Raw genomic sequence first — 72089 nt, forward strand, 5'->3', positions numbered from 1 at the left:
ACCACATGATAAGGATCGTGCAAAAAGATGAAGGCCACTTAGCCTATTTGTATAAGCTCCCTCTCCTCCCTATTCTCTCCATATTTTATACAAGGCCCATTATATTAGCCTCAAAACGCCACCTATGGCACCCTCTATACAAGTGTCTACACTCCTTTGTTTTGCCAAAAGAAGACGGACTTGATGGTTTAAACTGTTCGCTTTGGTCATGTTGTTAGCAGATTAGTGAGCTCAGGGTGAGTCAGTGCTGCAGAGGATGTGGCCTTTTTATAGTATTTTTTCTAGCATTTTTTGGTGCCCTTTTTAGGGCTAGGGAGCATTTAATGCTAGCCGACTGCATTTATTGCTCCCCCCATTTTATGCCTATATATTGCTAGGGCTCCTCCTCCTATGGTGTACTTCAGCCATCATTTGTGGATTCTTATGAGGAGAGAGGAGCCGGTGCTAGGGTGCCCACCCAACCAATGATTCAGTGTTGTATGGTGATATCTCGTGTTCGATATGGATTCCATTTCCCGGGCATACATTTGATTTCTCATATGTATTTGTGTTTATTTTTTCTTATCTTGCGTTTCAGCAATTTATTTCAACATGTTGTTTATGCTTCCATTGCTGCACCACTTGTGACACATGTATGGTGGAGCGTATCCTTGATACCTTCAATTTTTGGGAGTTTGTTACCCACCCTATTCCCTATCCAATGGAGGATCCTATAGTGGGATCATCAATAGATTGTACTGCTCTATGGGATCAACTCAACTCTCAAGCTCGATTTTGCCTTATTGGATTTTGTCCTAGTGTATGTGCACAAGCTCAAATTTGCCTATTTATGAGCTTATAGGATTTTGTCCTAGTGTATGTGCACAAGTTGCAGAAAATAGCAGAGTTGTGGACAAAGCTTGCTCATGCTAAAGGACCACATCAATAGGTTGGAGGATATGAGGGATGAGCTTGTATCCCTTGGCTAGATGATATATTTTGAGGATATGGCCATGATTCTCTTAACTCTGTTGCCATCTCCACGATTTGATGTCTTCTACACCAGCCTTCTTACATTGAGGACACATGAGTAGCTTTTATGGGAGGAGCTTGCCTCACGTGTTTTGGAGTTGACGAGTGAACCAAAGAGGTAGCTAGTGGATCTAACTCCACCAAATCTTTTATTGCAAGTTCGAGAGGGGCAAATAAGAAGAAAGGAAAGTCAAAGACTAAATAACAAGAGAGTTCTTCAAGCTTTGACTCCTCATAGAAGCCTAAATGCTCATACTATGGGAAGGGGACACATCCATAGGAGAAATATTGGAAGAAGTACCCTCACTTTCATCTAGGAGCAAAGGATGGAACTAAATCATCCGAGCCTTCCTCTACCTCTACACCAACTATTACCCACGAGTCCATGCTCCTTCATATCCATGTGTTGGAGGAGCCTTCTTCAGTGATTAACATGTCTTTAGAGAGACCTTAGCTCATTAACTTTGATGCTTTGAGTCATAAGACTAACCCAAGGCAATATGCTACATGATCTTTGTCCTTATGAGGGTCTAGGCACTATTGGTGACACTTCTTTGGTGCTTATTAGTGGTGTTGGCACTTTGCCATTATTGCGAGACTGTACCTTGTGCTCCCTTTTGGGAGCCCTACACGTTCTAGACTTGGGCTTTCCACTCCTCTCAGTTTTTGGCATGATGAGACTTGGTACCCAAGTTGTCTTCATCGAGCAGGCTATGTTTATTGAGGATTCTTCTTCAAGAATTGTTTTAGCGATAGGTTGGCAAGAGAATGGGCTTTATAGGCTCGATTTCCCTCTCTTATGTAGGATCCTCCATAGCAATTGTCTTTTGCTGCACCCATTCCCGCTAGTGCACCATTTATTCCACAAATTCCTTTCTATCCCCCACCCTCTCCTTTAGTGGCTCGCTCATATCCCCCATCCCTTCCAAAGGGATAATATTGGTGATGCAATTGTGGATTTTATAGCCCCTAGTGTTTCAAAGGGAGCTTCTCATGATTGTCGTGAGGCACTTCTTCATCAATGGTTTACATCAATGAACTTCCTCAACATTGGCATTCCTCTTGCCACCCTAGGATGCAATCATGATTGTTATGCCTTGCCATCTCATGCGTGTGAGCCTCAATTTGAGTTAAATGAGGACTTTAGGAGCTTTGACATGTTTGTCACTTGTTTTGATGGAGGAGGTAGCTCATTCTGAAGCAGCCATTTCATGTTTTTTGTGCATTTTCTCCTCCAATCAAGTTTCAGTGTGTATTTCTTGGGCAACTTCTACATTTTTCTGTCTACCATCACTTGTCAAAAATTGTCCATCCCTATGAAGATTTTTTTCTTCCACATCAGCATTTTACAATTGCATTAAATGCAATCGGCCCATATTTTGGACCCTTACGTGCATGTTGGTTATAATTTTTGGTTTTTGGCTATATATAGCCCCCAATTGGCTCATCATTGGCATTCTTTTGCCTTCCACTTGATAGGTGCACACTCTGACTTCAGTTTTCTCGTTTGTCTCTAGTGTTGTTGTCATCATCGGCTTGATCTTGTTGTAAGCTACGTGCAGGGATTGATTGATCCTCCTCTTGTACTCATCATTTTTTCATTATTCAATGTATATTTTCTTTTCTTCTTTTATTGCAGAGTTGCTCTCTCTCTCTCTCTCTCTCTCTCTCTCTCTCTCTATGTACATGCTCTTTCTTCCATTGTGCACTCTCACAGTTTCTAGGGCAACTAGGGTCAAATCACCATCCACATGTTTTAAAATATCCACTCTTGGTTCTAGAAGTGGACTAGATTTAGTTTATAGAATGCAGCTTGGTGGAAATTTGTAGGATGCGTGGTTACATTTTGATCATGCGCATAGGGTTCAAGGTTGGCCAACAATGTCTACACATGTATATGATTCGTACATACAGGAGCTATTGTCCATGGCAACATGATGGAGGATATATATGCACAAATTGGGTTTTGGAAAATCTTGAATAATGTAGTTCAAGGTAAGGACTTTGAAAAACTAGAGTTCAGGGATTTTATGGCAGATGAGGCCAATGCTAATTAGATTGTTATCCGCATAGTTTACTTTGGGGATGCTAATAAGAGAGTATTAGAAAGAGAAAGGATTTGTGTGTTCCATTGGGAGCAAAACATGGTGAGGCACACTCAAAAATGTATACATCCTTCTTCCCAAGAGGACCATAAATGCTTGTGCCAAAAGCAAAGAAATGCACCTTCAGAGATTGCTATAGAGAGTTGCAAAAAAGAGATAGGAAAGTTTTGGAACATTGATCATGCACGTGTGTGAGTTATCAACCTTTGGAACTTGGCTTTCTTGGTGGGAGTCTAGAGCATTCCATTCAAGTGCATGTTTGTCTCCCAAAATGGCTCTAATGTTATGTCAATGGCAATTTTTCAAAGTGAATATACAACACATATTTGAAAGGTACAAGGACTGAACTTGGCCTTGCACAGCAAGATATGGTTGAGAGATTTTACAACAAAGGTATGGGATCCTCTTCTAGAAAAAGATTGGCTGACTTGATAGAATCTTGTATGTAGGAAAAGGGTGTAAATCCAACACACATGAATAACAATAATGGTAGCTAGAAGAGTGCTTGCAAGAAAACGCCTTGTGATATTGGAAGAGGATAGCCATAGCCTATACATTACTATTGACTAATGCACCAAAATGGATATGCCAAAAGAATCAAAGGTGGCAAAGATTGTGTGGGCAATTTGAAGGAATGAGCCAATGAGAAAAGTTACATGTTTTTGACTGTTGGATGGACATACAAAAATATTTGGAAGATTCATAAATGAGGGGAATAAAAGGGCTACTCAAGGACTGTCTACACCATGATTTTTGGGGATATCGCAAATACCCAATTGGGTTGGTGGAAGGATTTATCTGGTTCTACAATATGTCTAATACCCATAGTTGTGTTGTGGATGAGTGTAAAGTGGTTGGGCCCCCTTGTCCTGCACACTGTGTTTGGCCAATAGCTAAGGGAACAAGTCTTGTGGTGGCTGAGGAGGTTGTTGATCTTCTAACAAATGGGCTTGTTTTCCATGGGGAGGTGAAACATGTTTAGGGAGGTCATGCTAGTAGATCTAATGTGAGGGTTCCAAGTGCAATTCATCCAAACTATAGAGACAGAAAGCTTGTTAAATGGAAAGTGAAGTTGACAAAATAATTCTAGGATTGCATTAAATAGGGCTGGTTATTGGATGCACAAGTTTTTCAGGAGGTCATAATAACATGTGGTGAGTCTCTCATATTCCATGTTAGTACTGAAGGCTCATGGGGAACGGGTGTGACAATGCAATCAACCTAATAACATGTGGTGAGTCTCAAATATTCCATATTAGTACTAAAGGCTTGTTGGCGATGGATGTGACAATGCAATCAATATAAGTGATTTTTCAAGATGCACCCATGAAGGATTTAAAAAAAAGAGACCAAATAATTGGTTTGTTTTCCTTTTGTAACCACATGCATTACATTTTTCTACAAGTACTTGGGTTGTGGACCAGAATGTGCATGAATTTATCCATCAAGCAACACTTACCAAGGTAGAACTAATTTCAAGCATTGGGGTAGCACATGAAGAAGCATGTAGGTTGAAATATTCAATCCTAATAACCATGCCTAGAGGTAATGGTTTTGGGTACATTCCCTTTTGGTGGATTAGATTATTATGTAGACATCTTTGAGGTGTCTTTGATGTAGTACTCATATTGGCAATTCGATTTATGGTTGGGTAAACCTTATCTGAAATGTGGTTTGTTACCTAGTACTTTTTCAGAGACAATGGAATATAGCACTTAAGCATTGAACATCATGTGCCAAATAGAAATTGTTGCATTACGACAAAGAAAAATATATTGAAGAGTAACATAAGCTTTAAACAAATAACCATGCTTTTAGGTGTGCATGGAAGAGAAAGAGAGGGATATCATCACCAAAATATTCAAAGTTAAAAAAAACTAGACATAGTAATGCTTGTAGTTGGACGACGTGGAGAGAGAGAGAGAGAGAGAGAGAGAGAGAGAGAGAGAGAGAGAGGAATGTTAATGTTTGCAAAATGCAAAGGTGGCCTATGAGACCTAAGTGTATAGTACAACTATAGTGATGTCTCGTCAGAGAGTATAATCAACATATGCCATGTTTTCATTCATAGGAAATCAAAGTATATCACTGTACACCATGTTTTCATTCATAGGAAATCAAAGTATATCACTGTACACCATGTTTTCATTCATAGCAAATAGATCGTATATAAAAGTAGGTCAAAGTACACCATGTTTCCATCCATAATAGACTAGGATATGACCAATGGTACATCAAAGGCTATGTGAAAGGTGGGTCTCCATGTATGATGTAAGAAGTGTGTTTGGTGCATGCGTGCGTGTTCGTGCACGTGCATGCATGTGTGTGTGTGTGTGTGTGTGTGTGTGTGTGTGTGTGTGTGTGTGTGTGTGTGTGTGTGTGTGTGTGTGTGTGTGTATGCCAGGAGGCATATTCCACAGTGGATTCCGTGAGGTTTTTTCGGTGGATTTTGTAAAACTAGAGGCATATTTCACAGTGGATTCCGTGAGGTTTTTCGGTGGATTCCATAAAGCTATTTATCAGGGCTCGTACACAAGGTGGATTCCTTGTGCGAGAAGTTGATGGGGACGCCTGTCCTTTTCGAGCGTCAGATTAATTTAATGTGCACGTGGGTGATTCCGCAACAGGTGATTCTATAAAATACATATTAAATTAATGGGCGTTTATGAGTTTAGAGTGCACTCGAATTAAATTAAGGTTAAGACAGATTTCCAACCTATTTAATTATTTTGTAGCTGAAGACTGCTAGGTATTCACTTTTGTGGGTTTTATCTTATTATTTTCTAACAATTGTGAATGCTTCAGTTGATGTGTAGAGCAAGTAGTGGTGGCATTGGGAAGCACTGGGCGATGGTATGTATTCAGATTACCTAAAAGAATTTATTTTGATGGGCGCACGTCTTATCACTAAAGGCGTAGCATCAATATTTGTTTAGGTGCGTTTATTAAGTGCTTGACAACATTTATTATTTTTGTATGCACATAGATGTTTGGTTTAATATTTCATTATTGGACATTGTATTTGGGCACAACCCTATTTTTGGACGCCCAAACACTTTACTCTTTATTTGGGAAAAAGCAAACACAAAAGCCAAAAAGCATGCTAATTGTAAAGTGGGTTATTTTTTAGCTTCGGGATTAATAAATTTATAAATACATGCCTTGTGAAGCACTCACTCAAGGCATGGGGGGAGATTGTACCCAATTGGTCTTTTTGTCTCATGTCGTACAAATACTCTTCTTGCTTGCTTTTATGAGCTTTTGTAGAGTTCTTTGTTCTTGGGGACCTTCTGGCGTTCACTATGCGTGCATACATCATCCGATTTGCGCACCAGAGAGAGAGAGAGAGAGAGAGAGAGAGAGAGAGAGAGAGAGAGAGAGAGAGAGAGAGAGAGAGAGAGAGAGAGAGAGAGAGAGTTGTGTGTATGTGACCAAATGTGGGTGGAATATGTCTATATGGGTACATCTTAACACTATACATTTGGGCTTTATTTTTCTCATATAAAAGTATTTATCTAGGTGTTGCTTGGATTTTTAAATTAGCTCGAAAAATTTGCTTGATGAATAGTTTTCCACATCATAGGTTGCCTCGAAAAGGTGGTTATTATTTTCTAAACCTTTCAAGGTATCAAACTTCTTCCTTACATTGAGTGATGTTCAATGTAGCACATCTTATAAGCTAACCAAAAACCCTATTGTTCTAAAAGCTCCAAATATACCCAAGGATGATAGCTCTTAATACATTCTAAAGGGCTAAAGAGCTTTCATTAAGCTTCACTAAATCCCCAAAAATTGTAGTCTTGGTTGTGAGAGCACCATAAAATTTTGAAGGTAGACCAAAGTGATTTGTAGTCTTTTGGCATTCAGGTATAATTGCTACTCTTAGTTCAAACTAAAGCTGATTACACATGCTTTGTCAAGACCTAAGGCTGCTGACTACACATTGCCCCATACCCATTGTTTGTGCCTTTGTATATAATTGCCTCTTCATTAGGACCTCAAGCTAGTTACACACTTCCCTAATCTTTGTTAGGACTTAAGGTTGGTTGCACACTATGGTGCAATGTACCTACAAAACAAGCTAGTTACACACTGCCCTAATCTTTGTTAGGACTTAAGGTCGGTTGCACACTATGGGGCAATGTACCTACAAAACAAGTATTTTACCACATGTCAAACATACAATCGAACCCATGCTCTAAGAATGGCGAACGCATCTTTTTTCTTTTTTGTCATATACTAAAAAGTGCAATGTGTGCTTAGCAAGGCTTTGAACTTTGCCAATCTCGACTAAGTTTAAAAACTTCTTTTTAATAATGCATATAATAATGCACCACACACATCTACAAAGAAAGCACAATTTGAAGTGATTTATGGTTATAGATTGTCTACACCAGTTGCATCTTTGTCAAATAGAATTTAGAGTGCTGATGATATTGCTAGTATGCACAATACTATTTTTGATGAAGTTAAAGACATGATTGCCAAAGCCCAGCAATCATATACCAAACAAGCTAATAATAAAAGACAAGCAATGAATTTCAAAGTTGATGACTATGTTTGGTTAAGAATAGAAAAACATAGACTACAAAGTGTAGATAGACACCCAGTTGTCAAATTAGCCCCTAGATTCTATGGACCATTTAAGATCATTCACAAAATTAATGACAATGCACTCAAGTTAGAATTACCACCTCACTGGAAAATTCACAAAACATTTCACATTAGTTTATTAAGACCCTTTAGAGGCCAATTACCTATATATCTTGTTTATGAAAACCCACCTTTGTTAGAGGAAGAGACTGAAATACTTGAACCTGAAGCTATCATAGACACTGACTTTATGACCACTAGAACTGGCCGAAGATATTCTAGATATCTAGTCAAATTTAAGAACCATCCTGTAGAGGAAGCCCAATGGATGCACGCTAGAGACTTAAATGCTTTTTCCACTCTGTTAGCTCCACATTGAGCTAATAGCAATTGAGGTCAATTGCTATCCCACCCCGGGGGTATGATGCCAGGAGGCATATTTCACGGTGGATTCCGTGAGGTTTTACGGTGGATTCCGTAAACTTTGATGACCGGGGCTCATACACAAAGTGGATTCTTTGTGTGAGAAGTTGATGGGGACGCCTATCCTTTTCGGGCGTTTCATTAATTTAGTGTGTACATGGGTGATTCCATAGCGGGTGATTCCGCAAAATGCATATTAAATTAATAAACATTTATGAGTTTAGAGTGCGCACTCGTAATAAATTAAGGTTAGGATTGATTTCTAACCAGTTGATTTATTTATGTAGCTGAAGACTGCTAGGTATTCACTTTTGTCGGTTTAATTGTATTATTTTACTAATGATTGTGAATGCTTCAGTTGATGTGTAGAGATAGCAGTAGTGGCGGAGGAAAGCATTGGAGGATAGCGAGTATTCGATTTATCATTTATATTTTGATGGGCGCATACCTTAGGCATGGCACCTATATTTTATCACGCCTATTTATTGAGGCATTGGATATTTATTTATTATTTGTTTATGCGCATGGGCGCACGATTATGTTATTTGTACTTGGACATTGTATTAGGCATGCCAGACTCTTTGGGCACCGCCCACTAGCTTTATTTCTATTTGTGCTAAAGCAAACTCAAAAGCTAAAAGCTTGCTATTTTGTAATTTGGGCTATTATTTGAGTTTGAAGATGATTAATACATAAAATACATGCTTTGTGGAGCGCTCACACAAAAGACATGGGGGGAGATTGCACCCAATTGGTCTCTTGTTCATGTCGTGCATGCTTTTTACCTTGAGTTTTGTGCAAAAAGTAGAGTTCTTTTGTTCTTGGGGACCTTCCGGCACTCACTACGCAAGCGTATAGCATCCGATCTGCACTCCAATTGTTCTAAAAGCTCCAAATATACCCAAGGATGATAGCTCTTAATACATTCTAAAGGGCTAAAGAGCTTTCATTAAGCTTCACTAAATCCCCAAAAAGTGTAGTCTTGGTTGTGAGAGCACCATAAAATCTTGAAGCCTCCATACAATTTTGAAGGTTTTCCAAGGTGATTTGTAGTCTTGGTTGTGAGAGCACCATAAAATCTTGAAGCCTCCATAAAATTTTGAAGGTAGACCAAAGTGATTTGTCTTCCAAGTAGCACAAATTCGTCCAATCTACCATGTAAAGAGCAAAGGGGAGAGACCTTCAAAGTCATGTAGAGCCCCTCCCTCGTGGGTAGTGAGTTTAGATTTGAGACTTCGAGGCACTTCCAAAAAACAAGTTTAAGCACAAAAAGCTTGCTAAGCTTTAATGGATACCTACAAAACATGGTCTCACTGAAGGACTACTTTCTCACTCAATAGTGCATATGAGATACAATTATCCATTAGGATGATGGATGAGGCCAATATGCTTCATACCATAACTTTAATTCCCAAGTTTCAACATGAAGCTCTGTAGAAGGTGCTCAAAAGGCACCCCATCAACTTTTCCCAATTTTGTCAAGGATTATCAAGACAACAATAATGTCTCTCTTTAAGTGTGCCTTATGTGTTAAGAACCTACAAAGTTTGGTGATGACTAGATTTATGGTTGCCTTTCGGTTAGATTGGGCCTTTATGTCTTTAAGAAGCCTAAAGTTTGGTGACCACTAGATCTATGATTGCTAATATATGAGCAATTTGGTAATACTTGGCTAGGCTATCTTGTGCAAGCCATGGCAACTTGAAGAGGATAGATGTAGATATGGAACTTAAGAGGGTTTTGAGATACTATCGGCACTAGAGTACATATAAGTGAAAAAGGACATGATAGAGGGTTGGATTCACTATAGCCAATTGTGTCAATGGCCTGCTTGCTTTATCATTGATCATATATCAATTAGCTTACCAAAGTGTGTTTTGATAAGCTTCATTCCTTTAATGTAAAGTTCAGATTTGTCAACAAGACATAAGCCTTTGATTGAATTCCAATATGGCTTTGTTGGCAAGGCAATATGCTTTATACAGAGCTCTAAAATGGCCAAATGGATGGTGAAACAACCTCCTTCAATGTTGCAACAATGAGAATAGACTCATGCTATTTTTTTAATGAGAATAGACTTAATCAAATGGAAAGCTTCCCATGGTTGTGCCAATGAGGATTTGTGAATTGCGACAAGGAAAAAAAGGCACATTTAATTGTTGACATCCAAGCGCCCATTAAAAAGGTCACTACTGGATAGAGTAGAATAACGCGACTTGAAGTTCCCTCCTCTAATTGTATGATGTCATGATAACCATGTTCAAGAGTTGAGCAAATAACCTTGTCATGCTATTAGTTCAGACCTAAAATATAAAAGAGTGAGGCGTGTTCCATAAAAGTGTTAGCTTAGTGGTACCGGTGTTTTTATCGGGTAATTCTTGGATTGGTCGGCTTTGAGAAGGAAAAATGCAGATTAATGTCGATCAAATCTACCTTAAAGAGATACATGAGAGTTTTTGTTGAAGAGAAGTTCTTTGTACAAAACAAGGATTCTTTGTCACAAAACAAGGGCTAAATGTGTTTTCCGCTCTTCGGTTGAGAACTCAGACATCGCATTCCGTCTTCCGAGCTAGGTTTCGAAGGGGCCTGCTTCCTTCCTTTCAATCGATCAATCGGCCGATCCAGCGAGCGATCAAGAGGACAGAGCAGGCCAGCAAAGCTTTGAGTTGCAGCCATGGTGCTCGCGGAGCTGGGAGGGCAGATCGCCCATGCCCTCCAGAAGATGAGCAATGTGACGGTCATCGACCAGAAGGCCCTGCAGGACTGCCTCAACGACATCACACGGGCCCTCCTCCAGGCCGATGTCCAATTCAAGCTTGTCATGAACCTGGCTGCCAACATCAAGAAGAGTGTCAACCCTGAGGACTTGGCAGCTGGCCACAACAAGCGCAAAATCATGCAGCAGGTAATGCTTTATGGCCAAACAACAGTAGAGCCTGAAATTCATACAATCTTTTGCAGGCAGAAAATGCTTTATGGCTAAACAATTATGGCCTGAAATTGGTTTCTTCCTGTATTTCTGAATGCCTGGCCATTTTACCAATTAGGTATGTGCCATTTTGTTACAGAATCTGGTTTTGTCTAAAATAAGACCTTGCATGATGCATTCACAGGACTTTATGTTGATTGCAGTTTTCAGTTAGACTTGATGATGGTGAGGATTGCAGTGACATGCTTAGGCCCTTGCACGATGCCCTCACATTTCAATTCCATTTTTCAGTTAGGCTCGATTGTTGTGACGGTTGCAATGATTGACTTAGGTGGCAGGCCCTTGCATGATGCATTTACAAGACTGTATTTCGATATTAGACTAGCTTAAAGGATATGCGCTTGTGAGGATTATAGTGAATAGCTACATTTTTACATTATTGATGCTGCTAATCATGATATAGAGTTCTTTTGAGCACTCTTATAAGTTAGCAACTTGATTCAAGCTTCTAATGTCTTGGGAACATTTAGACAAATGTTAGAGCATAGTTGTAGCACAGAAATAGGGAAAATGACAATTTTATCTCTAGATTTGACTCTGTCTAGGGTATTGAGTTGGGAAACTTCTAGATAATATAAGGGTGTTGGCTCCTCTCTTTGGGATTTCCCCAATTATTGGACTGGTTACTATGCAGACTCTTGCACTCAAGTCCCCTGGGACAGCCTCCTTGTGGAATATTCATATTTTTTTGTCTCCATAATTTATTCCAATTCATTGAAGTGGATATTGCAAGACCTTGGTTTGGAAGCTTTCTTCACATAGGCAATATCTTCAAATGATTGCTACCATGGAGCCATGAGTAACGATTCCTCATTGTGTGTTTATTTGGGTTTTTCTATTAGACTCTTATTGTATTTGGAGAAAAAATTAGATCCACTTGGCAACACATGGTGGCGATAATAAGAAATGAGATGAAGTCCTTAATCATTACCCCTACACATGCTTTAAGTGCACATATTTTTGGACAGCAGTTTGTTGCATTTATCTATACATGTAGTAAGCAACAAGAAGCAAAATGGCAACTCAAACTGATTTGCTTAACCTTGTTTGGGGGCAATGGCAAGTTGGATGGTACTAACTATCCAATGTAGGCATTTGTGATGTCGTGTGCTGGTTGCCAAACAATTATAGGGATATATTTTTAGCATTGAAGTTAGGCCTATGGGCCTTTTTATACAGTAAGTTGCAAGTTCATCTAGTTCATCTAGTTCATCCATTGTGTGTAGTGCTTCATCCACTCTAGCTCATCCCTTCATTTAATTGTGATAAAGAAAGTAGCTCGAGCTGCTCCTTCCATTGTTGATCAGTTTAGATGGATGGGAGAGATGCTCAGGTAGATGCATTGATTGTACTATCATGCCAAATACAAGTTATATTGCATATTCGATCATGCAAAACAACCAAGTAGGCATGGGATGTACTTGTCTCTCTATATTAGGTTTGCAATGAGAGCATATAATAGAGGGTGATTTAGTTGATGCTTACATTACATAGATAAAGCATCTCAAGGAGCAATTAGTGAATATTAATAAGGCTAGTGCAAATGAATCTCTTGTATCCATAGTTTTGGCTGGTTTGTTGGAATCTTACTAGAGTTTTACCACTAATCTTTGCTTGCTTGCAAAGGGTAATGCAAATTTGTACTCATTTGATGAGTTGGTATCCTTGCCATTGTAAGAATAGCAAGGCTTGAGTTAGTTGCTCAAGCATGGTTATGGAATTTGTACTCATTTGATGAGATGGTATCTTTGCTATTGTAAGAAGAGCAACTCTGAGTTAATTGCTCGTGCACGGTTACGGAAGATAAGACATTGCAGCCAGCCATAAGGGCAAAGGCAAATAGTGGTAGCAATCTGGTTCTAAAGCAAAGAGCAAGGCAGCTCCACCTTCTAACTTTCAATTATGAGTTGGTATGCAGATGTGTATAGTTTTTAACATGACTTTGAAACTATACATTTGCAAGGCATGTATGCAATATAGGGAATGTTCATTTGAATGTGATGTACATTTGCAAGGCTTGTTAGAAGCACATGAATGGCATGCAATGTACATTTGCAGGTGATGCAAAAGAAGTACATATGCATGAGTTACATATAATTTGTAGTTGATGCGTGCTTTACATGAGTGTTACATCTTTGCTACAAGGCACACATTAGTTTGCCTTGGTAGGCAAAACGATGTCGGTTATTGATAAATGGATGCATCCCTCACGGTTTAGACAATTGTTATGGTTAATGTTTGTGAATTTTAACTTGGTTTTGCTACCTAGAAATTTCATCATGTTGTGGGCATTGGTTGGGTCAAGGAGTATATGCACATGTTGTTTAATGATGAGGTTGCATGCTTTGCCAGTGGGCATACATGCTTATGTCACATTGCAATCACTTGTGTAGTGCAAGTGAGGACAATTGCAAGGATTCAAGGGGGAGGCTTGTCAGGAGGACGTGAAATTTTTAAACCTAATGCTCTTTGGGCACTTAACTTGTGCATGTGTGGTGCATGTGAGATTGAGTTGAGTGTGTTAGGGTGATACATAATCCTAGCTTGGGCAGTGGCTAGTAGAAGTTGTCATGGACAGGTGCCAGTGGGTCCTTGGTGACGAGTCTTGGCTTTAGGCATTAATATGCTCTTGGGGATGACTTGTGGTATCATGAGGTTTAGAAAAATTAAACATTTAAGGCCAAGGACCAAGGTTAATAAAAGTTTGAACACATTCAAGTTTGTAGGGCTTAGCATTTTAAAATGTGGATGGGGACCGGACAATTTATGGGCAGGGCCAAGCCATTTTTTGATTTTCCACAGTTATTTGTGTTGGAAATTTATTTCTAAAGGCTGAGTTATGCATGGTTTGCCACTTGGCACATAGGAAGGATTCATGCCATGCAAGACTGGGACAGCTGGGAAGGACCATTTTGGGTTGGTAGGAACTGGAGAGGCTGTTTATGCAGGTGACTGCTAGTTTAGGGATTCTGGCAGCTGATGAGAGAATCATGAGCAGGTGACAGCATTCTGGTGTTCTCCAGCCGTGGGTAGCAGCATACTGGGCAGTAGGCGACTGATTCTGGAGCTGTTTGGGTCATGGGATAGGGACTGCATTAATTGCTGTGTTATCTCTGCAAACTCTTATTTGGGCAGATTTTCTCTCCTCTCCATTAAATCTCTCTCTCTCTCTCCCCCCCCCCCCCCCGGCTCTTTTTCTTCCATCACTGTTTGATTCAACAAATTCCGATATATAGCAGTGAAATTGCTGGTTCAGATCTGAATTACAGCAGGAATCAGGATTTCTCAGCTTTCTTGGGAAGCATTCCTTTAAATATCAGCCTTCTAACAGAGGGATTTGCCGTAAAGATGAGAGAAAATAGCAGATTTGAAGAAGATTACTCATCTGCAGTCAAACTGACCCTGCGTGCAAGTGGAGACGACCCAATTTGTGCCTGAATGTGCTTGTAATCAAGGGACAATTGGGGGATTTGTGCTGCTGGTCATTTCTGATATAGCCTGAAGTTCCAGAATTTGTAGAGAGACTAGCTGAATCAATAGAGGAAGTGGAAATTCAAGAGCGTATCTTTTGAATCCAAGGTAACTATTCACTGTGAGTGTGTGCGTGCATAGTTGAGCATTGATTCAATAGTGGATTTGGCATTCTAGCAAACCCACTCTCTTTCTTGCTGTTCACTGTTCAGTGTGAGCGTGTGTGTGTGCAGGTGAGCTTTGATGCAACACCTTTACATTGAACCTTGCCATTGATGGACTTGCCCATGTCTTGCATAACCTGTGCAATGTCTTGCATGCCCAAAAAGCTAGAAATTAATCATGAACTTGGAAAAATAGTCGTGGGGGTAGCATTCTTGGAGATTGCCACGTCATCAAATGCAGCATTTGCTGCTTGCACGATGTTTCCTAGGCAATCATCCTATTGTTATTGCATGGGACACCATCAACATTACCTCACATAGTTGTGTTTTGGTGTTTTACACATCTTGTTGTTGGTAAGCCTATGCATTCATACCTCTTGTTTGGCACTCAAATTCCAATTTTGGTGGTTTGCTGCATTTGGGACCCATGCTTGAGGACAACACTTTGCTTTAGCTCCCCTCAACTCGCTCTCAAGAGAGATGGCTACTGCTGGACAACCCTCCTCTCCTTAAATATTTGTATCTATCATACACGACATATTTGGTTTGTTCATTGAGTTCGTGTTAGTATTCATTCTCACATTTCTTGCATAATTATTTTATTTGTTAGTTATGTTCATACACCATGTTTTCTTTGCAAACCCTAGTGTATCCTCATCGATTCTTTTGACCATCCAACTCTCGTGAGGGAAGGGAACTTGGTATCTCAACAAACTTGAGGAATGGGTGTGAAAGATATTTTGAAGAGGTCTTCAGGACTCTCCTACTCCCTTTGGATTATTCTTGAAGAAATAGACATGGGTGCATGTGTCAGAGTGCAGCGATGTAGAAGCTCCATTGGGGTACATACTAGCGGAAGCTCCACTGGGGTGGCTCGTGGAAGGAAAGACTTTGAATCAAAAGAAGAAGCTCCATCAAGAGGCTCTGGCTCCAAAGAAATTGTCTCGAGAGCCCAACTCTCCCCTAGATCTCCAAGGACGGGGTGCTCCTCACCCCCCTTTGTGGCCAGAACTTCCACAAACCACACATCTCGGCTCGTGTAGACATCCTGCCTAATGGGATCAAACAAACGATAACCTTGGGACTGGGAGCTATAACTAACTAAAACTTGTCGTTGGAAAGCCCCCTCAAACTTGTCACACTACGTCTTTGGGATGTGCACATGGGCGTCACACCCAAAGTTCCTGAAATAAGAGACATCATGCTTAGTCCCAAGTGAGCCTCAAAAGGTGTCATCCTATCAACGGCCGAAGTGGGAGATTGATTGAGGATATGAACGGCCATAGCAGCTGCCCTAGCCCATAGAAGCTAAGGTGTTTGTTGGTGCTCCATCGTGGTGTGCACCATCTCGATCACACTTCGGTTCTGCTCCAAAATGCCACTTTCTTGAGGAGTGTTGGTGTTAACAAACTCCTGGTGAATGCCCCTATTTGCACAAAAACGAGCAAACTCATTAGACACAAATTTACCACCCTTGTTTGATCTCAAGGTCTTTAGTCTCCGGCCAGATCGGTTCTCCTCGAAGAGAAGCCAATCCTTGAAGTGGGAGAAAGCCTCCGACTTCAACGTCAAGAAGTAGGCCCATGTCATCCTGTTGTAGTCATCTATGATCAACATGAAGAACAAGCTCCCCTTCAGGGACTCAGTCCTCATTGGGCCACAAAGATCCGTAGATACAAGCTCCATAGGTGAAGTAGACCACCTCGAAGCTTTGTTGGGAATCGCATCCCGGTGCAATTTCCCATGAATGCAGGAGACACATGGCTATTGACTCACCACTATGTCTGACAGACCTTGAACAAGCGATCTTGGTGACGCCTTTTGAAGATACTCATAGTTCAGGTGGCCAAACCGAGCACGCCATAGCTCGGACTGTATGTGAGAGGTAAGAAGAAGAGAGGTAAGAGTTGTAGAAGACTTCAATTTGTAAATGGTGTTCTCCTCATATCCTGAAGAGAGAAGCTTCCCCAATCCACGATCAAGAACTCGAGCATCACTGTCAAACTCCACCAAGAGATCAAGAGAACAAATCTTATGGACCGAAAGCAAATGATACCCTAAACCTGGCACATGCAAGACCTTGGAAGTGTGGGTACCACCACGTCCATCTGGAATTAGTTGCATCTCACCCCATGTAACAATAGACACAGAAGAGCTGTCTCCAATGAGAATTTGCCTACGCGAAGGTCGCAAATGGGCAACACCAACAGGAGTAGGAGTCATGTGCCGTGAGGCCCCTTTGTCCACGATTCACTCTCGAGCCTAGGGAGCTATCATTGCAACATCGGAAGTCTTTGGTGTAGAGTTTTCAATGACCGCTAAGTATAGAAAAGCAGCTGATGAGGGTGCAACCACGCGCCAAAATCCTTCGTGTCCTTCTTCTTGGTGTCTTTCTTGTCCTTCTCGGGGCAATCCTTCTTCTAATGACCGGTCTTACTACAAATATGGCATGTCGATTCTTTCTCTTTATTCTTCTTGGATTTGTTGTCCTCCTCCTTCTTTTGGTCCTTCCCCTTCTTCTGAGAGGCTTGACCAACCAATGCCTCTGATTTGGAAGCATTCTGTCCCTTCAACTGCTCCGCTTGGTCCAAGACCATAGGAACCAGCTCTTTCCATCAAAGAGTTGACTCTTGCCTTGATGCAATAATGGCGGAATAAAAGGTACCGAATCGTGGTGGCAACTGGGACTTCTTCTGAGAGGCTTGACCAACCAATGCCTCCGATTTGAAAGCATTTCTGTCCTTTCAACAGTTCCTCTTGGTCCAAGACCATAGGAACCAGCTCTTTCCATCGAAGAGTCGACTCTTGCCTTGATGCAATAAGAGTGGAATAAAAGGTACCGAATCGTGGTGCCAACTGGGACAATAAAGTGATCTCCATGTCTTTGGAGGAAATAGGCTTCCCCGCATTTTGAACTTGCATCTGAAGCTACTGAAGCTTGTTGATGTGTTCCTGAAGCGAAGAAGACTTATTCACGGACAAGGTTTGCATTTGCACCTCCAAAGAAACCCTCTTCATCGAGGTCACCTGATTGTACATTTGGTCGAGCTCCAACCATATCTCTCGGCCATCATCAAGTGTTCGATGTGAGCTATCACGGTTATAGTACGAGATAGAAAAAGAAAAGAACGAATCCTGGCATTCAGTTTGTCCCAATGAGATTGGGCCTTGGTCAACTCCACACGAGCATTGGAAGAGAGTTTGGACTGGTCTCTCACCAAGGGGGCCAGCTAGTCTCCTCCATCACAAGCCCCGCCAAATCATAAGACTCTAGAATGGTCAACATCATCACGCACCAGATGCGGTAATTGTCACCATCAAGCTTCTGATCTGATGGAGAGCTGGTAGGATAGGCACCTTCCGGTCCATGATTGCGTGGAACTCCAAGTTTGTCTATGTAGACATGTTCACCTGCAATGCTTGCATAAATGCAAAAGCAACCCCCTGTGACTGTGAATACGCAGCCTGCTAGGGCTGTTTCCTTCGCTTCCCAAACCTTCTTCAGCCGTTGGAGGTGATGAAAAGGTAAAATCTACAATGGAAGGCCTAAAACGTAGCCTTCCTCCCCTTCAAACAGCAACAACTTGCAGCAAATTCACCAACTGGACTCCTTTCCCACACGCCCACACTTGCTTCAGCCTTGTTCTGATGCCCAGCCCTCCCGCTCACCCTCGAATGCTGGAAACGCAGCCTTGTGTTGCGCTGAAATCTCCTCTTCAGGTAGGTTCTTCACTCAGTCAGTCTGTCTTCACCGCTCTGATACCATGTTAAGAGTGCAGCGATGCGGAAGCGTGGGACCAAGATTGAGAGTGAACACAGAGAGAAGAGAGAGAGAGAGGAGATAGTGGAACGCAGAAAATCTGTAGTGAAGAATGCTGTATAGGAATGCAGAAATATACACGAGTGTAGAGAGAATATTTGCGTGTCTCCCCGCCTTGAGGACCTCCATCTTGATCAGTCTGCATGCTGTTTGTCACCAGCAGGCTGTTTCTGTCAGATACAAGTGATAACAATGTGCTGAACAGGACTGCTATAAATAGTAGAAAAAATACCACGAAAATAAACAGCATCAGGTCGGCTGCATAAAAAAACTGTCCGATTGCTACTGCCAATCCGACTGTACCTGCCACGTGGCATCTGCCCTGGCTGCTGTGCTGTACTGGCTGTACTGCCTGCTGCTCTGCAACACTCTTGGCTGTCTGGGGAATGACAAACGCTAACAGCATGTAGGCCTAATGGACCCTATTATTGCACCTAACACCTAGAAAGCATATCATTCAATCATTCCCCTTCATCGGGAGGTTTTGGGTGGGATGGGGTCTTGCCTAAACTGATGGTGAAAGCCCTTCCTTATAATATGGGTTGACTGATACAAATCTAAGTCTCCTAAATCCATTGTGGTTTGATGGAACTATATTGGATAGAATGGCAAAAGAATTGTCAAATGAAAGTTTAATATGAGAATTAAATTGTTGGGAATAAAGGGTCATCGTGCCTTTTATGGTCTGAGTGTGCACGCACCCTTACACATGTACTATATATATTATCAAAAGCCTCAAGTGGTACTTGAAGATTGTACCCACATCAAGTTTTGTGCTCTCTTTCTCTCATTCTCTACTCCGCACTCTCTCTCATTGTGTGAACCACAGCATTGCGTGTCTCGATCCTCGTGCACTGCGTCAACAAACTGGTATCCAAGCTTACGTTGCTGGAGGTGCGTCAGGACAGCCATCAGAGCTGCAGTCCATCAGGGCAGATGTCAGAGCTGCATCAGGACAGTGATTAGGACCACGTAAGGACAGCTGGCAGGCTGCTTCAGAAAGTCCATCAGACTGCATCAGACAATCTTGCTGCATGAGACATCTGTCAGATTGCATCGACGGGTCAAAGGTTTAATTCAAAAAACCTTTGAAAACCTTTGGTGCACTGATGGCCGTTCGCATGTGTAAGCACAATGTAAAATTTTCAAAGGTTTTTTAGAATTTCAAAGGTTTTTTAAATTAGACCTTTGGCCTGTTGACGGATGTTCACATGCGTATAGATGTGAAAATTTGAGCCGAAAAATGTGGGCTTTTCCGAGATTTGGTGATTTTGATGCTTGATTGAGAAATTGCAAATTTGGTGCACATTTGCTTGGGACATTTGGGGCTTTCCTCATTTTAGTGAAATTTTGTCAATTTCACTAAAATTTGTGCACACTGGACCTAAGAAAATTGGGGCTTTTGCAGAATTTCATCAAATTATGCAAGAATTTCTTGGTATATGCCCTTGGGTACATGCATTGATGCAATTTGGGCAGATTTGCCTTTGAAAATTTGGGCCTTTTGATTGCAATTGTCAAATTTTGCCCGAGAATGCATTTGGAACAAAAATTGCAGCAGAAATTTGGGGATTTCACATGCAATTGGTGCATTGGCCTATAAATCTGGCTGTAATTAATTGTGAAGTGCAGTAGTAGACATTCTCTAATTTTGGAAATCAATTTGCAGATCTGAATTTTCCGCAATTTCTTGATTTTCATTGCTGGTTGGTACTTGCAGCATACCATGGTCATTTGTGTGACATTTGGGCTTGCATTTGCTGACATTTGAGTGGCTTGAAACAGTGATAGTAGCAACCTTTTGCACATCAACAAGCTTGAGGGTGCACACAATTTTGCAATATGGCAAAAACAGTGCTACGATGTCTTGATGTAGAAGAAACAAGTGAAGGCCATCAAAGCGAATGGAATAGGGTGCAGACAATTTTGCAATATGGCAAAAAGAGTGCTACGATGTCTTGATGTAGAAGAAACAAGTGAAGGCCATCAAAGCGAATGGAATAAGACTAGCAGGTATGGAACAAGAAGAGTGGGATGATTTGGATGAGCTTGCATGCTCTAGCATAAAGCTCTCAGTGTCAAACAACTTGCTCTTTAACATTAAGAAGTTGAATTTTGCATATGAAATGTGGCGAAGACTTGAGGAATTGTATGCTAAAAAATGTGTAGCCAACAAGGTTTATTGGTTGAAAAAGTTGATGGACCTTCGCATGAAGGAAGGTACAGCCATGTTTGTACATTTGAATGAGTTCAACTCAATTTTCAGTTAGCGGATTGCTTTGGATTCCCACATTGATGATGAGTTTAAGGTTACTTTCTTGCTATGCACTTTACTTGAAAGTTGGGATACTTTCAGGACAGCTTTGAGTAACTCAAATGCTTAGTTGTTATATTCTGATGTGGAGAGTTCTTTGCTGATGAAATAACTCAACATACAAAATAATTCAGCAAATAAGTCTTCTAATGCATTGCACACTAGGGGCAGATTTCAGCAAAAGGGCAATTTTGAAAATAGAGCACATGACAAGTCTCGTGGCAAAAATGTGGAGTGTTATTATTGTGGTAGGAAAGGGCACTACAAATGGGACTGTTTTCAATTGAAGAAAGAAAGAGAAGCAAAAACATTGAAGGCAACAATGCTGAGAAAAAAGGACAATCAACTTGCAAAGAAAAACAGTGTGAAGATAGAGGAGGTAAATGTAGTTACTCATGGAATGATAGTCATGGTGACGTACTCCTTGCTTCTTCTTTGAGTGCACATGCATTGATTGCAGATTCTGATGATGTAATGCACACTTGGATACTTGACTCAGGTGCGTATTTTCATGGCACACCACATCATGAGTGATTTTTTGACTACAATGGTGTTGCATGTGGTGTTGTCTACTTGGGGGATAACTATGCATGTCAAATTGTAGGTATTAGTGTGAAGAAAATTGCTAGGGTTTGCATTGAGGACACATAGAGTGTACGACCACGACAGAAACACAAAGAGACAGACACAAACATAGAGGGCAAAACTCAAACCCTAAACACAAAACTCAAAACTCAAACACAAACAGGAGAAGGGAGAGAGAGAACACAACTCTGAAGTGAATGAATGTTGTAAATGAATGTAAGAGTGTACAGTGTGCTCAAGGGCAGAGCAATATCAGAGTGTGATGTCCACTGGAGACGGATCCCAAGTCTGTGACCACCAGTCGGAGTGTAGGAGTGCTGAATAGTGAATGGAAGTAGGCCGGTCACCAAAACGCAACAGTTTGGAGGCTGGAAACTTGCAAACGCAGTAGTGTACCATCGATCAGAGGTTGGAAACTGTGCATAGTCTGCTGTAAACAGAAGGTTGAAATAGTGTCTGATGTGGCTAGCGATGACTAGATGATCATATCGTAGTAGATGATGATGTCGCCAGCAATTGACGTCAGCATGGATGAAGGCGCCAGCAATAGGAGCAAACACGGATGGAGTGACATCAGTCTCGAGGGCTGGATAGCCATGTGGGAGGAGGTTGTTGACTGAAATCTGCACGTGGAGTGAGAAACTTGCACAGAGGAATGATGGCTGAATGGAGGTAGTCTGTCTATTTATAGATGTGAAAGGGCGCCCCAAAAATTAGGGTTTTTTTAGTGTGTTTTGGGGCTGTTTAAAAGGCTAATCAACAAGTGATGCATGTTTTAGCTCAACACCCCCTCTTAGGCCCAAAACTGAGCCAAAAGGTTAGGCCAACCACTGTGATGTTTATTGACCCCAAGACGTCCCATCCCAAAGTAGCCAGGGCATCGGACAAAGAGTGCACGTCGGCTGCCCAGTGGCCTACCAAGACTACAGAGGCGATGGTTATCTTACCAAGGGAATCGAAGTAGTCATCCCAGAGAGGACACAACATCCGGATAAAGGATGCATGGTGGCTGCCCGGTGGCCTACCAAGCTCTACAAAGGCGGATGGAACCACATGGAACTTTTTTTTTGTTTTTATAAGTGAGGCTAATTTTATGGAATGCGGCCGATTGAGTAATAGTGACCTAGAAGACGGGAGTAGGGAGGGTACACCCAGCACATCACAAAATAACACAAGCTAACCCATCCACTCAGGGTGCTGATGATGAGGAAAAATAGGTGATGAGGTATCCATGTGATGAAGGAGGATGGTGGTGTGGTGACAACTGCCACCGGTGGAAATAGCTTAGGATCTGCTTAAGTGGTGCTTTGCACAATGAGATGCAAAGTATGCTATATGCTGAAGAATGCTTATGCAGCAGGTGTCACTTGGACAATGTCCCTTGTGGGAAAATTGTTCACTTCCCCAAGCGCCCTAGTACAAAGATGATGAAATCATGCAATGCAAAGGGTAAGGTACAACTGGGGAAAGAAGCTGATGTCGATGACAAAGTGTTGAAGCTTGTAGAATACCAAGGAGGGTAGGAATACCCCTCTCAACCTAGATGTAGATATCAAAGAGGGAAAAGGAGCTTGATGTTGGTCTTCGTATGGTGCTGAGAACCATAAGGAATGAAAGAAGAGGAAGTGGATGAAGCACCCCGCTAGAAGAGCAATGTAGAAGTCACCGCCATGACAGCATCGAGAGAGATGTTGCACGATCCGCCTCGGGAGGGGAAACCGCCATACTGAAAGAAGAGCAAGCACTTCGAGGATGATGAAACCATGAAAGGAACGGTGCGTATCCCCATGTCTCTAGCCCAGGTAGGACCAAAGCAATCTGCAAGTTAGCCCTACATTGAAAGACAAAACCCTGCAAAAGAGACGAGAATCTACAAACACAGAGGTTAGTAGTGAGATGCTCCAAAGCAAAACAGAACAGAAAGAAAATCTAACTCAAAATAAATGTAATGAATGTGTATGTGTATGAGTAAATTCTACGGAAGTCAAAAGAATGGAAAAGCTAAGGACAATGAATCCTATGGGCCCGACCCTAAGAGTGCGAAAAATGAATGCTAGATTGACCTAGGGCATCTGAAAGGACCTAGAGACATGCGAGGCTAAGAAGGTGGCCGCTATCGCGTACGTCCAGTAGCAGGGCTCTGCCAAGGGAACGGCTGACGAGGTGGGGAGGAAGGTGAGATAGATGCATGAAGTGCAATGGGATTAGAATTTGCAGACCAATCAGCCAATCCCGCAGGGGTAGTGAAAGAGATGGGCTGCTGAGACTGTACTCGAGCCACATGTCCAGTAGCAACAATGGGTGTTGAAGGAGCAGATGAAGCAGGAGTGGAAGGCATAGCCCCACTGGACTGTGCAATCGCAGCGGTCTGCTGAGGCTTTTTAGGTGGAAGACCTTGGGCCTTGGAGCGAAACTTCTCGTCCACATGGCCTGTTCTTTGGCAATGTGTGCAAAACTGGTTTTTCTTAGGGAGTTGCTGCCAAATAGGTCTAGATTCTTTGGTTCCATATGAGGAAGAGGAGTCACCCTTTGATTGGCTTGCCTTCACATCTTGCGAGTTCATGCCATTGGTGGTTTTCCCTCCCGAAGAAGAGGCAACCAACCCCCTCTGCTCTGAATAAGGCTGTGATGGGGATCTCTTGTGGAGTTGATCATGCAGCCTCGCGTGACGCAAGAACTGGCACTTAAACTCATAGAAGGTTTGCAATCTAGATTGGGAGATGATGTGTTGAATGAAATTGAAATACTTTTCGAGTAACTTATTCAAGAAGAATGTAACCTGATCGTCGTTTGACTTTGGAGAGCCAGTAGTGGTGAACTCGGCATGTAACCACCTATATTCAGTGAGCTTGACTTTCAGGTCATCCCCTTCCTTAATAGGGAATTATTGAAGCTCAAAGTCGAGATTGATGTGTCGAGTACGATCACGATCTGCATAGCGGTCAAGAAGGTGACTCCAACGCTCTAACGCGAGCAGGAAGTGCTGTAACTGAGAGTGAAACTTAGGAAGCAATCTCTGCATCAGCTCAACATTGGCTTTGGCATTGCGGGCTCTCCATTGATGGATGTAGTCAGGGTGAGCTAGTCGAGGGTCCAACATAGGCCCTAGACCAATGACGAGGTCCCAAAGACCCTGAGACTTAAGCACTTGTTGCATGAAATTAGACCAAGTGGTGAAATTCGATCTATTAAAATGTGTCTTGTTCGTGAAGGCATTCTTGGCCGTTGCAACAGGAGTGGTAGTGCTCGAAGATGGATAGTGTGAAAAAATGTAGCGTGGGTAGGATGGGGGAGTGGAGTACACTTGGGAATGGGCCCCAGAGTGCCCACCAGGCATGCGGGTAGTGTGCAAGGTGGATCCATAGGTAGGGATGGGCTGACTAGGCATGGGCATGGTAGCCACATGAGGAACCCAAGGAGGCGGGATGGGGACACGGGGAGCAGAAGATGGGAATCCCTGCGTAAGTGTAACCTACGGATAGTGTGAAGACGCACCATAAGCAGAGGATGGAAACCCCTGCGTTTGAGTGGTCATGTGAGATGTAAAGCTGGGGATAGTGAGGGGGATACCCATCACAGTCGACCCAGGAGTTATGGGTGTGCTCCTTTGCTGAAAGGTGAGAGGCACTGTGTTAAAGGGTGGCATTTCCTCTAACGAAGTACCATGGTGCAAAGAGGTAGAGAATGGGGTGGAAAAGGAAAAGGTGCTAGGAGCGGAGATGGAAGATCCAACCCCTAGGGTGTGTCATGTAGATGTGGAGTGTAAGCCAAGGTTTTGGAAAGACGATGAGAGGTGATCAAGGGGTGATAAAGAAGAGGGTGGGATGGGAGGAAAGTGAGAAGTGTGTGTGATATACTCAAATGAAATAGAAACTGTAGATGTACCTGAATTCCGTATGCTTTGTGAGCCCCCTCTATTGAAGTTCACATACACAAAGCCATCCGGATCCTGTACCTCAAAAGAAGAAACTGGCGAGGGTTTTGATTCATACAACATAAAATAATTGTACAAGCCTGACATTGGACTTGGCTGAGACGATGAAGATGGATTGCTAGACATTCCGAATGCCGTATGTCCTTCATGATTAGAGAGGTGGCCAGCCTCACCAACCGATCCGGATGTGGTAGCACTGTACTTGTTGTGATAGTACTCCTCAAAGTCCTCTGTCATATTAGTGAAATCTGGAATAGGAGTAGAAGAATGTGAAGGTGAAAGTGGAGTGTCGTCCTCCTCACCGAGTCCATAATGCTCTGTCAGGACCTCCAATGATGGAGAAGCCTGATAAGACATCGTAAGAATTGGAGAAGGTGTCTGGGACATTGTGATTCGGTTACGAGTTGTATTGTGTGCTTCGCACAAAGACTAGCTCTCCACAATATCTGCAGGATACTCTTTACAAGAGCACTGGCTCTGATACCATGTGAAGAAAACTGCTAGGGTTTGCACTGAGGCACACAGAGTGTACGACCACGACAGAAACACAAAGAGACAGACATAGAGGTCAAAACTCAAACCCTAAATTCAAAACTCAAAACTCAAACACAGAAACTCAAACACAAACACAGAAACTCAAACACAAACAGAAGAAGGGAGAGAGAGAACACAACTCTAAAGTGAATGAATGCTGTAAATGAATGTAAGAGTGTACAGTGTGCAGCGTTCTCAAGGGCAGAGCAATGTCGGAGTGTGACGTCCACCGGAGATGGATCCCAAGTCTGTGACCACCAGTCGGAGTGTAGGAGTGCTGAATAGTGAATGGCAGCAGGCTGGTCACCAAAACGCAGTAGTTTGGAGGCTGGAGACTGTGCATAGTTTGCTGTAAACAGCAGGCTGAAATAGTGTTTGATGTGGCTGGCGATGATTGGATGATCAGATCGCTGCAGATGATGATGTCGACAGCAGCTAATGTTAGCATGGATGAAGGCGCCATCAACAGGAGCAAACACGGATGGAGTGGCAGTAGTCTCGAGGGCTGGACAGCCATGTGGGGGGAGGTTGATGGCTGAAATCTGCACGCGGAGTGAGAAACTTGCACGGACGGAATGATAGCTGAATGGGGGCAGCTTGTCTATTTATAGATGTGGAAGGGCGCCTATAAAATTAGGGTTTCCATTGAACTCTCTCGAACTGTTCCTCGTTTTAGGGTTTCCATTGAACTCTCTCAAACCGCTCCCTGTTTTGGGGTTTTACTCTAAAAGAGCATTTTTTAGTGTGTTTTGGGGCTGTTTAAGAGGCTAATCAGCAAGTAATGCATGTTTTAGCTCAACAATTAGCATTGTGAAATTGGAATTTCAACATGGCTTCGTGTTGTCAAAAGACGACGTACCAGCAAGACAACAGGGTTTGCAGGGAGGAACATAGAGTGAACTCAGTAAACCGTGAGAAGAGAAGAGAAGAGAGAAGAAACTCTGATGAATGGAAATATGAAGATATGAATCATGGAGTGAATGTGATATAAGGGAACAAGGGTGCCGTAGCACAAGGAAGATGATGAAGATAGCCACGAACCACAAACCGCAATGTCCTTCTGAAGGGGTGTGAGGGTAGTGGAGAGACTGGAGAGAGGAGGTAATGGAGTGAATGAATCAGTCGTGAAGAATGAGTGACAGAGGTAGCCTATAAATAGGCAAGAGACTGTCTAGGGTGGCGCTTGGAGGGAGGCCAGCGGCTATCTAGGGTGGTCTCCCATTGTGGGTGCCCAGCCCCTTTTTGGGACTGTCTATTGTGAAACTCTAAATGCAAATCGCAGAACGCAAAACTACGGGTGAAGGGTTTCTCAACACCCCCTCTCAGGCCCAAAAAGGGAAACGAGAGAAGAGTGAGGTGGAGATGGAATGCTACATGTTGAAGAATGCTCATGTAGCAGGTGCTACTTGGATAGTGTCCCTCGTGGGGAAATTGTTCACTTGCCCAAGCGCCCTAGTACAAAGATGACGAAATCATGCAATGTATAGGAGGAATGTCAGACTTTGTGTGGTGTTGAGAACCATAAGGATATGCTCGTACTAGATCTGGGGAGTTTGCTTCATGTATGGACCAACGGATGAAGAAGATCCACCTTGTAATATGAGAATACCACTTGAAAGGAGACCTTTGAAGATATTTAGGAGACTAGATGAGGTGTAGAACCTGAAACTCAACCTTGGGAGAGAAGCCATTAGCTTCGTGACTCCATGGTGGAAGGAATACGAAGGCCTAGCCACCAATTCGCCGCTGAAGACCCAAGGGCCCCGATCTAGGTAGATCCTCTAGATCTTGGGTATGAGTAGAGGAAATGATTGCTCAAAGGAGAGCCACTCCTCAAAAGTGAAAGGTGGTGGTGTGTGAAGAGCTTCATGGCACATAGGATCCCTCTCTGAATCGAAAGGAGTAGAAGTGGAAGCCCCCTTTTAAGTTGAAGAAAAAATGGAAACTCCCTCTAAGGGCGAAGTAAGAAAATCCCCCTCTGAATCCCAATCTAAGAGAGAAAGGGAATCCAACCACTCGTGGCTCACAGACTGTGAAGTATCTGATGATGAAGGAAGTGTTGCCAGTGGTGCCGAAGAAGGTATCTGGGTCTCGGAAGAAGCTGGAAAGCACCTAGAAGTGGCCTCTCGAACCTGAGTGGAAGAGGGTGGGGAAGAAGGAGGCTCAAGATGAGCCAAGGGTAGGGAAGAGTTGCGGGCTCTCAGGAGAGTGGATTGTGGAGGAGATGTGGGCCGTGGAAGCCATTGTACTTGAAAGTGGGTGGGGGAAACCTCCGCGTAGTAGGGTGGTCTCCAGGAGGGGTTATTTCCTCGTAAGGTCTTAGAGCCTCCGTGTGCTTGAAAGGACTTAGTGTGCATTGGTTGCGGCTTATTGCCTTGAGCATAATACTCTGATAGCCGATGCAGAATGATCTTTGTGGCTCGGAAAGGAGAGGTGGCACAAGGAGTGCCTGGTGGAAGACGCATATGTTGTGACCAAGAGCGCGAGGATCGAGACACGTAATGCTTTCTCATAGTAGAGAGAGAGAGAGAGAGAGAGAGAGAGAGAGAGAGAGAGAGTGCAGAGTAGAGAGGAGAGTGAGCACGGCATCTTTCTTGTTGGTACAAAGACTAGTGTATCTCATTAGGTTTTAGGTAGATATATATAAAAGTACAAATGTGCTAAGGGTGTGTTTACACTTGTGCACATATGAAAGGCACGATGGCCCTTTATTCCCAACAACCTCCCACCTAAAGGCAATGTGCCTTAAGAGGAGAAAAGACTCATCTAAGTCTAGGTATGTAGAAAGTTGAAATACATATACCTATCCAACTCCCATCATCTGTCGGCAATGAGCAAACCGCTCTGCTGGAAGACCCTTTGTGAGAAGATCTATAGGATTATCATCTGTATGCACTTTGACAAGCTCAATACTCTTGCTGCCAAGTACATCTCTAATGAACTGATACTTCACTTGTATGTGCTTCGTCTTTGCATGAAAGACGGGATTCCGTGCTAGCATGATAGCACTCTGACTATCACAATGGAGAACATGTAACTCTGTAATGCCAAGCTCTCCCATTAAACGTGAAAGCCATAAAGCCTCCTTGCATACCTTAGTGGCAGCCACATACTCTGCCTCCGTAGTAGACAATGCAACACACTTTTCTAGCTTGGAGATCCAAGAGACTGCTCCTCCTGTGAAGGTAAACACATATCCAGAAGTGGACTTTTTGTAGTCCGCATGACCAGCATAGTCTGCATCCGCAAAGCCAACGACAGATGCCTTATGCTTTTCAAAGCAGATGCACAAATTCTTTGTGCCTTTGAGGTATCTCATAATACATTTCACTACTTCTTAATGCTTTTTACCAAGGTTTGCCATGTATCTGCTAACCACTCCCACTACAAAGGCAATGTTAGGATATGTAGCAACCATAGCATACATCAAATTGCCAATAGCTGAAGCATATGGTATCTTGGTCATTTCAGCCTTCTCATCATTAGATGTAGGGCTGTCCTTTGCATTGAGTTTCACATATGGAGGCAATGGAACCCCATTTGTTTTTCCCCCCTCCATATTGAAACGCTGCAAAACCTTGGAGATCTTGTTGAGATAGATAGAGTAATCCTTTTGACCTATCTCTGAGTATTCGCATGCTAAGAATGTGAATTGCATCACCAAGATCCTTCATATCAAAGCTGCCATGAAGACTTTGCTTCAGCGAGTCCAAGGCATGAGTATCCCTGCTAGCAATCAACATGTCATCAATATACAAAACCAAGATAATTAGGCTGCCATCTGCGGCCTTCTTGGTATACAAGCAGTGATCCACTTGACTTCTATCAAAACCTTGAGATTGCATAAATGTATCAAACTTATGATACCATTCTCTTGGTGCTTGTTTCAGCCCATACAAACTCCTTTTGAGTTTACATACCATCTTCTCTTTCCCTTTTGCCACAAACCCTTCAAGTTGTTGCATATATATGTCTTCATGTATGTAGTCTTTACATCCATTTGTATGAGCTCCATATCTTCAGCTACAACCAAGCCCAAAATGGTTCTCAATGTAGTCATCTTGACTACAGGAGAGAAGATCTCATCAAAGTCAACTCCATGTTCTTACTTGTATCCCTTCGCAACCAATCTTGCTTTGTACTTTGGCGAGGAATCAGAAGTGACCTTCATCTTGTAAACCCATTTGCATGGAAGGGTTTTCTGCCCGTTAGGCAACTGCACCAAGTCCCAAGTGCCATTTTGCTCAAGAGATTCCATCTCTGACAACATGGCTTTATACCATTTCTTGCTGTCCTGCTATCTGTCCATTGCTTCCTTAAAGCAAGACGGTTCACCACAGTCTGTCAACATGACATAATCAGCCACATTGTTTGCACTAGGAACAAATCTATCAGGTTGTCTAGTAGTCCTAGACGATCTCCTAACCCAATGATCATTGTTTGTTGGCTGTTGAGCATTTTCAGCTTGCCGTCCAGGCATTTCAGCTTGCAAATTAACATTAGCAGCTTGCTATCCTGACTGTTCTTGCACATCCAGTGGCTCATCATTATGTGCAATAGCTGGCTGATCATTTCCAGCATTAGTTTTTGCATTTGTAGGTTCATTTACAGCAGGTATTTGTTGTTGTACAAGGGGCACATTTTGCTGTCCAGAAGGTATTTCTTCTTGGAATACAACCCTACGGACTTCCTCTGTTCTTTCAGGCTGTTGGTGCTTGCGATCTTCTTGGAAGATAACATTGTTGTTGCGTACTACTTTTCTTTTCTCGAGATCCCATAATCTATAACCCATTTCACCTTCATCACCATATCCTAGGAAAATACATTTACAGGACTTTGGCTCAAGTTTGCTGCGTTCTTCCTTACGTATGTGCACAAATGCTTCTCAGCCAAACACTTTCAAGTGTGCATATGAAGGTGGCTTGCTCGACCATGCTTCTTGGTGAACTCCCCCCCCTCCCCAAGACCTCTTTTGTGGTGACCGATTAATTAAGTGTACGGCTGTCATAATAGCCTCTGCCCAAAAACCATGAGGTAAAGGAGCATGAGATAGCATCATATGGATCTTATCCTGCATGGTCCGATTCATATGCTTTGCAACTCCATTTTGGGGTGGATTATGAGGGGTAGTGAGCTCCCTCTTTATCCCTTTGCTGTCATAAAATGCCTGAAAGGCCTTGGACACATATTCCCCACCATTGTCAGAGTAAAGACACGATGAGGGGTGACATGAAAGGAAGCACCTGAATCTAGAATCCAAGTATGCCTGCCATCATCTGTATCTACAAGTAAAGCATGTGTGCTAAAGTGTGAAGACACAAAGAGTATGTCATTCCCACTGTCACTGTTATGAGTGATTACATTCACCTCTTCAATTTTGACACTGCTCTTCTTAGGTTGACTCTCTTTCTTCTCTTCCTTGCTATCATCTGTCTTCTTGCCCTTTCCTTTCTCTTTATTCCATTTGTAGCAGTCATGTTTAAAGTGACCCTTCTTGCCACAATGATGGCATTCAACATCCTTACCACGTGATTTACTGCGTCCCTTGCTATCAGATTTGCCTTTCTGCTGTGATCTGCCCCTAGTATGCAAAGCACTAGAAGACTTACTAGATGAATTGTTTTGCTGATTCATTTCTTCCATGAGTAGAGCACTCTCTACATCAGTATACAAAAGGATTGCATTAGAATTGCTTTTAGCAGTCCTGAATGTATCCCAATTCTCTGGCAGAGTGCAAAGCATGAACGTAGCCTTAAATTCTTCATCAATCATGAACTTCAAGGCAACCAGCTGGCTGAAAATGGAGTTAGACTCACTCAAGTGAGTAGACATTGCTGTACCCTCTTTCATACGCAAATCCATAAGCTTTTTCAGCCAATAAACTTTGCTTGCGGCACTCTTTTGTGCATACAATTCTTCAAGTTGAGTCCAATTAGCATAGGCAGAATCCAAACTTTCAATGTTAAATAGCAAGACATCAGAAATCGATAGCTCGATGGTTGAGCGTGCAAGCTGATTTAACCCATCCTAGTCTTCTTGTTCCATATCTGCAGGCTTTGCCCCTATGGTCTTAATCGGCTTTGCTTGCTTCTTTTGCAACAGAATATTATAGCACTATTTTTGCCAGACTGCAAAGTTATGTGCTCCTTCAAGCTTCTTAATGTGCATGAGATGACTGTTGTCATTGCTGCCAGCCATGATTTTCAGCCCAAATGTGACCAAAAAATTCCGCAAATGCAGGCCCAAACTGTCACACAAGTGACCAAGGTACAAACAAGTACCAACCAGCAATAAATAACCACGTAGACGCAAAAATTTCAGACCTGCAAATAAATTTTCAGAAGCACTAAACCTTGTGCCACAGCAGTCCACAATTGATTACAGCTGTTCCAAGGACAAATACATCACATTACATAAGAAGTCCCAAATTTTAGCTGCAATTTCTGTTGTACATGCATCCACGGACACAAAATTTGACACGCACGGTCAAAAGCCCCAAAATTTTTGTGCTCAAAGCATCAACCATACATCTGCACTGTCTCTGACATGCATAGAATAGACCAATTTTGCCAAAATAGAGCAATTTCAGCAAAACCCCCAAAATTTTGCAAGTGCTAGATGTCCAAATTGCATGGAATTAAACCCACATGTATATAAAATGACCAAATGGCGCACAAATTTCGCCCAAACAGCAAAATTTCAGCCCAATGCTTGCATGTCCATGAAAAGCCCCAAATGTTGGAGGAAAAATGTCTCAAATTCCTGCAATTTATAAGACAAATATCACTATTATGTCTTGCTCGCATCAAATCTAGACAAATCCCTAAAATTTTGGCAAAAATCTGCCCAAAATTTTGAGCTGTGCTTACACTCATGAACACTCGTCAGTCCAAGAAAAAAGTTCAAGAAGAATTTTGAAGAGAAAAAAAAAAAACGAATTTATGGTCCTTTGAAAAGTGACTTGACGAGGTTTGTTGACTTGTCATTATGACCTGTCGCACGCTCATTAACGGACCCGTCACGCAGGTCACCACGCACCCGTCAAGTCGCCTGTCGATTGTCGCTTGTTGGCCGTCTAGTTGCATGTTGAAGGACCCGTCACGCAGGTTGCCAGCTCTCCAGCAGCAACTGTCGACTGTTGCCTAGCCATCACGACTGTTGCCCCGCTATGTACAATTGTTGCTATTGCTTGCTCGTGACCTGGAAAGACAACATTTTGATCTGCGTTCAACGTGACTTGGCCTATTGGCCTATGACTGACTGTGTGTGACTACACGAGTTGTCGCTTGTTTGTCCAGTGAAAGAACAATGACGAGCTGGCTTGCACAGACTCCGAGAAGTGCGAACACCTTAACCGCAGCTCTGATACCAGTTTGTTGTGACCAAGAGCGTGAGAATCGAGACAGTAACGCTTTCTCACAGCAGAGAGAGAGAGAGTTCAAAGTAGAGAGGAGAGTGTGCAGGACAACTTTCTTGTTTGGTGCAAAGACTAGTGTACCTCATTGGGTTTAGATAGATATATATAAAAGTACAAATGTGGGGCGTGTTCACACCCGTGCACATATAAAAGGCACGATGGCCCTTTATTCCCAATAGCATATACTCCGGGGGGGGTGGGGGAGCAAAGGTCGAAGTTGGCAAGCATTGGTGGTGTGTCTAGTGATGCTACAATAGGAGCACTCAATAGCCTGGTCATTTGTTGGTAAAGAAGCTATGGGTACCAGTGTGCCTTGCTGAAGAAGAAAGAGGTCAGCCACGAGCCATGAACCGCAATGTTCGTCTCAAGGACTAGGAGGGGAGTGAAAGGGATGGAAGTGAGCTGCCACCTATAGGAGGGTGTTGTCAGCCGCAAATATAGCTTGCAGCAGACCAAGAGGAGCTGCCAACAGACAAGGAGGAGTGTAGCAGATAGGGATGAGCCGCCAGCAGTCAAGGAGGAGCTGCCAGCTATAAACGCAGCTTGCAGTAGACTAGGAGCCGCTGCCAGAAAATAGGGAGGAGCTTTGAGTAGTCTGGCTGAGCTGTCGAGCTGCAGAGAACGGCCGCTAGCAGTCTGGCTGAGCTGCCAGGTTGCAGAGAACATCTGCCAATAGCAGAGAGGAGCCGCATAGCTTCCATCATTGAAGCTTGTTCTCTTCACCTCTTGCCTGGACTTGTCCTAGGCTTGTGTAGGCCTATTGTAAAAGAGAACAACCACAAGCAGTAGGGAGGTGGAGGCGACAGTAGCAACCCTGAACGCAAGTTGGAAAACATCAAACGCACGAGGGAGCAACCACGAGTTAGCATGTTGATGCTGCGGAAAAAGAAGAGAAGTGGATGCAGAAACTGCTACTGGTCTTTGCCTTCATTGGAGTGGAGGGTCTTTGTCATTGTTTGAGCAGATCCAACTCTGATACCATGTTAAAAGACGATGTACTAGTGAGACAGTAGGATTTGCAGGGAGGAACACAGAGTGATCTCGGTAAACACTGAGAAGAGAAGAGAAGATAGAAGAAAGTGTGATGAATGGAAAGATGAAGATCTGAATCATGGAGTGAATGTGATACAAGGAAACAAGGGTGCCGTAGCACGAGGAAGATAATGAAGACATCCATGAACCACAAACTGCAATGTCCTCCTGAAGGGGTGTGAGGGCAATGGAGAGTCTGGAAAGAAGAGGTGACGGATTGAATGAATCAGCTGTGAAGAATGAGTGATAGAGTCAGCCTATAAATAGGCAAGAGACTGTCTAGGGTGGTGCGTGGATGGAGGGCGCTATCTGTCTAGGGTGGTGTCCCACTGTGGGCGCCCAACCCCTTTTTGGGGTTGTTCACTGTCGAACCCTAAACATAAAACACAAAATGCAAAAATATAGGTGAAGGGTTTCTCAACACGTGTTTGCTTTGCATAATGTGAGGCATGTACCTCAACTCAAGAAGAGCTTGATAAGCACAAGGAGCTAGATAACAAAGGCTATCATACCACCTTTGGGGATAGCAAATGGAAAATTTGTAAGGGCTCTTGCATTGTTGCCAAGGGCTCTAAAAGTGATACTTTGTATCCTTTGTATGTATCTAGTGTACGTGACCATGTAGTTGTTATAACCGAGTAGCCAAGTGTTTCTTTATGGCATAGCCGGTTGGGACACATGAGTCAAATTGGAATGGAAGTGCTTTCTCGTTTGGGTTATTTGTCACATTTGAGGTATGCTGATTTTGAACAATGTGATCATTGTATTTATGGTAAACATGCTTAAATGTCACATAAAAAATCTTTCTCTAAAGTCTTCACCCTTAGAGTTGGTACATTCGGATGTATGTTAGATGCTAGGGTTATCTCTAGGGGGAAAGAAGTATTTCATTACTTTGTTGATGATGCCACACACAAAGTATGGGTTTATCCAATTTGTCGTGAAGACGAGGCCTTGGATAACTTTAAAAAATTCTTGGCACTTGCTGAAAATCAGACTGGCAAGACATTAAAGTGTCTCTGCTCTGACAATGGTGAAGAATATGTGTCCAAAGCCTTTCAGGACTTTTGTGACAGCAAAGGGATTAAAAGGGAGCTCACCACCCCTCACAATCCACCCCAAAATGGTGTTGCAAAGCGTATGAACAAGACCATTCAAGACAGGGTTCGTACAATGCTGTCACATGCTTTACCTCATGGATTTTGGGAAGAAGCTGTTATGACAGCCATACACTTGATTAATTGGTCACTAAATAGGTATTTTGGGGGGGGGGGGGAGGGAGGGATAGCAAAGAATGCTCGTTGGATAGCAAAGAATGCTCGTTGGACAGCAGCAAATACCTATTGTAAGTGGCCTTGAAAATATAGGGAATGATGCTGAAATGATCAGCAAGATATTTCCCATCATGTACCACAATTCAGTAAGAACAAATGCCTTTGGAACAACCTGAACTGACTGTACAACATGCAAATCTTGATCATTGGGTCCATAGGTCGATTAGAATGCAAAGACAGCCAGATAGGTTTGTTCCTGGTGTCAATTATGTGGCTGATTATGTCATGTCGACAGATTGTGGTGAGCCGTTGTGCTTGAAGGAAGCAATGGATAGAAAAGGCAGCAAGAAATAGCATAAGGCTATCTTTTCAGATATGGAATCTCTCTTGAAAAATGACACTTGGGATTTGGTGCATTTGCATAAAGGGCAAAAATTGCTACCATGCAAATGGATTTACAAATAAAAGTCACTTTTAGTTCTTTGCCAAGGTACAAAGCACGACTGGTTGAAGGGTACAAGCAGGAACATGGAATTGATTTTGATGAAAATTTTTCTCCTATAGTCAAAATGACTACTTTGCCAACTATTTTGGGCTTGGTTGCATTTGAAGATATGGAACTTACCATTTTGGGCCTGGTTGCATTTGAAGATATAGAATTCATACAGGTGGATGTAAACACAGTTTTCTTAAATAGGGATTTGCATGAGGAGATCTATATGCAGCAGCTTGAGGGTATTGTTGCAAAGGGGAAAGAGCACACAATATGTAAACTCAACAAGAGTTTCTATGGGCTGAAACAGGCACCACAAGAATGGTATCATAAGTTTGATACATTTATGCAATCTCAGGGTTTCCATAGATCTCAAGTTGATCACTGCTAATACACCAAGAAAGCAGTAGAGATGGCAGCCTTATTCTCTTGGTTTTGTATGTGGATGACATGTTGATTACAGGCATGGATGTTCATGCTTTGGACTTCTTGAAACAAACCCTACACAATAGCTTTGATATGAAGGATCTTGGTGAGGCTAATCATATTTTTGGCATGCATATACTTAGGGACAGATCATAGGGTCTTCTCTATCCATCACAGCAAGAGTATGTCACTAAGGTTTTGTAGTGTTTCAATATGGAGGGCGGGAAGCCATTGGTCTACTGTTGCCTTCATATGTGAAACTTAGTGTAGATGACAGCCCTGATTTGATGATGGAAAGGCTGAGATGGCCAAGATTCCTTATGCTTCAGCTATTGCTATGGTTGCTACAGGTCCTGACATTGCATTTGCGGTGGGAGTGGTTAGCAGGTACATGGTATATCCTAGTAAAAAGCATTGGAAAGCAGTGAAGGGTATCATGAGATACCCTAAGGGCACATAGGATTCGTGCATCTGCTTTGGGAAGTAGAAGTGTCATCTGTTGTTGGCTTCACGGATGCAGACTATGTTGGTCATCTTGATTGCAGGAAGACTACTTCAAGATATGTGTTCACATTCACAGGGGGAGCAATCTCTTGGATATCCAGGCTGCAAAAGTATGTTGCATTGTCTACCATAGAGGCAGAGTATGTGGCTACCATTGAGGCGTGGAAAGAGGCTTTATGGCTTTCACGTTTGGTGAGAGAGCTTGGTATTACAGAGGTTCCTATCCTCACTGTGATAGTCAGAGTGCTATCATGCTAGCATGAAATCTTGTCTTTCATGCAAAGACAAAGCACATACAGGTGAAGTATCATTTTATCAGGGATATACTTCACAGTAAGAACATTGAACTTGTCAAGGTACATACAAATGATAACCCTGCAGACCTTCTCACGAAGGTTTTTCTAGTAGAGCGGTTTGCTCATTGCCGCCAGATGATGGGGGTTGGATAGTATATGTGTATTTTAGCTTGGTACACACATAGACTTAGCTAATTCTTTCCTCTACCTTTAGGCATGTTGCCTTTAGGTAGGAGGTTGTTGGGAATAAAGGCTCACCGTGCCTTTTATAGTGTTCGGGTGTGCACGCACCCTTACATATGTACTTTATATATATTATCAAAATCCTAAAGTGGTACACTTCATCATTGTACCCACACAATGAGTGTCATGCTTTCACTCTCTTTCTCACTCTATACTCTGCACTCACTCCGTCTCTCTCACTATGCATATCTCAGTTGTACTCTGTCTCGATCCTCATGCACTTGTCTTAAGTTTATGGCCATTGTAGCCATAATTTCCAAGACACAATTGAGGTTGATAGTTCTTATAGCTCTTCGTATTGAGTCTGTTTCATTTTCTAGAAGTAGAGATGTATTCTTCCTTTCAAAGACAAAAGACTGTGCAAAATGCGCATTGCGGCAAATTGACATGTTTGTGTATTCCTTTTTTTTTTGGTTGAGACTCAGTATTTGAGTCCATTCTTTTTTCTAGTAGAGCGGTTTGCTCATTGCCGCCAGATGATGGGGGTTGGATAGTATATGTGTATTTTAGCTTGGTACACACATAGACTTAGCTGATTCTTTCCTCTACCTTTAGGCATGTTGCCTTTAGGTAGGAGGTTGTTGGGAATAAAGGTTCACCGTGCCTTTTATAGTGTTCGGGTGTGCACGCACCCTTACATATGTACTTTATATATATTATCAAAATCCTAAAGTGGTACACTTCATCATTGTACCCACACAATGAGTGTCATGCTTTCACTCTCTTTCTCACTCTATACTCTGCACTCACTCCGTCTCTCTCACTATGCATATCTCAGTTGTACTCTGTCTCGATCCTCATGCACTTGTCTTAAGTTTATGGCCATTGTAGCCATAATTTCCAAGACACAATTGAGGTTGATAGTTCTTATAGCTCTTCGTATTGAGTCTGTTTCATTTTCTAGAAGTAGAGATGTATTCTTCCTTTCAAAGACAAAAGACTGTGCAAAATGCGCATTGCGGCAAATTGACATGTTTGTGTATTCCTTTTTTTTTTGGGTTGAGACTCAGTATTTGAGTCCATTCTTTTGGGACTCCTTCATCACCTACTTGATGGTGATTTTATTTCTTTGGGGGCGTCATCTTTGCTAGTGCACATGCTGTTGACATTATGAATCCTACCATGGATTCCTTTTTAGATATTTGAATGTCTATGGTCACTCATCATCTTGAGGTGGATTTTGTTTTTGGTCACTTTTCTACAACTAGCAAGACCATCCCGTCGTATGAATAGATTCTCAGTGATTCAGCCCATGATGCACTTCTCTTTAAGGCTGATGATGTCAAGCTTTCTTCATTCTCTATTGATCATGTGGATTTATCATCTATTGAAGGATCATTCTATGATCGAGATGGACATGATCGAGGATTCCAGTTCCCATTCAAGGTTTTGCTAGCTCCAGAGTTTGAGGAGCGAGTTCACAAGTTTAACACTGAATTTCTTTACTATTGAGTTGGGATTTGGGACACTCTTTTGCAATGCCATCCATGTAGACCGAAAGTTTTGGACGATCAAATTTTGATGTACAAATGGTTATGACTCCAGTGAAACTTAGTAGTAGATTGAATAAGAGTTTGGATAATGAGACTTTTAAGATATGCATATTGCCTTTCCCGAAGGCAAATAGTGAAAGTGATTCTTCTTTCTGCAATATCAAAGAATTTTTTACTTTCCAGGTGTTGTTGGCAACTGCAGTTCCTTGAGCCTCTACCAATTTCAGAATTGACAGAATTTGGAAGCAAAATTTTTAACTTTTTATCTTTGATTTTCTTAGAAATATTTGATGGGTTTGCAAAAGATCAAACGTTTCCTGTGGCTGGATGATTGTCTAGAAGAAGTAGCATGTATAAGTAGGTTTTACTTTGGTATTGCCAACGGTCGTTGATTCTCAGATCTTAGAATAAGAAACTATCCAACTATTGAAGATCAGGGGAGTTGGATTCTTGGAGGGACAATATATCGGAGAGAAATGGAGCTTGTCTTGGGAATATATTCCCTGGTTTTTTACCATCACTTGGTGGAGATACTTTTATGATTGGAGTCAAGAGACATATCCAGACGCGAGACACTTACCGAGACCATATGTGCATACAATTTGTATGGCATTACCGCTGCTATGGGTCCTTCCACATCCCAACTGGTGGGCAGGTCAATAAACATATAGCACTGCCTCATGCTTAGCACCCAAGATTTGTATGGCTCTAGACTATGCCTTCAGCCAATCAATTTGAGATGATTTGGGTAATCAAAGCATGGCATTCTGTCTGGCGAGTTTCAGAAGAAGTGTGTGCTTGCATATATTTGTGTGTGTCCCTCGTGCTAGGACAGTGCTTGTATGTGTGTGGTGATAAAATCAATCATTTTCCAAGAAATTTCATTTCTGCAAAATTTGATATTTTAGCGTCATGAAATTTGTGGAGTGAGAATTGGATGCACTCAATTCCTCCTTCTGGGAAGATTATTTAAAAATGCATAGAAATTCTACCCTAGAGAAAGGAGACGCTTGCAACAAGCTAGAGCAGTCAACTCTTGATTCTCCTACATGCACTCCCTATTCTCCTCCAAAATAGTCAGGAACTTGTTCATTGTACATGAACCAACAATTTTTTGCTGGACTAAATCATCTTCTTTTCCAAATGTTTTTTGGCTTCAAATGTTTGTGTTCATATCAGCGGTGGTTCTCTGCACTGAGGCCAATCTTCTCTGAGAATGATGGTCTGATTTGCTGAATGTGCATTACAGGCCGTGCTTAATGAATTGTGTGCATTGCTGGATCCTGGAAAGCCAGCTTATACTCCTAAAAAAGGAAAGCAGTGTGTTGTCATGTTCGTAGGGTTGCAAGGTTGGTATAATTGTCAACATTGATCTCTGCATCAGATTTGGTGCAATTCTGCAGTTTGTCTTTGCTTCTATGTTCTAAGGAAATTGTCAATTGCATCAGGTTCTGGTAAGACTACAACTTGCACAAAGTATGCTCATTATTATCACAAAAAGGGATGGAAACCGAGTCTTGTCTGTGCTGATACTTTCAGAGCTGGTGCCTTTGATCAGCTCAAACAAAATGCAACGAAAGCAAATATTCCATTCTTTGGAAGGTTGGTGCTGATTTTCGCCATTTTGAGCTGTTAGTCATTTTCTCCCTAAACTTGTATGTATGATTTGAGTCTTCTGAAAAGTCAAGTTTCCTGGAACAGTATTTTCATTTGGAGCTTTTGTTGGCAGTTATACGGAGACTGATCCTGTCACCATAGCTCAACAGGGTGTAGAAAAGTTCAAGAAGGAAAATTCAGACTTGATAATTGTAGATACAAGTGGGCGGCACAAACAGGAGGCTTCCTTATTTGAAGAGATGCGTCAAGTTTCGGAAGTGACGGTCAGTTTTGCTTTTGTGTCAGTTTTAATTCAGAAAAAAACCATCTCTGCTATTATAATTCATCAAATAATGGCTTGTTTCTTGTGGTTCAGAAACCAGATTTAATAGTATTCGTGATGGACAGCAGTATTGGTCAGGCAGCGTTTGATCAAGCCCAAGCTTTCAAACAGAGTGTCCCTGTGGGTGCTGTTATAATTACAAAAATGGATGGACATGCGAAAGGTGGTGGAGCACTGAGCGCGTAAGTTACTGTTGTATTTGATGGGAATTTTTGTCCGTAATATTGTTTCTGGAGTCCATTTCTGGTTCATCTGAAGTGTTGTTTAATCGTTGCAGTGTTGCAGCAACGAAGAGTCCTGTGATCTTTCTTGGAACCGGGGAGCATATGGATGAGTTTGAGCCTTTTGAAGTCAAGCCTTTTGTGAGCCGTTTACTTGGTAAGCAATTTGCATGCCAGTTTTGTTGTTTTATGTAAGTGGGGAAGACCGATGGTTTAGGTGTAATTTTTGGCATGTTTCTAAGCATGAACCATGTCCCTTAATTTGGATTCAAGGTTTGAGAAGCCTTGTCCTGACCTAGCTGATGTCTTTTTGTTTGCCAGGTATGGGTGATTGGTCAGGATTTATGGACAAAATACATGATGTTGTTCCGATGGATCAGCAGCCAGAACTGTTGCAGAAGCTTTCAGAAGGAAGTTTCACCTTAAGGATAATGTATGAGCAGTTTCAAAACATACTGAAAATGGGTCCTTTGAATCAGGTATGCATTTTGGCTATTGAAGATGGATCTATGCTTTTTAGAGGTAGTCTGTTTACTTAAATCTTACTCTCCCCATGACTTATGCTTTTTCAGAGGCAGTCCATTTACATAAATCTTACTCTTCCCAGGTTTTCTCCATGATACCTGGCTTTAGTGCAGAACTCATGCCTAAAGGTCGTGAAAAAGAAAGTCAGGCCCGCATAAAGAAGTTCATGACAATGATGGACTCAATGACAAATGCTGGTACTTTGTTACAACAATTAGTTCTGTGGGTTCTCTAAGGGATATGTTTATACGTCTTCTGATCTCTTAAATTAGCTGACTCTATTGTTTCTTTTGTTCTTGCGGGCAGAGCTGGACAGCACAAACCCTAAAATATTTTCTGAGCCTTCCAGAATAAACAGGATTGCAAGGGGATCTGGACGAACAGTAAAAGATGTTAATGAGTTGCTAGAGGAGTATAAACGACTGGCAAAGGTTTGGAGCAAAATGAAGGGGTTGAAGATCCCTAAGAAGGGTGACATGAGTGCTATGGCTAGAAACATGAATGCTCAACACATGAGTAAAGTCCTTCCACCTCAAATGCTTAAGCAGATAGGTGGCCTTGGGGGTTTGCAAAGTTTGATGAAACAAATGGGCTCAAAAGATTTTGGGGCAGCTTTTGGGGATAAGTAGACTCTTTTTGAGCCGGTTCTTCAAATATGACTTTGTTACTTGTTGCAGAGGGGCCATGCTTGCACTTTTTCATATGAGCAGGGTCTGTCCTTTCTGCTGAATATGGCCTTTGGAATTCTCAATCACATTAGATTGTGATACTTTTGACATGATCATATGAGTTGAAGTGACCTTGCTACATGTCAAAATAGAGAGGCTTTTTTGTATATGTGGGAGGCTGAAATTAGTCTACTACAAGTTCAGACATGCAGGCAGTCGTTCTTTTGTAGAACCTGTACTTTTTTGTATGTGTGGGAGGCTGAAATTAGTCTACTACAAGTTCAGACATGCAGGCAGTCTTTCTTGTATAGAAGCTGCACTCAAATCGAGGAGCTTCTTGTTGACCAGTCACAACATTTTCTGTGAGTGGTAAATGATTGTAATGAGACTTACAGAATTTGTATTTTACCTGATACAACATGTAATAAAGTTCTCTGTCTTGTATGAAATTGGAAATTGGATGTGCACGGTTTATTTATGGTGCCTCTTGGCCCTAGGGTTTGTATGCATGTGCCAAGACGATCTATGAGGTGATGCCTGAGAACTTTACCCTCGTATATTGACAATAAGTCAACACAATTGAAGGCTTTGTGGTAATAGGACATCAGATATATCTCGATAGTTCTTCATAATGTAATTGGATACTGTGCAATTATTAAGGGGTTGACAATGTGAGAACAAATCATGGTAAAGAAACATAGACCAATTGAGTAGTAATCTTCATAGATGGTGCAATGGACATAGATATAAATAACATAAAATGCTAGACAAGTCAGGAGACTGACTCCTTGCTTTATCAACTAACGAGCAGTTGTAATGGTAGTGGTTGTTTATTAATGTCACTTTGTAAGGTGTCCCTATGAAAGGAGGAATAAGAATGATCAGAAGGTTCAAGTAGTATTGCAAAAGTGCAACATGCGATATATGCTTTGTGTTGTAACTTTTTGGGTACCATGTAATATGCAGCAGTAACAATTGTCTTCAAATGTTATAAACATAGTGGTTGTGCCCTTCCCCCTTGGTCCTTGTAGATGTTTGTCATAATATATAGATCTAAAGGTGCACAAACTTGAAGTATTGCATATACATACATTTTAAAGATACATGGATGCTTTTGAGAATGCCCATGTTGTTTTCAACTGTTTGTTACAATTTTTGAGATAACATTCAAACATTACTGATAATAAAGCAATTGATGCTTCTAGATCCTTTTGATTATAAGTAGCACTTAGGACGTCATGTCAAGAAGTTGAGGATCAAAAGGTCATCTCATACGAAGGGGAATTGAAGAATGGTAGTGTTAATCAAATATTTAATATATGAACACTTGCTATGCTCATCTTGTTTTGGGTCCACTAGCCCATATGTTTAGTAAATGACATGCATCGCTTATCCTCATAATGTTCCACCATTGGCCCTTCACAGTTGGTCTACATCGATTCCCAATTGCCATGCTATCAATAATGTAGCTAACATGCCAAGGTCTTTTATGTTAAGGTGTCAATTTGGTGCCAAATTGGCTTTTTGAGTTGACTAGTGATGGCAACATCTTGTGTCCTTGTCAGGCAACAAGGAAATTATAGCAAGTAGAATTAAGGGATAAAAAAAAAGATGAGAGAGGTGCAACTCATTTGCCAATGTCTTTTCCTTTGAATTGCATGAACATTTTCTATGCTATTTGTAAGATGCAGTTGAATCAAGGACTTTGTACGTAGGAAGCCTTGGCCTTTATGTAATTGAAGATGGAGAGTAGGACTAGTGTAGTTGATGCACCATGGGAGGGGAGCTATAGAGCTTGCTCCATGTCTTGTTGTTTTAGCTTTTTGGAATGTAGGATTTGCTACCCTTTGTTGCTAGATGGGCCATGATACAATATCCAAATTCTTGTTCATTTTGAGGGAGGCATTTCCTTGACTCTTAATTCTCATCGATCCCCTTAGTGAATAGGCAATTGTCTTGAGACTTGGTTCCAATTGTGGTAAGCAAGAAGAATATATCCATTTTTGGAACATGTAAACTAAGTAATTTGAATGAAAGTGTTAATGGAGTGGTGTAGGTGTAGGTTGGGATTTTTTTTTTTTTTTTTGGGTAAGAAGCTAGATTGCAAATAAAAGGTAAAGTGTTTGCTTCTTTAAGCTCCTCTAGATCATTTATGCTCCATCTAGTCATCAATCATTATTTGTCTTTTTTTGAGCAGCCTCCAATTCTTCTTAGATAGGTTGGAACTACATAGAGTTGTTGAGCAACTTTGCCCTCTCTTCATTATATGGGACTTGAGAATAGTTGCACATACTCATTGATGGGGGCACTTTGATATTTTCTTTGCAGAGCTTGGACTCTTGAGTCAATGGGAAACTCTTACTTGTTTTTGTATATGGTTATTGTCTACATTGTTCATGTAGACAATCACGATTGTGGGTAGATTTAGCTTTGGTTTGTATTCATTCTACTTCCTCCTGTCAAATGGGTTTGTAAGCTTGGATGCATTCTTGGTTATGCGAATCTCTGTTGCTTTTGGGAGATCTCGTATAGACAGTTGGATTACATACATGCTACTCCTTTATTTGGGATTACATCTACGTATTTGACATTTTTCTCTGACAGTGTTTGGTACCTTGGTGGTTTATCCTCTATCTTGCATTGCTAATTACATTGTATATCTCGATTGCTACTTGGATATTCTTGGCAATGGAAGCTTTGTTTTTTGCTTATTTATGTATAGTTCTACATTCGTTTTCTGTAGTTTTGTGACCACCCATGCTAAAATTTTAGTTTTGAGCAGTTCTTTGAGAGTAAACATTTATTACAAGCACTCTACAACATCTATTTTGTGGACAACTATATCTTGCATTATACCCCATCTCTTGTAGTTGGTTTTGGGACTATTTTATTGCTATTACCATAGCCCATTTACTATTTGCCTTGCATCTATCATGGCATTTGCTATTGGGCATAGTGCCATCTTTAACATAGACAAGTTGGATGGTACCAACTCCAATTCCTCGCAAAACCAGATTTGACAAGTATTGGTGCAAAACAAGTAAATCTGATAGTTGAAATGCAAAGACATAAAGCCCATTGAGTTTGATGTAGAGGCATGAGTTGATTTGGATGAGCTATGCAAGTCCGCTATTATCTTGTTGTTGTCTAAGCATGTTTATTTTAAGGTTATTGAGATAGAAGGTGACTCCTATGATTTATGGCGAAATATATGTGATCTTTATGACAAACAAAGTCCTACATCTTAGTTGTATTGGTTGAAGAAGCTTGTGGACCTTCACATGAAGGAGGCTCCTCCTATATCCACTCATTTGAATGAGCTCCACTCCATTATTTGTCAACTTATTTCAAAGAGAATCAAGTTTGGACAACATAAAGTCTTTATTCTTGCTTGTTACACTTGAGTCTTGGGATACATACCATATTGCTAGGAGTGCCTATCCCCTTGAAGATGGGTTTAAATGCTTCGATGTAGAGGAAGCTTTGCTTACAAAAGAAGTGAATAGGAAGAACATTGATGCCATCCCACACTTCTCATGCACTTATATTTAGAGACATATATGATGATAAAGTAATAATAACTTTGGTAGAGGCTCACAGCCTAACCGGCACAAGTCTAAGTCTCGTGGGCAATTACACAGTAAATCCTGAGTCTTAAGTTCTCTCTCACTTGTCATTGTTGCAGGAAATAGGGTCAGATAAGGCCACAATGCCATATGATGTGCAATGATAGGTGCAAAAAGGCAAAGGAAAGTGCAATATAATGCCAAGTCTTCTGATGATCACATCATTGTTCCTAAATCTTGTGTTAAGATATAAGAGATAAATGCATTGAAGTATGCTCAAATGATTATATATTTGTTGTCCCCTCACGTAATGCTACTCAATTGCTTGACATTTAATCTTCTTAATCTTAGTATTGGCTTCTTAATCTAGGGCTTTCTTCCACGTTACCTTGCATCGTCATTGGTTTTATACCTACTACACTCTTATAGGTTTAGTCAGATTGGATGATGATCATGTATGTGATATTGTTGGCATAGGTGATGTGAGATTGTAGTTTGGTATTGGTGCTCCAATTGTGTATACGTCATGTCCTGGCTTTGACTAAAAGCCTTATCTTAGTTGGACAATTTGATGATGACATGTATCATGTATCTTGTGGTGATTCTACATGGAATATTACACATGGAAAACCAATTTTTACTCTAGATGCAAAGGTTGGCAACATGAATCCCTTGTATTTGAGTGTGTTGATCATATTTTATTTGTGACCAATCTTCCACATGTAACTTTGGCATCACGGTGTCAAGAATATGTTCCTTAAAGGAATGGAAGTCCTTACCCATTTGTAGTACTTATTGCCTCTTGATTACTCATGTTTTGATTCATGTGATCATTGTTTATATGGTAGGCAGACTTGCAACTTACACAAAAAGTCTGGTTCTATGCATGTGGGTGAGCCATCGGCTCTTGTGCATTCAAATGTTTGTGGTCCCATGCATGTTAGTCATTAGGTGGTGCTAAGTATTTTTTCACATTCATTGATGAATATTTGTATAAGGTTTGAACATATCCCATCAAATAGAATTTAGAAGTGTTACCCACCTTTCAACGCTTTCTTGCTATGGTTGAAAACTAGTCTTGGCATAGGAATACCTACGATCTGACAATGGGGATGAATATGTCTCTAAGGTATTTGAGTAGTTTTGTGATTAGAGGTTAAATATTGCTATATTTCTATATCTATTTCATTATTTTGTTAAAGGTAAATAATTCTCTATTTTGTATTTATCAACTAACAACCCTTACAACCCACCCTAGAATGGTGTTGCAAAGTGTATGAATAGGACTGTTTAGGAAAGAGTCCGCAATATGCTTAGTCAGACATTCTTATCACTAATAATTTGAGCTGAGGTAGTTACTAATGCAGTTCATCTAATTAATAGATCCACATGTCCTGCTCTTGGTGATAGAAATATAGAGAATGTATGGTTTGGTAAACCTCCCTCGTATACACACTTGCAAGCCTTTGGATGTGAGGATTTTTTCCATATTCCCAAAGATAAAAACAATAAGATAGATTCAAAGTTTTTCAAATGCATATTTCTTAAATATGGTGATGCAAGTGAGATGGGCTATCACCTTTGGGATTTACAGGCTCAGAAGATTATTCATAGCCATGATATTGTTTTCCATGAGGAAAAGATGGATATGAGTCTAGAGCATGTAGTTGAGCTATGTAGGGTTATCTTTCAAGAGTATCCTCCTATTATAGTATAGCCAATTCCAATTAGATAGCTTGCACTAGCGATGATGTAGTGGTCAAGGGTCTGCCTGTTATGTAGGATCATGATGCTAGATAGAGAGGATAGGTAGTATCGGCCCCATAGATGGCTTTGAGATGCTCTGCTAATAAAGCCTCATGTACTCTTGATCATTTTGAGCTCTCTATACATGATCTCATGGTGATTGATTCTAATGAGCCCCTCCCTTATGAGGAGACTATGTGCAGAGGTGGTAGCCACTCTTGGGAGAGAGCCATGCAATCTAAGTTTGACTTATTGCAGAAAAATCATACATGGGATTTGGTTTCCTTGCTAGATGGTAAACATACATTGCCATGCAAGTGGGTGTATAAGTGAAGAGCACCCTTGGTCACCCTAAGCCAAGATACAAGGCATGTTTGATTGCTAAGGGTTTTAAACAAAAAAAGGGAATTGAATTTGATGAGATATTCTTCCCTGTGGTCAAGATGACAACCCTTTGCTTGGTATTGGCTTTGAATTTGTATATGGATATGGACTTGTACTAGACAGATGCTAAGATGACTTTCTTACATGGGGACTTGCATGAAGATATCTATATTTAGTAGCCCAAGGCCTTTGAGAGAAAGGAAAAATAACACCTAATGTGCAAGTTGAGGAAGAGTCTTTATGGACTTACACAGGCACATAGGGAATGTATCATAAGTTTGATGCCTTTATATATTCACAGGATTATTCTTGTAGTGATATGGATCCATGTCTTTACACGAAGAAGATCCATAATGGTAGCCTTATCATTTTGGTGCTATATATTGATGTCATGCTGATTTTGCTAGTAGTGCTCATGATGAGTTGGATACTTTGAAGAATTTGCTCAAGAAGAGATTTGAGATGAAGGACATGGGATATGCCTCTCATATCCTTGATATGCACATTACATACAATTGCTCCAAGAGACTCCTCTACTTGTCACAAAAGGAGTACATTCATAAAGTCCTTGAGTAATTCCACATGTAGGGTGGTAAGCCTATTGGTTGCCAATTACCTTCTCGTATGAAGGTTAGTTAGACAGATAGATGATGAGGAGGCTGAGATGGCCAAGATTATGTATGCATTGACAATGGGTATCTTAATGTATGTCATGATGACCACTAAACTTGACATAGCATTTGCGTTGGGAGTTGTGGCTCATTATATGGAGACACTTGGAAAATGGCATTGCAATGTTGTGAAAGGTATTATGAGATACCTTAAGGGAACTATATATATGCATTTGTTATGGTGTCCAGGATATTGGAGTCATGGACTATAGATGCTCTGATTATGCAGGGCATGCAGATAATAGGAAGTGCATCTCTGGCTATGTCTTCACTTTTGTTGGAGGTGTTTCTTGGATGTCCAGGGTGTAGAAATGCATAGCCTTGTCCACTATCGAGGTTGAGTATATTGCAATCATTGAGAATTGCAAGGAGGCCCTATGGTTAGGCCGTGTGGTTACTGACCTTGGTATGACTATGACTTCTACATTGCATTTAGACTCTCTATGAGTGCCATTCAATTGGCACATAATCTGGACTTTCATGTGAAGTCGAGGCATATTGCGGCCCATTACCACTTTATTAGAGAGGTAGTTAAAGGCAAGAAAGTAGAGCTTGACTAAAGATCTCCTACTAGAATGTTATACCTTCCTTAAGAAGATGATGGGTGTAGGATGAGATGACATCTATTCCTCATCATGTTGTACTACTATGTACACATTGTACTAATTGGCACTTTTTTCTTGTTTTCTCTACACTCGAGCACATTTTTTTAAATAGTGGGAGATTGTTGGGGGTTAAAGATCATTAGTTCCTAGTCACCTACATTTACTTATACTTACTGCTCGCACACTTATGCATTGTAGGTGGCAGTCGCCTATCATTGCAAGGGAAGATAAATCACACATTGTGATTGTTGGAGTTTCCACATGCCCTCTTTCTCTCTCTTGCTTAAACCTCCATAGCTCTCGCATCTTTTTGCTTCTTCTTGTGCTCTCACCTCTTGCTCCACCTTTCAATCTCATGTGGCATGTATACACCTAGGTATCCTAGTCTCAAAATGATGCCATCCCCTATAGTTCTGACAAAGTGATCCATGTAGTGCAATATCTTTGGTGTAAGAGGATGTTGGGGTGAAATCCATATGTGCTATATGTACAACTAATAAAGGGCCCATTGCATGACCATTTTTCTCTCAGTGTGGGAGAAGGGGGAGTTAGGATCATAATGAAAGGGCAGGTGGTTCCATGTTTGTACCATATCCTCTATTTGCTTGACTTGTGCATACCATGCACGAGAGAGAGAGAGAGAGAGAGAGAGAGAGAGAGAGAGAGAGAGAGAGAGAGAGAGAGATTCCCAATTAAAGTGACCATCTGGAGTAGTCTACATCAACCAACCAAGTGGTAACTCACGAAATTCTCTAAATTTGTCTTCATGTATTAAAGGGATGAAGATTAGTGTGTTAGCTTGCCCAGCATGTGTGGAACATTGCATGCCCATTCATTGAATGTTGATGACTTTATGAAATACAATGTGAGTTCCCTTCTCTTGTGTTGTCTTCATTCCTCATTCTTTCTCAACATATTGATGCTTCATCATTGTTGGGTGAGAGAAAAGTTAGGTGGCTAGAAAAGTGGTGTTTTTGCCCTCTACTTTGTTGAGTATTTGAAAGGCATGCAAAACTTTCATTTTTTAGCTTTTTAAAGATTTAAGGTGAAAATGCATATTTTTGGATGCGGATTAGTAATGAACAACGTGGGAAAAATGGCTTAGTTGGCTTACATCTCCCGTCCCCTTCTCTATGCTAAAAATGTAGTTTGTGTATAGAAAAATCTCTCACCCCTTGAATAGCTCTTCTTTCTCCTCCCTTCCTCCATCTCTCTCTCTCTCTCTCTCTCTCTCTCTTTCTAACTATTTTTGTAGCATAATGAACCTCGTTGAATGCAAAGAGATACTAAAAAATAGTGAGGTTTCTTATCTCTTTCTCACACGTTTAGGGCCAAGTTGGGAGCTTTGAAAAGAGTAGACCCAACAAGGGCAACTCTATGAGAGCACTCACTTAGAAGAAAGAAAGAAACATCCGAGATCAAAGGCTCTGCATGTGGTTTATGATGTCAAGGTGAGGATACCACTAATGATAGTAAAGCATGAAAGATAAGTACAATTGTTGCATGTTGGTTCCAAGAGGTGCAACCAATAGGGATGGGTATAGCTTCTTGATGGAGTGCCTTTTAATTACTACTTCATCCTAGTTTCTTAAAACTATAGCAATCCAACTTGAAGCTCCAATAATATTTAATAATTTCCTTTCCTTGGCTCAATTGCGGGCTACTTGATTAGCAAATGAGTTCCTTGTGAAGCGTTATACTATTATGATGATGACGAGCAATCCAAAAAGTCATGACATGTGAATCCATGATAATAGTTCTTTGAATTACATTCAACCGTGCCTTGTAGTGCATGAGTAAGAAACCAAAGCCCAAGTGATTTGAAGTGGAGGTCATCAATACCTCAAAGAAGTGTTCAATTGCTTTAAAGTGCTCTCAAGTAGCATCATGTGCTTTGAAGTAGAACCTAATTATTATCTTCTTTGGAGGAGTTAATCAAAATGCTTTTAAACTAACATAATAGATTTAAAACCATGTACCAATTTAAAGTAGTAGAGCACATACTACCACTTTAATGTACTTAGTATGAACTACTTTCAACTTGGAACGATATATTTAAACTATGTCCTACTTAAAAGTACTTATTGCCACTTTACATATTGAATAACACTTAGTTGAAGTACTTTAAACTATGTTAAGAAACCAGGATCCAATTAATTTGAAGTGGAAGTCCTTATTCCTTTAAGGCCATATCTTAGTGCTGTGAAGCAACAATTTGGGTGCAAATTTTATGTGTTTGCTTGACCACTAGTGAGGTGAAGAAGAGTACAGATTTCTACATTTCTAATGACACGATTCATGATACTTTATTTATGACATGGAGCATCTTTTCTTCTAGCCATGATAAGGGGCAACTTGATGGAGCTGGTTCCCTTGATGCATGTGCATTGAAAAGAGAAAAACCTCTCTATCACAAACCATTGAGATACAAAGCAGTGCAGATGATGGTTTTGTGACTTTGTGCTAGGCTCAAATGGCTTGGATTTTGGTCACCATGATCCTTCTAGCAACTTTTGATGATGTAAAAAGACAAATGAACCCTGAAGGGCTACCTCAATACCACCATCTAGCCTTTGAAGGAATCATAGTAATACAATGAGACATTTTAGCATAAGTCCATCAATAAGCTTCAATAACTCCATTTGCAGCTTTAAAAAGAGCATTGAGCATCACAACCCATTGTCCCAATGAGAACATACACCTAATGTAGATAGCCTCTCAAACTCAGACCACCATAAACTTCATTTGAATGTTAGCATAATACCAAAATTTAAGAGCAGCATGATCCCCTACGTGCAACTCATTGGATCTTTGAACCCCAAGAGTTCTTAATTAAAGCCTGAAGCATTGCCATATACCAAGATCATTTTTGATACATGCAAAATGAGGATTGAATTATCATGATTGTGCAGTCAAATGCATATAGTTGGGGAAAGGAAAGATGAAAAAGTTTTGAAAAATTGCAATGGTAAGCTCGTTGATACAAGGAGATGAAAGTGATGATATGGCATACCAATGATAAAATAGGGAAACCTGGAGAATTTCCTTATTATTACCAATGTTAGGTATTGAATCAACATTTTTTGTAGATAGAAACAAACCCAAAGTTCAACTAGAGGGCTGTCCTTTGGCCCACCACCTTCAATATGGATGATTGTCCCCCGGGATGATTCAAGTTTTTGCCTTCTCAAAACAACTGCCTCTCCAACACGGCCACTTGCAACATTGCTAGGTTGGTCTCAGTGCCCTATAAGGATGACCACCTGATAGTAGCTGGCCATCCCACCTCTCTTTCTCCATCCAAGTGACTAGTCCCATGCAAACACGTAGTTCATGTTTCAACTTAATCCCTTCAAGTCCAGCATCCCTTCCATCTCCTTCTTTTCCAATGCATCAACCAATTTCATGCTAGCTAGCCATCTCATCTATTTGATTGTTCCTTCCTTCACCATCTCTTAACCTTAATCCCAAGGCTTTATTGATATGAAATGACCACTGTATGAGTGTGCTTGTAGATATTGTAATGCCAACAACACCTTCTCACTTGTCCTAGCATGACCTCATGCCATGAAGTGGATGTACCATGCTTAGCCATAGTATTCCCAACAACACCTTGTCACCTATCCCACCATGAGGCCAGCTCTCAAAAGGAAGTGTAGCATTACACACATGGGTGAACCTCTAGCTCTTGTGCATTATTTTGATGTATGTGGTCCTATTTCCTATAAGTCATTATGCACTTATTTAAATAGACATGTCAATTTTTAGGTTGATATGTCATTGCCAAAAAATGTTTAATACCATTATCTCACTCACGAAGAACTAAAGTTGGATGGAATCCCTCTCAAGTGTGCATTTGATATCATAATATTTTTTAGAGATAAAATTTGCCAACCATTCCATAGATAGCTTTAAGGATAAGGTCTTTTGGGAAAATCAAACTTGGTGATGTGGATAGATCTTGTAGGAGGGATTGCAAGCATATCCCAAATTCTAGATCATTCCAAAGTGTGATGGTTATCAAATACAGATTCTTCTATCACATGTTCTAGGATGCTTAATGATTTTCTAACTAGTGTATTGAAGATAGGTGGAGAAGATGCATCAATCAATCTCATGTGGAAGGGTAAAATGCCACTCCATCTTTGTATCAGATGATACAAACACTAGTGATGATGACCAAGGGGAGAGTGAGCATGAAAAAGGTATCTCAATCATGATGGTCCTCATTATGTGTGAGGCACCATGATGCCTTACCCTAAGGTCTTTGTATAGGAGATAACTATATAATCGTTGTTGAAGAGAAGAGTGAAGACTTCTACATGTTGTGATGCAACGAACCAAAAAACATGAACACAAGTTGAGACATGATCATTGGGATAAAATTGAAAGTGGTGTTTGTCTATGCAAGTTGGTTGATGACAAAATCCTTGCTATCTTGTATTCATACTTGATTAGGGGCATTAAGTTTCCCACAGAATAAGTAGACTGTTAAATAAATGTGTACAAGGTCATACCAATGTGCATGAGGCTATGCCCAATACAATGACAATTCATATTTAATTTACCCAAAAATTACTTAGCTCATACGATTTTATAACTTGTTTAGCACACTTTTATAAGGCAATTTGGATTAGCTCAAAATCTAAAAGTTCATTTGGAGTACTTGTGATTCTCTTCCATGTTATCATTTTTGGCTTTGCCTATTAGATATGATGTATCTTGTAGGGTGCATGTGACGCTAGTGTGAAGTAATCTAGATTACTTGACTCTCAAATGGTTTACAATATTCATTGAAATGGTGACAACCACTTTTAAAGAGGTCTAAAGTGCTCCATACCACCACTTTCAAAGTAGTCCATTCCACCACTATTAACTAGACCACACCATAGCACCACTTTTAGGTGATCCTTATGACCAGTTTATGACTTTAAAGTGGTCTCTACTATTATTAGGTTAAGATCTCAAGGTAAAACTGCAACTCAACGCAAATGGGACATGGAGATTTTCTTTCTTTAAGAGCTTCTCCACACTCTCACACTCTCTTAACTCTCATGTAGGATGCTCTTCACTTGTTCTCTCTCAAGATTGATCAAGCAAAGCTCTCCTTATCCTCAAGCAAGCAACCAAGAAAGCTCAACTACAAGAGCATGAATTGGATGCTTTGATTCTATCGCTCCCTCCATTGTAGTATAGATGGTAGGATAATTGGACTAGGTCCTCCTTGATCCTTGCCTAGCCTACAATGCCTTTTGCACTCCAAGCCCAATGCTCCAAGCTCCAAGCTCCCACAAGTAAGTAGAGAAGAAGGAAATGAGGAGAGAATCTCCGCACGACTTCTAAAACTTGACATAAATATTCAAAAATAAAAAGTTGGTTCCTCTAATACACTCCTTAGTCTTCCATTACTTTAGATGAGCTTGTCAAGTTGCCACTTTGACCATTAAACATCCATGGACTATATACACACATGCCTATACACACATCTATATGTTGAGATGACAAGCTCAACACGTGTGGACATTGATGATGGAGCACCTGGCTAGATGGGTCCGCACGTCTATACTTAGCATGTTGATGGTCATTATGATCCTCACATGGCCACTGATTTATCACTTATTATATTTAGGTTGTTGCACCTAACGACTGTTATAGTTACATTATTAGTCGATTAGTATAGTCAGTTATGCACTGTTTGACTTAGTAGGCCACTTTTCTTTATGTTATATCTTACCTATACTTTGTGTACATTGTATTGTGTGTGGAAGAAGAAGAAAAAATAGCAAGAAAACGTTTTGGCCTCCATCACTCTTCTTGTGTCATTGAGTGAGCTTCCTCTTATGTGTATGGTGTGTGTTTGGCACAGCAGCTCAAGCAAGTCCCCCCACCATGTGATTCTTGAGATTGTATCAGAGCCGACACCACTGAGAGAGGTTGGTTTTGAAGGCTGAAGTGAAGGAGAAGAAACAAGGATTTGAGCAAACAAGCAATTGGTAATAAGCTCTCCCATTCTTCCACACTTTCTCTTGGATAGTGCCTGTGGAGGTACTGAAAGCAGGACAGAGTGAAAATCTCAAATTGCTATGAGATTTGGTGTGTGAATAGAGTATTGTATATTCTACAGATTAGCCCTTTACGATGGCCCATTGTTTTTGGGCGTCTGAGGCTGTTTTGGGTGCCATTTTAGAGCCGCAAGGTTGCATATAGTAGTTTCAAGGTATACTACAATTTTGACTGCTGTATCGATTGAAAGTGGGTGCACAAGTTGCATATTTTGAATCTATAATTTTTGAGGTGTTTTCTAGGAAGAAAACATAAGTTTTATCTGTAAACAGGTTACAGGTTACATGTACTATTAAGCAATCCATGAAAAAGGTTGCTTGGTGTATTGTTGTGCACTTGTTGTGAAAGGTTGTAGAAGACTTGCTTACTTTTTTATACCATTTTTATGATAATGCCAATGAACAATGAAAATCCCATCATTGAGAAGTTGGAAAAGAACAACTACCCTTCATGGTGGAAGTTTCGTGTGATGAAAGTTCTCATTGGAAAGGGCCTTTATGAGTTCCTTTCAAGTGAAGAAAAGGATCCAAAGATGAGTATCCCTGCGATTGTAGATGAATTAAAGGCATGGAAATAATGGAATGCAAAAGACAAAAGGATGATGTATGGGCTATTTGCAATCATTGATAATACTATGCTAGAATATATCACGAATGTAGAAACTTCACATGTAACTTGGACAATTTTTTAGAATATGTTTTCAGTAAATACAAAGGCACGAAAGATTCAACTCAAGCAAGCGTTGAATACCTTGAAGAAAGGAAAAATGTTATTTAATGAGTATGTTTTGAAGGTGAGGAGCATTGCAGATGCTTTAACAGTGATTGACGCAATGCCTAATGATGATGATTTGGTTTCATCTACTTTGGGTAGCCTTAACAATGAGAAGGCTTGGAAATCATTTGTCACTTTATATGTGCAAAAGCCATTTCCAGATTTTGATGAGTTGGTCTCTCTCATGATTACTGAAGAGATCAATATGTAGGGTGACTCATTTGAAAGAAATAGTGAATAGGTCCAAGCATTTTACTTAAGTTCAGGAAGGGAACATGGTAGATCCTCTTTGAGAAGCCATGGTAGGGGATGTACTGGTGATAACTAGTAAAACACGTTAAATCAGCAATTTAGTGAAATACAAGTTTTAGGAGGTCATGGAAACTTTAGAGACAGGGGGAGCTCTAGAGGAAGAGGTGGATGGAAGAATAGAGGTTCTTGAAATTTTACTATTGTTTACCATTATTGTGGAAATACAGCTCATATTGTAGCCCATTGTTATGCTAAGAAGGATGATATCCGTAGTGGTAAATTGCAACAAGTAAATTATGCATTGTCTTCATGATAAAATGAAGATAAAAATGAGTATCTATTTATTATGCAACAAATGATGAATGTTACTACAAAAAAGGGGACACATGATGATGTATGGTATGTTGATTTAGATGCATCTAATCAGTGAGGTGGTATGGTTGCAAAAGTTATTAGCTGATTTGGATGTGCAAGGAGATGGTCCAGTTGTTTGTCATTCACTACTGTGACAACATGCACAGCATATAGCTAGCTAGGAACCCAATGTTTCATGCTAGGACAAAAAACATCGAGGTGCATTATCACTTTGTGAGATAGAAGGTACTTGCAGGAGAGGTTGATTTGGTATATGTCAGCACATAGGATTAGATAGCTAACATTTTTACAAAGGCATTGGGTGCAGAGAAGCTTTGAAAGTTTAAAAGCTTACTTGGAGTTGCAAAGATACAGTTGAGCTTGAGGGGGAGTGTTGAGATGGCAAGCTCAACACGTGCGGACATTGATGATGGACCACTTAGCTAGATGGGTCCGCATGTCTATACTTAGCACATCAGTGGTCATTGTGATCCTCACATGGACACTAACTTATCACTTATTATATTTAGGTTATTGCACCTACCTACGGCTAGCATAGTTATAGCACTAGTCAATTAGTATAGTCAGTTATGCACTGTTTGACTTAGTAGGCTATTTTCCTTTATGTTATATCTTATATAGACTTTGTGTATATTGTATTGTGTGTGGAAGAAGAAGAAAACACAAGTACGAAAACGTTTTGGACTCCATCTCTCTTCTTGTGTCATTGAGTGAGCTTCCTCTTATGTGTATGGTGTGTGTTTTGTTGGCGTAGTAGCTCAAGCAAGTCCTCCCACCACGCGATTCTTGACACTATCCATGTTACTAGGATTCATAAATTGGTAACATTGCCCCCTTGCTATACGACTGCCAATGCCATAGCACTTGGCACAAAGGTAATGTGTGGTAGCATGCATTGTGAATGTTAAATATTGGGACTTGAGTCGTACCATTTGATAGGGAGTAAATGATTGTTGTTGATGAATATGTGGCTCCATTAATGTGTGAAAGCATGAAAGGGTGTCTAAAATAGTATAAGTTTTGGAAAAAGTTATAGCATGTACTAAGATTCCTTTTTGTATCAAATACTAAGGTAAAACTTAAATATGGGGTAAATCAATAATTTGAAATGAATTTCTTTTGCCCCATTCAAGGAAAGGGCTCCACTAATTTTTGAGCCAAGAAGATTTGGAGAATCATCATGCCCTCTCCCTTTCCTACCATTTGCACATCTCTCTCTCTCTCTCTCTCTCTCTCTCTCTCTCTCTCTCTCTCTCTCTCTCTCTCTCTCTCTCTCTCTCTCAAAATGTCTATGTTGGTTCATATTAGTATTCTTATCTAGTACTCTAGATGGTTCTTCCTCTCTTCCTGTAGAACGATTACCATTTTGTTTTATTGATCTCTTTCAATGTCATTAGTAGATGTTAATATGGATTTACATATTATGTACAACCTTATATATCTTAAACTTTGAGCTTCCTAAAGCATAGATGTTGTATAGAGAATCTAATCATCCCATGGCAGTATAGTGGTATCACATGGCATCAATGGGGATCATATGGTGCAGATCTTAATGTAGGTAGCTTAGCAGTAGAGTACGACATCTCTTAATCAATTGCAAACATGGAATTATAGATGTAAAACTTAGAAGGAAGGTGCAATACTATATGTTGCCTATTATTTGACAAATCCAAGAAAGTGACTCAAAACCCTAATTTAGCCACCAAGTTAGAGATACTGGGTAGAGTTTTATGACATCCACAAATGAAATATGTTGTAGAAAGAGCTAAATCTCTAAATCAATAAGATCTTATTGCAATCATGAAGAACCTAAACTTCATTGGACATTGTCAAAGGTGTGCGATCTACATAGAACTTAACTACAAAGAGGGATGTACTCATATGATTGCTAAAAATGCCAATACTATATATTACAATGGCTAAAAGGTGTCAAAAGTGTTCAATTCTCATCCTTAGAATTTGAAAAACACCATGACATAAAGGAAAAGGATTTCAAATGTGCCTTTCAAGGTTGAAAGCATAGACACGACTGTTTGAGCAAGGAGGTTGTCCAATTCTAATGCATTTTTGGAAAGATAATACAAGGGTCTCCACAAACAAAAAGGATATTGTGGGAAGCTCAAAATAGTAAGAAGAGCATCCAACCCATTTCTTAGAGCTCACAAAATTACATTATTGTCTTCAAAGATTCATCACTAGACAATTGCCACAAAATGCAATTGGTATACTACCGTTAACATTAGTAGTACATGGTTCCAAATAGGAATATTATTGCTAAAGAGGAATACAATTTGTACAGTACATAGTTCTATGAATGAAAAATATTAATATTACTTAGCCTATTGAATTGATCAACACTAAAAACTTATAGTAGTACTAACAATATCATAAAACTAAATGATACATTAATACTAATAGTATTATTGAACACTATGAAAAACATTAGTGCCAAAATACTATCAACCCTAACCAACATCTCAATAATACTAGTAGCAATGGTGCTTTGATTTACTGTGGATATTATTAGATTTTTTTCTAATGATATTTTTAAATAATATGGATAGGTTTACACTCAATAGTACCATTTTAGGATGTTTGTAAGTATTAGACAGAACCCTTTATACTAAAAGATTAGTGATACCAATAATGCTAACAATCTGGTTAGTGTTGACATAGTACATTTATACTCATTATGCTAGTATTTAGTACCCATGCTACTATTCCAATACTAAGGATCCTATTTAGTACTATCGCTTCTTGTATTATCCCTTCTTATATTATCAAATAGTTTTTTGACATAGTGCTAAGTATGTAGAAGGGGCTTGACATTGGTTCTAATATCCATATCAATTGATTGATGATGACATTGGTTGTGTTGGCAAAGTTGTACTTGAATTCCAAGGATTGATATATAAAAATCATCATTGTCTACTATGCCTTCCAAAGCCTAAAGTTGTACTACATCAAGAGATTAAAGGAAAAATATTGTTGTTGCATATACCACATACAAATATATTTATAATGTGAGAAGCAATGAATACTATGAGAGAAGATGCCATGGCCTTACTTGGGGACTTTTGTGATCGCATGTGCATAATTTGTGAAGAAAAGTGTTCGTCAAATAATAGACATATGTCACAATTACAAAGTTGTGGACCTCAAAATTATGTTCAAAGATTGAGGATGTTGAATGGCACAAGGTTGACTACTTTGCTTCAAAATGTGAAAAATGCCCTAAACTAGATTTTTACACGTGACAATTAATGGCTTAATAAAGTGGAAGGAATTTGAATATGTTGATGCAAAAGTAAAAATGTGTGAAAAAGAAGAGGTTCAAATTAATTTACAAGGAGTACCCCCCACCCATCATTATCCCACTTTTTATATGACAACCAATTGTTGTTATCGATCAACCTTTACTAGTAGCACTCACTTTAAAAAGTGCACATTAGATTTTCAAAATAATGTGGTTATATCAATTTTAGACTCTGCAAAAAACTACACATTCATGGGGAATTTGAGGTGCCATCAATAGACTAGCATAATAATAATGCACAATTTGGGTCCACATATGCTATTGGAGCATATGTGTGAAAGGGAGAAAAGGCCATCTTTAACATATTTGATAATAAGAAGCATGCCACATTATTTGTGCCACATTACTTTTTACTCAGTCCCTATTGGTTGGTCTCCTAAGGGTTGAAGTTTAGACAATACTTGGTATGGTCAAATGAAGTTTCTTCTTAGTTCAAGGTAGCACACCTTTTACTTGTTTGCAAGGTGGGCAAGATGCTTATCATCCTATTACTAAATGTATGGGAAATTTTGATAGACAAAAGATTGTAAAATATGATAAAGTACTTGTCCTCTTTCCATAATGATTAGGTATCACTCATTGACCAATGTATATATGACACACAACTTCTTTAGCAGTGGCCATGACAAGGGAGAGCATGATGGCACGATTGCGGTCATTACCTGTGCACTCACCATAGAACAATTGGATGTAAATAATTCAAAGTTTCAAAATGCATGTGCTACTATGAAGTGGCTCAATTGGAAAATGCGAGATGATGGTGTAAAAAAAAGGCTAATATTTGAGGCGAAGCAAATGATGTTGATGCATTAAAAACATGGTTGAAAGTAGTAAGTTGGCTCTAAACCACATGGGCACACAAGGAATCATGATCATCTAAACTATTTGAAGATGCAATAGAGAGTGTCAAGTGCCTAGCTTACTTAGTGCAACTAGTTGCCTCTTTGGAAAATCATTGTCAACCCAATTGTTAAGAAAAAGGAAGAGTTAATGATACTCTAACCTAACCAATCTAAGGTGATATGGACTAATGATGAAGGCAATACTACATATAGCTCTTAGTTTCTTGCAATGATAATCATGATTAAAGCAATTCACATTATCATCTCCTTCTATAATGCTAAAAATTAGAAAAATTCACATAACTTCCATGTGGCAGCCATCTTTGAGTTGAGCTTTGATAATAGATATGAGAATGATTTAGTTAATGTGTTACCATCACCTACAAGGATAAATGATTATCCTCTTTGGTAAGTACTTGCAAGAATGTAGTGTTATCCTCTTCTATGATCTCCATTATTTGAGCTCCTCTAGAATTAGAGAACTAGGAAAGTTTTGCATATTAAAAGGATCATCGACTTGCTTTTGATCCGTTGATGTACTAGTCAAATGAAAAAGGTATCAATTAATGTAACCTTGCTTGAATAACAATTGGTTCATAAGTACTTCCTTCTAATGACAGATCTTGGTACATAACCCTTAGGAGTAGTTGAAAGGGAGAGATCCAAGAAGTTTTTAGCTAGATCAGCCATTGGGGGTCCCATGTGTTCATATGATATCCTTGTAGTAAGTACATTGTTAGGTAAATTGTCCCACCAATTTTGAGCCATTGTGCCATGTTTGAGCATATAGCACATAGCCATGATCCAATCTAAAAATGAAAGAAGCTACCTCTATAATAGGACTTGGCAAAGCAAGATATGTCCCATATGCAATAGGGGAAGAAGCATCTTTCTCACATCCAATTAAGTTGACATAGGACATCCAAAACAATGCATACTAATAGATCACACTTCAACTATCTATGCTACTAGCTATACTGTGCTGACCATTAATATAGATCTCAATTTCATGCACTGCTAATCCATTCTTAGAGAGATGTAGAGTATAATATTCTTTTGGAATGTTACTCAAGGTCAAAAGGTATCATATATGAATTACAATCATGGTTAGAATAATCCCTCAACCAATTACATGTGCATACAAAAGGTTCAATTGTACAGAGCAATATGTTAATCCATGATTCCCTTTTTACATGTGTATTATATGATCTTAGGTTGCCAAACCAAAGCATTGTCACATGGAACACTAATTATTACATGCCATACCCTTTATCTCCATGGTCCTTATTACATGTTATTAATATATGGAAATATAGACATATGCCCTTGACCCTAGTAGTTGACACCAAGACCCCTAAAATCTCAACAAGGGAAAACTTTTATGATACTCACTAGATAGCATAATGAATCACTCCATAAAATATTTTCATATGATCTAGCATTATTTTAGCATGTTGTCCAACTATTATGAATAGCTTCATGCATTGTTGCTATTGGTTTTCTTTGGTGCTGCTCACATGCATTAGTTCAGTACAATGCCATTAATTGATGAACTAAGTGACCCATGTGACTTGGACATTGAGCACGAAGAAGAGATTCCACTAATTGGATGAGCTTCAGGGTTAATATTTAGATATTAGCATATAGATAAGAGATTTAGTAAGCCCATGTATTAGTAAGGAAATTATCAAATTTTGCAAGCCCATGTAAACATAGAGTTTCTCTAATGTATTAGCTAGGAAATGGTCATATTTAACAAGCCCATGTATACCCATAATTTCTTATATGTGTTAGCTAGGACATGGTCAAATCATTAGAGTCTCTAAGAGAATGAAAGTCATAGCCAATGGCCTTATATTGCAAGATACAAAAGGGAATATCACTCAAGAGTAGTGAGGCCACCATTGAGAGAGTAGAGCCATTTTTCCCATCAACTTAAGACATAAAGTAGTAAGTTGGTTCTAAACCACATGGGCAAGCAAGAAATCAGAATCACCTAAACTATTTGAAGATGCAATAGAAAGTGTCAAATGCCTAGCTTACTTAATGCAACTAGTTGCCTCTTTGGAAAACCATTTTCAACCAAATTCTTAAGAAAGAGGAACAATCAATGATATTCTGACCTAACCAAGGTGATATGGTCCAATGATGAAGGTTATACTACATACAACTCTTAGTTTCTTGCAATGCTAATCATGATTAGAGAAATGCATAGTATCATCTCCTTTTGGAAGCTAGAAAAATTCACATGACTTCCATGTGGAAGCTATCTTTGAGTTGAGTTGAGTCTTGATAACCTATATGAGAATGATTTAGTTGATGTGTTACCCATCACTTGCAAGGGTACATGATTATCCTCTTTAGGAAGTACTTATAGGGATGAAGGATTAGCCTCATGAGCCTTTTCTATTATATCCATTATTTGAGATCATGTACAATTAGAGAACTAGAAAGGTTTTGCGTATTAAGAGGAGCATCTACTTGCTTTTGACCAGATGATGTACTCGTCAAAGGAAAAAGGTACTAGTCAATGTAACATTGCATGAATAATAGCTAGCTTACGAGTATTTCCTTCTTATGATAGATCTTGGAATAGAACCCCTAGCAATAGCCAAAAGGGAGACATTCTTGAAGTTTTTAGTTGGACCAGCCATTGGGTGTTCCATGTGTTCATAAGATGTCCCTATAGGAAGTACATTGTTAGGCAAATTGTCCTACCAACTTATGACAATTCTAATAGCCATTTTTGAGCCATTGTGCCATGTTTGAGCATACATCCCATACCCAATGTCCAATCTAAAAATGAAAGAAGCTACCTCTATAATAGGACTCGAAAAAGTAGGATGTGTGCTAGATGCAATAGAGGAAGAACCATCTTGGTCACATCCAATTAAGCTAGCATAGGACATCCAAACAATGCATACTAGTAGATCACACTTCAACTATCTATGCAACTAGCTATACCATGGTGACAATTAATATAAATCTCAGTTTCATGCATTGCTAATCCATGCTTAGCAAAGTATAATATTCTTTTAGAAACCTTGGGAAGGCAAGATGTGTCCTAGATGGAATAAGGGAAGGACCATCCTGCTCACATCCAAGTAAGGTGGCATAAGGCATCCATCACAATGCATACCAGTAGATCATACATCAACTATCAATGATATTGGATGCTCATACTAATAGTTTGTATAGATTTGGCATTGCTTATCCAAGATTAGAGAGATGCACAGTATCATTTCTATCTAAAAAGGTAAAAAACTCACATGACTTCCATGGGGCAACCAACTATGAGTTGAAAGTTGATTTAGTTAAGTCTTAAGGATATCAGTCAATGTAACTCATCCTGATTACTGGTAGGTTCATAAGCATTTCCTTTTGATGACAAAAATTTTAATAAAATCTTTAGGAGTAGTTGAAGGGGAGAGATTCAAGAAATTCTTAGCTAGTCCATCCTTCAGGGTTCACTTGTGTCCATAGACCTTGAAGTAGGTACATTGTTTAGTGTTCCACCAACTTATTACACATGATACATGTAACAACCATAATTGAACCCTTGTGCAATGTTTGAGCCTACAACTCACTGTTAGTGTCCAATTTGAGAAAATATGCATTTATGTGATAAGGATATTAAAGTCTCATAACCGAGAGCTGACATTGGGATGCTCATGTACAAAGAAGCTACATGCAATAAGGGAAGAACCATCTTGCTTACATCCAAGTAGGCTAGCACAAGACATCTAAACCAATGCCAACTAGCTAGTCACACTTCAACTATCTATGGCATGAGCTGATCCATAATCTTAGTTAGTACCATTCCATGTAAAAGAAAATAGTGTACACTTTCATAACCTGTAGGCAATGATAAACCTCAGAATTAAAAATATCATTTTTGTAGCCTTAATGACATCAATAGTCAGAATTGTCCTTTGGAATAGTGATGAACAACAAGAGTATAAGATTAGTTTGAGAAGCTAGTCAAGACTCATTCTACTACTTGCTAAAGTGGAATCTTCAACCAGTCGGCCTAGTTACGCAGCTAGTAGGTTTTCCCTTTGGCTAATGTAGTTAATCCATGAGTGAATATCCAATCCAAAAACTGGTTTATTTACTTGATGAATTGAACTCTTTAGCTTTACATGCCCATGCATAATGATCATGATACCTTGATTAAAAATTAGTTAATATAGCATAAGAATTCTATCATGTTTTGTGTAGTGAAGATGAGCAGCAATAGTCAAACTTACCATTTGGAACTTTTAGACTAAGTTTTATGTATGCAACAAAATTAAAAACTAGTTCTACTACAAGATAAAGTAGTACACTTGGCCATACCATTCCATAATCATGTAGGCTTGACTAGTATCATTTCAATGAGTAATAAACAATTCATGCCTAGTCATGTGTTGAATCATTAAAACCAACAATCCTTCCAAGTTTACTACATGCAAGCAATTAGTAGTCACTTAAGAAAGTGTAGTTTGAACTATTGTGAAAAGCAGTGAGATCAAGGTTTAGTGTTTGCCAACACTCCAAAAATTAGGTTAGTTTCTTGAAGTACTGGAAGCATACCATTCCCATGACTAATGACCAATGATAGCCTGTAATTAGCCCACCATAAGCATAAACTTTCACCCAAATAAGCAATAGACTAGTCATGAAAAAACAACTTTACCAAAGAAGCATAGATTCTAATAAACAATTACCTTTACTATTTTATCAATTGTCATTGGGCCAGCAGTAATCATTACTACATGTACCATATCCAAGCAATGTTTGAACTTTAGGCTTTTTAGCTAAGGTTGAAAGGCTGATTGAAAGATCCTAACTTCTGAAACCATGAAATTAGTTTACATAGTGTTGGCTAAGCCTTAAACGCTAAAAAATAGTTTTTTCTCTTAATGAGAGCCAGCAAAAGTTACATTTCATGTTCCAATCTAGGTTACATTTCAAGACCCTTATGACTATCCCTTGCAAGATCAATTTCCACAATATATCTAGTGTTTAATTTCGATAACAAGTAAATCCTATTAAACTAATGAGTTTGCAATGCACCTTTAGGACAACAGTGCTTAGAACTTCATCAATCACAATAGAAAGTAATAATTAGATTATACTTAAACCATCCAAAGACCATTTTTAACAATCATCAGTGATTATATTGCATGGTCATATAAAGTCTAGTCATCATAAAAAGGCATCCACCAAAAGTAGTAAAAGAAATTTACAATAACACAACTCCTATAGTTAAATAATGCAAAGTCAATTTTTAAAAACCCACTTAAAGTCATGTATGGCTATGTTACATAACCTAGCAACACCAATTCATCAAAATTTTTATAGTAAAGGGACCTGCTACATAAGGTATTTCATCTAATTCTACCCATATGGTATGGAGCAAGAAGTCACCAAAGTAAATTTACCACCATTACTGGTAGAGCCAATACACCCACCTACCCCAATATTTGCCATTTCAAGAGTCAATCTTGATGACCACAATCATATGTAGCACCATAATAAATACTAATCAATCACTTATCATCAATAGCTAACTAAGAAAATTAATCTATTATGAGATTGAAATCATGGCAAGATTTATGGTACTATTCACTATTCAAACAATGAATTAACATGACAAATCTTCTATTTTAAGGAGTTGCAACTAGTATGAATAAAAAATTGTTAGAAAAAATATCTTTTTGGGGTAAATTTGCTAAGCAATGACCCTTATTTACATGGTAAGGGGCAATCACTCAAAGCAAGTCTACTATGTTATTATCTGGATTTCATATAAGCTACTAGCAGTAGTTTTTCCAACAGAACCTACAAAATGCATGTTGAAGATTGTTTTCATTAATTAATGATAGGGATACCTTTAGTAATTCAAATCCAAGAATAAGCAATAAGAATGAGGAATATCATGTGAATACCTTGCAAATAGGAGATTTAGCAAGCCAACAACATTTTCTTACCCTTCTTGCAATCATTTTGTTAAATAATGAGCCAATTCATCACACTAACATACTAATGCTTAATAATAGTAGCAATCATATAGAAATAACTCAAGAGAAAGGTAACCTAGTATGCTCCAACTTGTTTAAGCACCATGACGAGGAAGAAGTTGGAGAAGAGCCTAACAATATGTGCAAGACCAATTTGAACCATGCCACACAATATGCAAACAAGAAGCTAAAAGACAGCAAGGAAGAAAAGGGCAAACAGATGTGGAAGGTAGTAGCAATCATCATCATTGGTAATATACCATCCATATTGTCTAGAGTATATCAATACACAGAATACCCAATCCAAAGATAATCAAGGAATTAGTTAGTGGAGCATGCAAAAAATAGGAGATTTTGTATGCCTAATTTATTGCAAGGAGCTTGTATTCATTAGAAAAGTGAGATTCGTTATGACTTTATGGCTATCTAGGCCAAATGTTTGGAAAGGATAAGCACACACACAAACATGCATAATCTAAACATAAAGCATAAATAACAACATATAATAATAAGAATAACAAAAATAAATAGTACTAATGATCAAAATAAATACATAAGGTGTTGTCTATTTTATGAGAGAGAGAGAGAGCGAGAGCTCTTTAAAACATTAAAAAAACATATAGTAAGAACACATAATAACATAAAAAATAAATTTAAAAATATATATACTAATAAAAATAATAAAATTTATATTGGTGAAGGATGTATTACAAAATATAAACATAAATATAAACTAACCTTTAAAAATAAGTATTAAAAATAATGGCCTTGCACATCACCATCATTGAATCAAATAACATTGTACGATGCACAAAACAAAGGAAAATAAAGCATGAAGAGAGAGAGAGAGAGAGAGAGAGAGAGAGAGAGAGAGAGAGAGAGAGAGAGAGAGATCTTAAAAAACATGAATAAGAACATATAATAATAACACATAATAACAAGGAAAATAAATAAATGAAAGTATACAAACAAAAATAATAAGAATTATATTAGCGAAGGATAGATTACAAAACATAAACATAAACTAACCTTTAAAATTAAGTATTAAAAACAATGAATCGATAAAAAAGAATATTGGTTGACATTTTCATGTATAAAATATTTTTTAATGTGAGGGATAAAATATAAATTATAAACATAATCTCTCTGTAACAAAGAATTAAAAAATAAAAGTAAAATACCATGATTTTAAAAAAGATTGAGTTGATAGAGACAACAAAAGTGCACTAACTACATGGAAAAGTAAATCACCATTGTCAATTTAAAAAATATTTAAAAACTATTAAATTTTATGTACTTTATAATAGAGAGAGGGAGAGGTGAGGGGTTCAAGGGGGGTGCAAGCATAGTGGCCAATGTGGAGGAGTGGTGGAGGTGGGGAGGTCGAGTGGTGGAGTAGTGGAGGTGGAGAGGTCAAGGGGGGATGTAGAGGTAGGGAGGTCAAGGGGTGGTGGAGGAGTAGCAAAAGTAGGGAGATCAAGGGGGATGCAGAGGTTTATTGATCCCAAAAATATATTCTAAAGCTAAGTTAATGCAATTAGTGAGTCATTGAATTGCAAAGGTAAGGCCCTAATCCAACCTTCCATGTCACTTCTTTATTTCCAATCGATCCTTGCACTTAATCAAAGGTTGTGACTTATTTTCAAAAATGCATATCATTCTTGGTTTCTTAGATTAGCTCCCACAAATCCTACTATGGATTTTGTAGGGTTAAGACACTCTAAATAGGGCCTACAGGTGGAGACATCTATGAAACAATGCTTTTATAGGTTTTTGGACAATTCTAAATAGGCACAAAAGAATATTCCCATAATCTTTTGTCATGATTTTAATAAAGTGCTTGATAGCTCTTCTTGAAGAGCTCATCCTTGGCTTCCATTTGAATTCAAAAGCAAGTTGTTTCCAAATCAAAGTCAAAAGATATTACCATTTTTCTAACAAGGGGTTTGTTTGGAAAACACTCAAAAATGGCAGAAAATAGAGGGAAAAATAAAGCAAATGATAATGTCTAGCAACAAATAAGAGATTTCATAGATGCATTGATTGAGGGACAACATGAGGATGAGGATTCTCAAGAATATGGATCATATACCACACTTAATTCCGCTCTATGCAACCATGAGACTAGGCATTTAGTCAAGCACCTTGAGCTAGTGTCCCAAACTGGATCATATGGTAGAACAAATGGGGTAGTCAAGTACTCAAACCAAGGAAGCAATTGAGCATACGACTCAATCTATTGAAGATTCTTTGGACAAGTTCATGGTCTCTACCAAGGATCCATTGGACAAGGTCATTGCTCAAACTTCACAACTTGTGGCAACACAAATGGCTAATCGAGAAAGTAGGGATAGATCTGAACCAAAACAATCATTTCAACCCCCTAAATTGAACTCACATCCAGGAAGAATCATTAGACATAAGGGAATACCAAATACCACTTATGAAACAAGGAAACCATCTCATAAGAATAAGGAGCCTATCATGAACATTCATGCATTCAATCCTCCAAGGATAAAGGTTCAACCACCTCTAGGAAGATTTCAGATAGCTTATCAAGGGAGCGCCTTTGACAATTCAGTCCCCACTAGAAGTTACTTAGACATGCATCCCCAAACTTCTTTTCTTAAAAGGGAACTCTGTAGCAATAAAATTGTATTGACTAAGTATAATGTACATTCATCTTCCCCTTTTGATCTAAAGGAGTGGACATCTAAACTAGAGTCCCACTTTGACATCTATCCTAGATCAAATGATCAAAAGATTGACTTTTCTACTCTTCACCTAGAGGGATTTTCTCATACATGGTGGAGGTAAATGAAGTGGAAAAACTAGTAGATTGATAGTTGAGAAGATTGTAAGGAAAACATGTGTCCCTTATTGAAAAGGAAAAGTAGACTAAGAGGTGGTAGCAATTGGATCAAAGAAGCATGATTGTTAAAGAATACACAAATCAATATTTGAATCTCAATCTCGCCATGTACGTGGAGAGTGTCAGCGATGATGCCAAGTTACATAAGTATATCTATGGTTTGGAGCGATGATGCCAATGTGGAGGAGTGGTGGAGGTGGGGAAGTCGAGTGGTGGAGTAGTGGAGGTGGAGAGGTCGAGGGGGGATGTAGAGGTAGGGAGGTCGAGGGGTGGTGGAGGAGTAGCAAAAGTGGGGAGATCAAGGGGGGTTGCACAGGTTTATTGATCCCAAAAATATATTCTAAAGCTAAGTTAATGCAATTAGTGAGTCATTGAATTGCAAAGGTAAGGCCCTAATCCAACCTTCCATGTCACTTCTTTATTTCCAATCGATCCTTGCACTTAATCAAAGGTTGTGACTTATTTTCAAAAATGCATATCATTCTTGGTTTCTTAGATTAGATCCCACAAATCCTACTATGGATTTTGTAGTGTTAAGACACTCTAAATAGGGCCTATAGGTGGAGCTATGCTTTTACAGGTTTTTGGACAATTCTAAATAGCCACAAAAGAATATTCCCATAATCTTTTGTCATGATTCTAATGAAGTGCTTGATAGCTCATCTTGAAGAGCTCATCCTTGGCTTCCATTTGAATTCAAAAGCAAGTTGTTTCCAAATCAAAATCAAAATATATTACCATTTTTCTAACAAGGGGTTTGTTTGGAAAACACTCAAAAATGGCAGAAAATAGAGGGAAAAATAAAGCAAATGATGATGTCTAGCAACAAATAAGACATTGCATAGATGCATTGATTGAGGGACAACATGAGGATGAGGATTTTCAAGAATATGAATCATATAGCACACTTAATGCAGCTCTATGCAACCATGAGACTAGGTATTTAGTCAGGCACCTTGAGCTAGTGTCCCAAACTGGATCATATAGTAGAACAAATGGGGTAGTCAAGTACTCAAACCAAGGAAGCAATTGAGCATACGACTCAATCTATCGAAGATTCTTTGGATAAGTTCATGGTCTCTACCAAGGATCCATTGGACAAGGTCACTACTCAAATTTCACAACTTTGGCAACACAAATGGCTAATAGAGAAAGTAGGGATAGATTTGAACCAAAACAATTATTTCAATCCCCTAATTTGAACTCACATACAGAAAGAATCATTAGACATAAGGGAATACCAAATACCACTTATGAAACAAGGAAACCATCTCATAAGAATAAGGAGCCTATTATGAACATTCATGCATTCAATCCTCCAAGGATAAAGGTTCAACCACCTCTAGGAAGATTTCAGATAGCTTATCAAGGGAGCGCCTTGGACAATTCAGTCCCCACTAGAAGTTACTTAGACATGCATCCCCAAACTTCTTTTCTTAAAAGGGAACTCTGTAGCAATAAAATTGTATTGACTAAGTATAATGTGCATTCATCTTCCCCTTCTGATCTAAAGGAGTGGACATCTAAACTAGAGTCCCACTTTGACATCTATCCTAGATCAAATGATCAAAAGATTCACTTTTCTACTCTTCACCTAGAGGGCTTTTCTCATACATGGTGGAGGTAAATGAAGTGGAAAAACTAGTAGATTGATAGTTGGGAAGATTGTAAGGAAAAGATGGCCCAAGTATTTGTGTCCCTTATTGAAAAGGAAAAGTAGACTAAGAGGTGGTAGCAATTGGATCAAAGAAGCATGATTGTTAAAGAATACACAAATCAATATTTGAATCTCAATCTCACCATGTACACGGAGTGCGAGCGATGATGCCAAGTTACATAAGTATATCTATGGTTTGGAGCCTAGCTTCTCATTAGATGTTATGGCACAAAAACTAGCTGCACTTTTCCAAGAAATAGAGCTAGCTGAACCATATGCTTAGAAGTATAGAAAGGATGTTTCTATTCAGCCCTCATTTGTGCAGTAAAAGGCTAGAAATAGATAGGGAAATTTTGGGGGAAATGTTGGTGAATCTAGCATGTCATTTGGCAGCCCTAAAGTCCCTACATACATGTCTTAAGACTGTAAAGTAACTTTAAAGTAGCAACAATCAACCCAAAATTTGAGCGTAAGCAAGGAGAAAATG

The 72089-nt window shown here is 39.8% G+C and overlaps 1 protein-coding gene across 1 annotated transcript; it reads left to right on the forward strand.

Moving 5' to 3' along the window:
* Positions 1–10592: 10592 nt before the first annotated feature.
* On the forward strand, positions 10593–42930 carry LOC148029158 (signal recognition particle subunit SRP54 2-like). Its single transcript, XM_087687917.1, has 9 exons — positions 10593–11037; positions 40371–40470; positions 40570–40723; positions 40851–41001; positions 41094–41242; positions 41338–41438; positions 41603–41760; positions 41889–42003; positions 42113–42930. The coding sequence occupies exons 1-9, from the start codon at positions 10807–10809 to the stop codon at positions 42433–42435; spliced, it is 1482 nt and encodes a 493-aa protein (XP_087544043.1). The 5' UTR covers positions 10593–10806; the 3' UTR covers positions 42436–42930.
* The last annotated feature ends 29159 nt before the right edge of the window (positions 42931–72089 follow it).

Source organism: Lygodium microphyllum, chromosome 11 (assembly GCF_053477565.2).
Source record: "Lygodium microphyllum isolate KBCC chromosome 11, Lygodium_microphyllum_v1.1.10, whole genome shotgun sequence".
In the NCBI taxonomy this organism is placed as follows: Eukaryota; Viridiplantae; Streptophyta; class Polypodiopsida; order Schizaeales; family Lygodiaceae; genus Lygodium; species Lygodium microphyllum.

What these genes read in the sequence shown, in the direction of transcription:
- LOC148029158 (XM_087687917.1), top strand. Translation starts at nt 10,807, where the DNA reads ATGGTGCTCGCGGAGCTGGGAGGGCAGATCGCCCATGCCCTCCAGAAG. An exon ending in TTTTGTGAGCCGTTTACTTG is followed by an intron (nt 41,439 to 41,602) that starts GTAAGCAATTTG and finishes TTTGTTTGCCAG; the next exon opens with GTATGGGTGATTGGTCAGGA. An exon ending in AAATGGGTCCTTTGAATCAG is followed by an intron (nt 41,761 to 41,888) that starts GTATGCATTTTG and finishes TACTCTTCCCAG; the next exon opens with GTTTTCTCCATGATACCTGG.